Raw genomic sequence first — 66897 nt, forward strand, 5'->3', positions numbered from 1 at the left:
AAGAGTCTGTCCCCCTTTTAATATCCTCAGTATCACAGAAATGCCCCACAGATGGCAGCAATGTTGTTTGTTGGTGAAGATTCTCAGTCATCCAGGTCAGGGTCATTCTATTCCATTCGGTTTAATTTGCAGGCCAACAATGACCTTAACAGCTACCCATTACTAAGGGGGTGGACCTGTTTCAGTTCAATTTGCATTTCATCTAAGCCATTACAATCCCTTTGTTGGGCACTACTATAAAGCTTGCAACTCCACACTACTCCAGACATTTTGAATTGAGAAAGCTTTTTGGATAGGAAGTAAAATGTCATCAAACTTTAAAAAAAATAGTCTAGTTGTTTTGTTTTTTAACTTTTTTGGAATGAGCAATGTTGTTTCTTCCCATTCACAAATTGACACCTTTGTTGATGGTGTCACTTCCTCGTTGTGTTTTGCATTAGACAACGTAGACCCCTTGAAAAAGGTGATAATTCACAGTAAGCTGGCTCCCTGGTGAAGGTCACTAATGATATTCTCATGGCCTCAGATAATGGATTTGTGTCTGTACTAGTCCTGTTAGATCTCAGTGCTGCATTCGATACAGTTCATCACAATATTCTCCTAGAAAGACTTGAACATACTGTATGGATTAAGGGGAAAGCATCAGGCTGGTTTAAATTTTATCTGTCTGACAGATGTCTTCTCTAACCCCCAGTCAGTCGAGGCAGATTACCGTTCACACTGAGCTTTGTAATGCTGGAGGTTTTCCCTTCCCGTTAAAGGGGAGTTTTCCTCTCCACTGTCGCTTCATGCTTGCTCAGTAGGAGGATTGCTGCAAAGCCAAGGACAATGCAGACGACTGTCCCTGTGGCTCTACGCTCTTTCAGAAGGAGTGAATGCTGCTTGTCAAGACTTGGTGCAATCTGCTGGGTTTCCTTAGATAGGAAACTTTTTCACCAATCTGTATAAGCTGATTGAATTTGACTTTGGAAAGTGCCTTGAGATGACATGTATCATGGCGCTATATAAATAAAATTTAATTGAATTGTTATTGTTTACATAAGTCATAACAGAGGGCGACCATACACTTCTTACAGCCTTATTTTCTGAGAGATTTTCCATGTGTTTGATGATTTATTTTGACACTTCAACTTGTGCAGGAGGTTGATATTGACACATTTATTACATTCCGTGGCTTTAGTAGTAATTATATTTGCTTAACAATGAAACATCAAATCTGTATTGTCAATGAATTAAAGAGATTGCAGCAGGAAACAAAATTGGATGCATGACATGTTATCGGCCACCACTGGACACCTTGAATCATTTCCCCAGTGTATATGATTCTTGCTATTTGGGGAAGACCAATCAGTATTTCTAATTCTTTAGCAGTGATATTAAAATTTCTGTAAGTTTTAAATATCTGTGCAATGTATAAAATATAAAAGTATTTTTTAAATTAGCAAGTGCAGCATCCTATTGTGTTTGGGTTGAGGAAGGACCAGACAAACAGGATAATAACAGGATAATAATAATAATATTAATAATAATAATAATAATAATAATAATAATAATAATAATAATAATTATTATTATTATTATTATTATTATTATTATTATTATTATTATTATTATTATAAAAACTTACAACAGACACAAGGAAGGAGCATGGAAATATGCCATGAGGAGGAATGCCACCAAACAATCTGGCAGAGAAACAGAACAACGGGAAGTATGAAGTTAATGGAAGAAACTGGGGAGGAACAGAGAATTACAGAGAATATATACTGAGGCAGCGTGGAGAAAAGTGAGTCAGAAACAGGTGAAGGTAATCAGGAAGGGATGAGGAACAGCTGAGACCAATTAAAACCAATGAGCTCAGGGGAGGAGTGCACTGAACAGAAACTGGAGGGACACACATGGTAGGAATCTAACAGGAAATATTACAAATTGTACATAGAATAAAATTAATTAATCCAGAAAAGTATTAAATGAAATGGGAACAACTAGAAAATATAAATGGGGAAAGCAACATACAGACAGCCAAAAACTCAAACACCTAAGAATAATAGGCATTAGGACTAAACAAACAAAGCATTTCCTAGGAAACATAACAGCAAAGAAAAAAAAAAAAACACTTGCAGATTGTAATACATTTCCTTTGTGATGAACTCTTTTAAGTACTGCAGTGGAATATGGATCTCATCAGGAGGTTTGGCACATTGTACCTTGAATGTGCTCCCCAGGGTTTCAAAAAATTTCCTTCTCAGAGAAAATCGTTGTCCTTTGATGGGTGCCTTTTGCTGCCCATGGTTCCTGTTAAATTTGGGCTCTTCTTCTACCCAGTGCTAGAAAATACTGACACATGAGTGAATCAGGATGTTTTGTACATGTCCCTTGGGGACTTTGTGAGTAAAAAGTCAATCTTAAACCTTAAAGAAACTATACCTGGATTTATTTTTGTCTGGTTAAGAAAAATGCTATTTATGCAATGTATCATGTGTTAAAAGGCGTAATTTACATTTGATGATAACAATTGACTAATTGATTGCGTGATCAAATGAGCCATGGCTTTTTTTAGTAGGAATAAGCAGTGACCTGGGGACCCTGGACAACTTTTTTCTGCCAATGGCACAACGAGGTGTGGAACCATTACTAGCAGCAGCTCCTCCAGCACGTGCATGACAGGGTATGTAAAAACAGCACGGAAAGAACATTAGTATTGACCATTTACATTAGAAAATATCATTTACCCAAGAAGTAGCAATTTATGTCAAGGAAAACAAAGAAAATTCCCTCAATGAAGCCTTGTTTTCTCCGGAGTATAGGGCATAAGCTTGAGGCGCATGTTTAGCCAATTGCATGTCGAGGGTTTCTCATTGGGGAACAAACTGTAGACTTACAGTTACTTGCTGTTCTTCTCACTCATGGTTCGAATTTGTGCAGAATCAGGTCTAATTGCTTTAAAAAGTAACTTTCCTTAATGAAAAAAAGGCTGTGCCAGTAACAACAGTGTCACTTTGGGTCCTTATGGTGAAAACAACTTTATTGGATAGTATTGGAAATTATCTTAGCGGGTGGCTCCTTACAACCACTATTGAGCATTTCTCTAATGGATAAACGTTGCATACACAAGCACACTCTTGCAAACACCTACAGGTGCTTGTATTCAGGTACTTACAGATTCACTAAAGAAAACCCCTATTACTAGCTTTAGCTGTCACTTTATACATCTCGTACTAAATAACACTGTATATTCTTCAGTGATGGTATCAAGGCATTGGCTATTTGTACCTGTAATACTTTATCGTTTTTGTCGCTGTTCTTTTTATAGCTCTCTCTGCAGGTGTAGAAGCAGACTCCAAGGATGTTATCTTGTTCTCTTCTTACCCTTTAAATTGTTTCCACTTTTTCTCCCATTTAGCATTTTGTCTTCTTTTTATCTTCCTTTTTTGTCCTACCTTCCTGTTTCTGTGTTAATTGAACATGACATAGTCCCAGAATAAAATCTAATAAAGCTTTTTTTTTTGCATATATAGCACTATAGTGAAAGGAGTAATGCTCCACCTGTGAAAGAAATATCTATTGGGCTCTATTTGGCATTAGGACAACAATTCTTAATGCTACATTGCAAGACCAAACATAGAAAGAGAAAAAACCCCGAATCTTACATCATTGGGAGGACATCTGACTAGTCTGATTATCAGTTATTTCTATTAGAAATAACTTTCCAATTGGACAACAAATACATGAAAACTAGCATTAGATGATACAGTTCTGAAGACTTTTGATCTTTACTGTTTGCAGTTAGTCATAAATAAATAAAAAACAACTGACAATAGCTACAAATTGAATGCCCATTGGAGTACACATATAATTATTTTTATGTTTCCCTTTCTTGTTGCAATAAAAATATATTATTTTTGAGCATTTTAGTTTGTAAAACCTTTCTACATTTGTGGATGCTATGTTGACCAGATGTCGAAAGTAGGTGGATTTACGTAGCATGCTACTTAGAATTAGTTCAAGTTAATTTAATTAATTAGTAATCTAAATAAACACAGCTTGGTAATACTTTTAAGGTAAATGACAGTGTTAGTGTCAATAAAGAAAAAGAAAACACAATACCAAAAAAGAATAGGCTTTCAATTTAACTCCCAATTTCAGATTCTTTCTACAAACATAAACAAAACAAAAATAAGAAGGTAATATAATTACCGTAATCATTTAATTTTATTCTTGAGGGTTTGACGGTATAATATTCTATCCTAACAACAACAACAATTACAACCTATGCTTCGCCCAATTTGTATTTTTGCACTGGAAGCTACGTTGCGGATCCGTTTGTTGTCCTGTCGGAGTGGTACAGCCCACGCTGCCCCGTTGCTATGGAGAGCAGTTGAACAGGAGCGCGAGCCGAGCCATCCTGAAAGAGGCACGAGCGAAGAGAACGGGGGGGACGTAGCTGAAAGTGCCGAAGCGCACAGGCACTCAGAGAAACCATGGAGACTAGACCCACAGACAGAGGACAGAGCCGGAGGACTGTACCTAATCACGGAATGCGACTTTTAACGTCCCTTTTCGTCCTGTGCGGAGCCATTGGTGAGTTAACGGTTTGTCTGCTTGTTTTCACTCGGGCGACTTTTTTTTTGCGGTAACGGAGAGAAGTTGCAGTGGCGCTGCTCTCTCGGTCCTTCTCTATTAGTCATCGGCACAGCTGAGCTGACCAGCACAGCTTAAACTCTTTTTTTTATATATATTGAATTAGACCCTTTCAGGCTCATGATAGTTGTATGTAAGTTAATTATAAAACGGGACTAGTTCTTGTCTGTAGACATTCATTGTTCGAGAGCGAATGAAAGTCACCGCAGGCATCCGCTGACCGTTAGCTAAACCTGGCTTCTTGCTCTATTTGAACACAACTCCGTTAACGTCGCTGCAAAAACGCTGTTAACTCGGAGCGGCTGCACGCTAAAGCCGACGGCCGATCCAAAATGCGTTCAAGTGACAACTTTGTGCGCCGCTCGGGTCTAACGGGGCAGATTATGCGCACACTTTTGCAGCAGAGGTACTTGTAGCTAACATCATGCGGGAAGTGTGAGGGAAATACCGGCTGGGATTTCTCCTACACAGATGGCTGCAGAACCCATTGAGGAGCAGCAGCAGCAGCGGCGGCAGCAGCAGCTCTGATTTGCGGTCGGACAAAAATAGAAACGACATGGAATAATCTGGGCGTCACTCGTGGTAAGCGAAGAGGGAGCTCCTGATGTGAGAAGTTTGCCAAGCTGTTGGTTGCAGATGAGGGGGGGATAAAGAGACGATACGTGATACAGAAGAGGAGGGGGATGCAGCGCTGGCTCCTCTGGCTGGCAGGGGAATGAGGACTTATTTTAAGGCAGCCACTGCAGTCGCAAAGTCTCTGGAAGTATTGACCTGAAGTTGGGCCGCATGCCAGCCAGAGCACCTTCCCATCCCTTACAGTCCCGGGCAGGGCAGCTGTAGGGCTTTGCTGTATCCCACCCTTGAGCTGGGATTACAGGACACGGCAGGTCTGCAAAGGCAGAGCAGGGGACAAACACGGGCGGCCGGCTAAGTAAATACTGCCCTAGAATGCACCATTAGGTTGATCAATGAATTCAAGGGCGGAAATAAGCTTGTCAGAGATTTGGACATGTCAGCAAACTTCTCACGTGGGAAATGAAGTTTTTTGCTGCATGGCCATCTTTATTATTGTTTCCTTAGCTGATTGATTCAATTCGTTGTAATCATAGAACTCCAGAACAACAACAGATATCTCAGAGCACTTCACAAACAGGGCCAGTTCAAATGAAGTTACAATAGAACCCCCCAAAAATGTTGTCTATGTGTTGATATTCATTCGATTCGTTTCACAGGTTTCTATGTTTCCAGAAAAAAATCTGTTTTGGCACAAATAATAAAATGACACTATCTTAATACACCCGCACCAACATGAGGGTGTCATGTAAATTTATACACTTTTTTCCGAATCTTATAATCTAAATCAGTTTTTTTTTTATAACCATAGTTTTCTTACCTTGAATTTTTGATATTGCTATACAATCTCTATTATTTTTGCTATTATTGCTTATTTTGATGTATACCTGTGTGCTTCCCTTTGCCTGTCAATTTGCGGTTGATACAAATAACAGATTATTCTATTTTAGCTCATGTCTTACTGCACATAAACATGATACAAAGGTTTTTAAACATTCGATTTCTTTAAACCAGTGAAACTTTTTGCACAATATTTTGGTTAATAACTATTTGAAACACAATTTAGCAGATTTTTATTCTAGTCATCAATAATAATAATAATAGCCCAATTAATGTAGTGTAAAATACCATCTGTATAACTGTAATAGGTAGGAATAACAGTTTATATTTAAAAAAAAAATGTATAATGATTTTCTTTTTTTTAAGTAGACAACACGATGTCTTGGTGGCGTGATTTCATTCAATATAGATTACTATTTAAATCTTTCCTCCAGCTGATTGAATGAAGACACTGGCATTGTGGCTATTCCTGAAGAAGTAGTGGCAACAGTAGACAGGAAACACTCTTTTTTTAACAGGAAGAACGCTCCAGCACAGCCCGGCTCAGTATGAGCTTCCGCAAACAACTGGGAGTTGAGAGAATAGAAAAGGGGGGACAAAGAAAACCATAGAAGCACTGCTCCAAGAGTACTTTTTATGTGAAAGGATAGTACACAGACTGATGTCAGCAATAGCTCTGGTTGCAGTTTGTTTTTTCAAGGAGGGAACCACAGAGAAACACTGAGACAGTATTACAAACTACGGGACGAAAAACTAAGTGGTTGAGTCGTTTTTTGTTTTTTTTCTTTTCTTTTTTCAGAATAGAGACGCTGTCAAAAACATAATTACTGGGCCAAATGAAGAAGAAAAGAGCATTGGCAGAACACAGAGTTAATGGGAGCAATAATTGCAAACAGTGGATAAATAAAGCATCAGTTGAGTAAATCACTCAGCTTAGTGAAGCATCACTTTCGCTCTCTCGGAGCCCAACATGCTATGTTGCCAGAAATCAGCAATATTTAGCTTGTAATTAGAGGCGAGGTAAAATTGTGTTCATCTGAGAAGCCCTAAATGAGGAAATCTTCTGACATCAGTCAACGCTTCTCATATAATTACTCTTTTTCTTCTGCATACTGGAGACACATTTTTTGCAGGGTGGCCGTTGTGCCGTTCTTTTTCTGTCTGTGTCCACAAAACACGGTCAAAAATCAGCGCGGAGAGCTGAGAAACAACACAGTGTTGCAAGCTCAGCCGATTAGCATCTGAACATGCTGCTTGCTTGATGCCTTCTGGATGCAGATAAGCTGTCAGAATAGTCACCTCGACAGTTCAGTTTGCTGATTATCAGCACGTAAGACGGACCGGGCTGAAAAAGAGCAGCTTTGGTAGCGTGTTTGTTAGCCTGGAACAACTATATTAGATGTTTGCCTGTTGGAAATCCAAGTTTGCAAGGTACAAAAAGTGTTGCTCTTCCAGGTTTGCTTAAGTTCTCTTTTGGAGGAGCTGTGAGGAGGGGATTCATGCAAGGCGTGGCTACAGACTGTGAGGTCTGTAATTGAAGAGCAACGTTGTGTGGTTTCTTCTCCAGGGGCCGCATGATTCACAATATAAATAAATAATGTAGTAATGGAGCCACCGAAATTACAGAGTAAGAAATAGATTTAAGAAAAAAAAAGGAGAATTACTGACAGAGCAGATATGATCCCCGGAGAGGCTAATGGCGTCGTCACCACATGGCACAGGGCGCCTAAGGTCAGGACCTTTTGTTTGGCTTGATTGTCCAATAACTTAATACAGATACGCACTCACACGCAGACCCGTCTGGCCTGCCTGGCTATTGTAATGTTAATGTTGACACCATTTTGTGCCTTAAGTCGACTTTGGAGTAGACTTAAGTTTTAAGTTTTAAACATTAGTTCACAAAAGAGAGTGACGTGTGCGGACCAATTTTTGATGACTCTTGTTGCTCCTTCCTGGCTGTTTGTTGTCAGACTTATTCACAGAAAAGGGCTGTAAGAGAAGTTTGAGCGGCCAGCTGTCACACCCATCTCATCCTTCTAATTTGATCCCAAATCTCTGTTGCAAAGCAGCTGATTGAATGCTCTTAATCACTTTAAACGCAGGCAGGGTTTTATCTGCCAGGAGCAGATGAGTGTGGGGCTTTGTTGTGGGACATTAGTTTTTTTTTTGTGTGGGGTTCAGGGAGCAGACTGTGGTCACCAGCTTCTGTTGACTCCACCCTTTGCTTCCTTTTCCACAACAGATGTGACTGACTGTCAGAGTTTGCGAACTCCCCGGTGGTCTATTAATGACGTTGGAGCTAAAAACTTAAAGTTTAGCTCACTTTATCAGCTCTGTTTTCCTAAGATATTTGATCTTAGAATGTATACATCAAGCTGGCTTGGGCCCTGAGGAGGGTGCTTCTTCACATTCACTCTTGTATGAACATTTGGTGTAGATTTTGGTGGGTGATGATCTCTGCTAATCACAAGACATTTAGAAGAGTCAGGTTTTTACCCCAACACTTTCCGTTATTCGTCTATCACTGAATGGCAGCCAGTAACAGTGTGGCCATGTAGCTCCACCTGACTGTGTGTTAGCTCGTTTTCACACCCGATAGTTCAGTTCGATTGGCGACCTCAGCTGGTGCGGTTTGCTTTCACGCTGCACTTTTGTCAAATGAACCAAACCTTTGACCAACCTGCTCGACCTCTCTCTCTGTGGTGGCGCTGCACTGAGAAAGGAAAGAGTTTCCTCAACAACGCAGCACAACTTCCTTTACCGGGAAAGTGTAATCAAAATGGAAATGCGACGGGTTTGCAACGAGGAAACAGAGAGGCTCTCCTCTCTGCTCTGTGCTCTGACTGCAGGCGGGTTTCAAGTGAGACAGCGCTAAGAGAAGTGTGAAGAGGCTCACAGCAGCACTCGCCGCTGCCCCAAGATAATAACTGCACAACGATTGGTGCTTTTACGGGAAGTCACCGATAACAGAAGAAAGTCGCTGGATTTTTCTAAAAAATGTCGATGGATGGGTCTGAAAAGTCACTAAATATAGTGAGAAATTCTCTAAATTGGCAGCAATGACCAAATGCTTCCTAAGACTAGACGTATTCCCGCTGCTGGCCTTGAACTTTGCCTCACAGACATTGCAGCGGGCGTAATCTGCAGCACATTTTGAAAAGTGGAGCCATACTTTAAGACCGCTTTCTATCAGCCCCGCCTGCTTTGTTGACTGGACCAGCGGCTACTGACGTCATCACGCTCTTGTGCGTGCAATGCTGTGTTCAGGTCAGGCATGGAAAATCGGCCACTCTTCCACCCCTCATTATCACAATGAGGCGTTTAGGTAACGAAACATTGTACCATTTTATTTTTGCGTGAATTGGTCCTCGGTTGTAATGACGGGATTCGGTCAGTACCTATAAAAGTGCTGAGTTCAGAACCCATCCCTAGTGGAGCAAGGGGGAAAAAATCAACCAGTAACTACAGAAATCTGAATCAAAATTTTATCCCAAATGTTTCACAGACACATTTGTTTTAACAAACAGCTGTAGATAAATATGAGAAACAGCTGAAAAATAACCTGCTGGAATAGATAAAAGTATAATTATAACTAGTGTTGCCCCAATACCGATACCAGTATCGGCTGGGGCACCGATACCGCGCTAAAATGGTGGTATCGGTATCGCCGAGTACCAGCAAATAGGTCACAGATACCATTTTGATGTTTGTATGTCACTTGAATGCAGCCTTCTCTCTCTCGACACTCACTAGTTCTACTGGATTCACTTTGTATTAGTCTTTTTCCTGCTTTAATAAGGTAGCAGCTTGACAAAGCCATGATAGCAATTATTTTACATCCAAGTAGTATGCAGTTCTTCATATATACACACACACATACATTTCAAAGTAATGGTATCGGTATGGTATCGGTATCGGCCGATACTACACAGCCAGGTATCGGGTATCGGTATCGGGGGCCAAAAAAATGGCATCGGCGCAACACTAATTATAACACAACACAGGCCATCTTAACATAAACAATATTGTCTCGTCTTATATCTCTTAGAAAAAAATCTCAGTATTTTTGAATCTCAGTATATTGCCCAGCCCTACCCACACAGATGAAGGCTTTCAGCACGACCGAGTAGAACTTGTTTTTGTTTGTTCACAGAGTAGAATATTTTAGTTTCTGATTGGAGGGTCAATGTTTGGTGCCAATCAAACAATACCTGGCGGGTTTATTGTTTTGTGTTTTTATTGTGCATTTCTATTCTGCAATGTCATTAATCCTTTTGTTTGAGCCCTCAATAACTTTGACTTAAACAAAATGGAAATTGTAAAAAAAAAGTTTTTGGGCTGTGCCTTTCATCTGAACATGTAAGGTAAACATCTATGAAAATGCCTTAAAATGGCCAAATTACATACTAATTAACACAATAGCCTGTTTAGCTTGACAGTTTATGTTTAGGTTGACAGCAATTACATGGTTTTAAAGAAAACTAACGCTATTTAAAATGTCTATGGTCCAACTCTAGTGTCCACTATAAGTTACTTTGCAATACTCTTGCTCAATACAGTACATACGCACAGCTTTCACACCAAAATGCGTTGTATATTGGATCCTGTAAGAGATGGATGCTTTGTTCTGTAAACTTCAGCTTTTAGAAAAAAAAAAGCTTTCCTAATGGGTCTTAATAGCTACAGGTTGGCTTTTAAAGATATGCATCGTCTGTTTAAATAAATGGGCTCATGGCAACAGACAGATTAACAAAGTAAATACTAATAATACAAATATAGAATCAAGCCAACCATTGCTTATAAGCTTTCCATTGGTTCTGATTCCATCCACTGATTTACATGTAAGTAACTGCGCGTTTAAAATTGAAAGGAAAGTGGTAAAATGCTGTGAAAATACATCGGAGTGCTAATAATAGCAGCAGTGTTTTTTTTCTCCGCGATTTATGTCTATGTCCTGTCAACTAAAGAAAATCTTGGATAGACAGGAACTTACTGTTTCAGTCACTGAGTCATAGGAAACTGGGCTATATAAATGGCTTCCAGATATTTCCATGGTTAATTACCTGCTGTGAATGAACAGAGGGATACATTTTTTAACCTCTTTTTCCCCTGCTGTTTTCACGAATCAGGGTTTTACCCGAAAAAGGGGTGACTTAGATGAGGGTCACTGGCACGTACCGTGGCTTTATAGTCCGTATTAAAGAGTTATACTTGCAGGATGTGCATAGTCAGCAGTTAAACCCCCCAGGAGAGGAGCACAAAGGTTATGGGAAACAGGTGTGGCTGAGTTTCACCTCTCAATCTTATTTGTTTCAGTCCTTTCAGCTGTGGGATGGGCACACCGTGAGTTGTGTGCGCTGACCCACCCCCTACCACCCAAGTGGGAGATTATTAACACCCACCAGTCAAATACTGGGCTGCTCGATCTGCAGTGTTATCTCTCCTGGATGTACACAAAGAAAGTTGGCTTGCATTTTACTGTAGCAGATGAAACAATAGCTATTCCTGCCTACTTTTCCCACCTGCTCTGTGTCTAGCTGGGATTTAACAGGCACTCAGATCTTCATTCCCACTACTTAGCGAGTAACCAAACCTGTGAGTTCCACAGAAAGCGTAAAAAGACATTTGAGTTGAAGGTGAGGACCATTTTGGGAAGCTCTAACCTGTAGATTCTGATTTTTTTTTTTGGCCAATTCTAATTTATCTTACAAAATGAAAAACAACAAAATGCTTTCGTCTACCCTCTGAGTTAATTGAAAGTGTAACCCTCTACAGTAAAAACCTTTGCAGTAAAATAACACATCGATATTCTGACGCAACATATTCCTGCTTAGAAAATGCAATTTCTTTTTAAAAGGCTTCTTCTAGCTTCCTCCAGTGACAACATCCACTTGAATGGTTGTTGTGGTTATGCAGCCGAGTAGTGCTTGGCAGGGTGGTTTATTATGAAGCGTTCTTGTTTCAAACACAACTGAACTTAGCAACAAAAACACAGAACGCGCTGACCTTGTGGCAGAATTTTAAACTATAAGTAATTATGAAATGTCCATTGCATGCACTTTTAAAATGGTTAATTTCTAATCTCTCGCAGTACTAAAAAGGTGTTAATACCTCTGGTTGTGACTTGAAAACCATGCATACATGTTGAGCGCTTACTGTTAGGAAGGACCATAGCTAATGTGAGTCACAGAACAGAATCTAATCTCTGATGCACGTGTGTTGCAGTATGCATTTCAGCTGGATCTTGCACACCAGGATCCTCGCACGTTTATGCCAAATCATTCTGTTTTCATTGCATTTCACACCATTCCCAGTGTCTGAATTAGTTCCTGGTCCTCTCCCCCCTGTCAAACAGACTCTAAACCTGAATCCATTTTCCCCATTCTGATCAAAGTGTTAGAAAAGAAGAACAAATAAACTGCAGGCTTTATTTCTGTTAAATATTTATAAAGGAAAGTGCAGCGTGTCTTTCTACTGTCCTCTTTTTCAACTTCCTAGCTGCTGTGACACAGAGAAACAGAGTCTTGCTGACTTCTGGCGAACTTTACAGTTCTATTTTTTGCCTCTGCGTGGATTGCAGCAAAACAACTGTCCGGTCCCTTTTGGGGCCCTAAAACGGTGTTGGAATATCAGATATTGCACTGATTGCATTTCACCCAACGGTCTTTATAGTTTATAGCAGATTCAGCTTCCCTCACTCCAGATCCCAGACCTGATGGACCATTAACAATCATGTTGTTGCAGTCTTTGTGCATTTCAAACATTCCTCTTTTACATCAAAGCATTGCAAGTTGAGTCCAAAGACTGAAAACCAACTGCAAAGAGGGCCTCACTAGTCACGTTTTATTTTAAAATGAAACACTTTTGGTCAGAAATAGGAAGGGATTGTAAAGTATTACATTACAAAGAGTGGGGGATCCACTCTAAAGTCTAGACATAATAACAAATGGAAATGCAGCAAAAATAATGTGATCAAAAGCAGAGTATCAGGCTAAAATGAATTAACATGATAGGAATAGCTGAAGATGTTTTCTTTCTGTGAAATCAGTGTGATCATGCTTTATTCTGGATGACCTGGCCACTTTACTGTCTTTGCTCTCGTCTGAAAGTGGGCGTCACGTGAGGATCAAGGTTAGCTCATTATTCTCTGGCAGAAAAGGGTTCTGTACGCATCTGGAAATGAGGGCGTGCTGGGAAAAATCAACTTCCTTTGACCATGATAATGATGGGGACACCACACTGACCATAGTGCATCCTGTTTTTATTGACATCCGAAAACACACAGCACCATGACAGGTTTCTGTTGGTTTACTGCAGTTCCTTCCTCTGTTGAGAAGTGGTTATTGCTGGCGTGTAGAGCAGCAGTGCTGATGATTCAAAACTCCAAAGAGCCTAATGCTGTTTACATGACAAAAGAAAACATCAGAGCTGCACAGATAGCAGTTTCTTGGCTGATTCATGTTTAATTTAATTTCTCTCTTCTTTTTTTTTTTTTCTGCCAAGCCAAAGTGGCTCCTACCTTAGTATTGTGAATGTGTCCCACTGATATTATTCACCAATAGGCCAGTTGTTGCAGTGAGACCTTAAGGTAGAGTACCTTGGTTTTATGGCATCGTGCCATAAGCACAAAATGTAAACAATAATGGACAGAATCTAACAATTTAATTTTCTTTTATACATAACAGAAACACAACAATTGTTGCTGCTGCTAAAATACTGTTGTAAGTACACTGACGCCATAGCGTTTACTTATTATCTTCAAATTGTAATATAGATGCATTTAGAGGGTGAAAGAAAACAGGTGCGTGTTAACAGTCAGTGTGTTTAAAATCAGAGTTTTCAAGTACTCATGACAATGATTTCCCAGTGACTGTCATGTTGCTCTGCTCTTTAAAAAGTAACAGTGGGAATTAGCCAGGCTAGCTAGCCTGCAGTCTGCTGCTTAACAGAAATGCTGCTCTTGTCTCTGGGCATGCCAACCATACCTTCAAAAGCACAGACCCCTAATAACAGTGATGTGTAGAGCCTCTTTAGTTTCCGTACAGTGACTTTTAAAACAGACAACTTTCTTTCGTGTAAATGTGAAGCAGTGACCACTGGTACATTGAAACAGATAATGGAGGGGGGGAGCATGGATCAGCTCTGCTCCAACGCCGGCCTGCGTCTCATAGCAATAATATCTTTGAACTGTAGGAATGGTATCATGGAAAACTGGAGAAGTCCAGAACTTCTTTAAGCCGTGGACAACCCTATATTTCTAAACATATCTCCAGCTCGACACTTCAAGCCGCAGTCATCCACATGGTCACATCTTGCTACCGCTGACAACATTTTTATATGGAACAGTTTGCTGGAGTGCTAGGCCGCTACTAGCATGTTAATATCTGTTTTGATTTGGCTCCAAACACATGTCGATGCAGATCCACTTAATCCTGTCCAGACAAAACAGGAAGCTGATTTCCTGCATCACAAAAATTACCTTTGCTTTAAACTCAGTACAGTGACTAGTGTTTCAGCTGCTGTGTTTAACGCTGTGTTCCCTTACGCAGATATGTGTGTGGGGATTAGTGAAGGTAACATTAGGTTGTAAGGGAAAATCCAGACAATCGTTAATGGTGTCCGTGGTATCAGCAGCAGTCCTGAAGTAGCTAGTCAAGTAAGGATCCATGAAAACTGCAAAATTGTTTTTATTGTTTAAATTCATCTACAGTGAAGTCCATTCAGACACACAGAAGTCACTGCTCATTGCTAGTTTTGCAACTGGTGCTACTCTGCTACTGCTCTGGACTCCTCTTCCTTGCTTCATAGATTTTTTGGTGTATTTTTTTTCTCAGTTGATGTTTATTCAATCTTGCAAATCATTTTAAAGAGAAAAATTCCCTTTTGGATCTCTGCATAATGTGGGAAACTATGTTGGCACTATGTTAGATTTGGCCCAGTAGCCCATTCAGTCCCAGAGGAGGACAGTAGGTTCTGTCTTTAGTCCACTGTTCACTGTACAATTGAAGGATGCTGAATGATGGCCGTGCTTGGCTTTAAGTATCCTTTTTTAGTGGGGAGGTTTAGGAAGAAAATGCATCAATATGACGGAAACAAAGTGCTTGAAGCTAAATAGAATCAGTTTGCTATTATTATTGCTATTATTATTTGTGACCGTGAACAGTTCATGGCTCGGTCTGTTTTTGAGAGGACAGAGGCCGGAGTATTCCTCCAGCTGTTTTTATGCAGTAAAGACAGGGACCTGTGTGTTTGCATTACACAGTCAAAACTTGAATACAATGAAAAGCAAAGTTAACAGAAATTTAATAGTCTAATGTACACAGAAGGTAATTTGAAAGATTATACTAATAACAGTAATAACTATTGGGACAATTTTAACAACACAGTAACTAAGGATCAGTTAATTATACTGCATGGGAGAACCAATGGATAAGATGATTTCCCACGGAACTTGAAGCCGAAAAAGAAAATGCACCATACCCTCAAAAGAAGAATTTTCTTGTTCAGATTTTGTTTGTTTTTCCACTTGGTTTTAGTGGCTTTATTTTAGGCATCAGTATCATCTGTAATACTAACCTCAGCCCGTTACTTCAGATTTTATCCTTTGGTTTGTTGGTACCTGTCATGCCATGGGAACAACAGACTGTGATTGGATCACACGTCCTGAACTGAGTAGAGGTTTGTTAAAGTCACATGACGCTAAAGTAGGGCTGTATGGTATTAGAAACTCATACAACTGGGATATTATTTTTGGATATTGCAGTAAGGACATTAATTGCTGTAAACCCAAATTTCAATATGTTCTCTCTTTTTGACCTTTTATTCCAGTGCCTTAAACATGTTTTGTCGTCTTCAGCATCTGCAAAATTAACTTGGCTCGCACTGATTCACACGGTATTCACTGTGACTTCGGTAAATTTACATATTTGATATATTGTGCAGCCCCAATAGACATTTGTGGAAAGCTTTTAACAATATACTTTTTAGTGTATGTATAAAAAAAAAATAAAATGCTTTATCCCCAGACTTATGGGTCAGTTCCTCCAGACAAGAGCAAAAATAATTACAGTCACACTTTGCAATACTTACAGATCCTGTTTGTTCAATGTGGTTTTGTGACAATCAAAATAAAGTCTGTTTCTGTCATACACGGCGGTTTCGTAGGCTCTGTTTGTGTAATATCTTCTTATGGGGAAGTGTTTTTAAACGTTACCTCCACCATCCCCCTTACACCATGTATGGCAGTAATGTTTGGTTACATGGCTGATATGTTGGTGGTGTTGCCTAGGCAGGGAAAAGACGATCTTGTATGTCTAATAATAAGAGACTTTAAAATGATGTCAAAGACTTTTTACAGCACCTAGATGTTTCCCTTCGCGTGATTTCTGTTACCATCTGTGACATTTGTAAATTCTTCCACTGTTTTTTGTATGCATGGAAAAATAACACTGCCGCCCACCTCCAGAGTTACAGCGCTGTGTGCCCATACTAAAACCGCCAAACCCCCACACAACAAACAATAACAAATCCCACAATCTAAAAGACAGGATGCTGAAGGCATGTTTGTGTTCCTTTGGTACACAGTGGCAGACATTGTCCTCCCTAAGTCCTGCGGCAGAGTTATAGTTTGACTCTTGAAGGGGTTTAGCCTCCGTAAGCCTATTTATATCAACGTTATTGATCTTTTGATTTTAAACTCTGATCTTCCAATCAAATGTGACTCGGATGAGAAGGGCACCGAAGTCCAAATCGCTACGGGAGGGGTCAAAGACAAAAAGGTTTTGAAGAGGACAGTGACATGTGAAAGAGGCCTGCTGGCCCCTTATTTAAAGGCCTGTCAGCCAGTGTTTGTCTCCACCATCAATTAGCTTTCTAAAGAACTTCACACCCTCACGAAATACAATGCAAGGAAGGAAGGGGGTAGATGAGTGCTGGTGTGGAGACTAATGTTTTTTTCACCCTGCACAAATATTTCTTACAATAAAGGCATGCTATAAAACATCCAATTCACCACTTGGCCTATCCTGTTTCTGACTGATTAAGATAACAATATAGGCTTGTATTAGTCATTGTGTCACGTTTGCCAGCGTGATGCATTCAAAAGCCAGTCATAGGGATGGGAAATTGTAGATTTTAACATTTAAATGCTCTGGTCTTTACCAAATGTTGAAATTCTTCAAATCTGCTGAAGTATGTTTGTTAAAATGGGAGTACTTCCCATATTCCACGACACGCTAATTGTGTTAAAGCCTAGAATTTAAAGGGAGTGTACTTTTTTACAATGACTGAACCAATGGCCTTACCTTACTGTACCTTACAGATCTCAGTGCTTTTGCTGTCTTTGGAGCAGTAGGTCAGTCACATTAGCCTAGCCAGGCAACCATTAGAACCCGGTTCTGATGTCTAAACTACCGTTATTGTGACACTACAGAATCTGCCACCTCGACCAATTCCAATTTGTGTTTATTCCATAGTTTATAGCTGAAGAATAGTTGCAGAACTGTACCGAACCACAGAAAGATTCAAGCATCAATTGGAAAGTAATCCATATTACAAGGTTGACATGCAGGAAGTGCTCTGATCCAGCTGATTCAGCACATTATTTAGCAGCCACTCAGACTTCAGAGGCCCTGCAAAGATGATTCAGTGAAAGCCTGATGTATAGGTAAGACTTAGGAAACATTTACCTATACAATATACAACATTCAGTTCTAATAACATTCAGTTCTAATAAAAATGTACAGTGCACTCAGTGTCTTGAAATGTGTGTTACAGTCAATTCTTTGTAGTATATATATATATATATATATATATATATATATATATATATATATATATATATATATATATATATATCCCTTAGTTCCACAGCCAAGAACAAATAAAAATGAGATAAGTCTTTATTTCAAAGCCTGACTCAGGTAGGACTGTTTCTCCTGTGGTGTTCCTTGCCATTCTATGTAAATGCAGTGTTGGGTGTTACAGCTGCTAGCCCTGGCTGATACTGATGTCTGTCGATTCTGCTTTATTTTCTTAGGACTGTACCATCCAAAGAAGAATAAAGGTGTTACAAGGTTCATTGTTAGGAGCCGTAGTTTTGAATCCAACAGAGAAGGAAAGAATAATTATATCGTCTCCATTTATAGATCAAAGCTAATCTATTTTTATTAATCTGAAAAAGTACATGTGGTTTGTTGATGCATTCTTTAGATTGATTTAGTGAATGGGGGGTGGATCAAATTTTCATTATATAAAGAGTGCCAGAAGGGTATGTTTGTCATCTTGCAGCATGGTAAAAAATTGGGCTTTAACTGAACCGTTTTCTTAAGCACCAATGTCTGTGTGGTTTGACAAAACAAGGCTGAAACAATACAAATCTGCCATGTAGCCAAATTGAAGTTGAAGAAGCTCAGATTTTTGTTTGAAAAAAAAAAAAAACACAGAGAAACTGTTCAGGTTCCTTGTGTCTCCAAATAGATTCCCTTTCTGGAAAGAGAGCATTAATGACCCTCATATGCACAGGGGGCTTCTTCCCCAGACTTGGGTGCATTAAAACCATTTGTGTCAGAACAAACTTTTGGAAAAGTCGGTTCATAATTTAAAGCCTCCAGAGTACAATAATCATTAACGTCCTCAAAACCCTTTCCAGACAAACCTGTTTCAATCATCTTGTAAACAACTTGTGTCATTTAACATTACAATAAGTTGCAGAAACAGAAGACTGTGATCCCAGTTTTCACAAAATGGCGAGGCTCTACAACATATTGTATTTATTTCTGTACATATGTAGAAATGATTGGCCCAGCCGGCTACATTTTTTCGTCCTTGCATCGTTTCCAGTGCTTGCAGCGGTATCGTTCTGTCACTCTGTTTCCGTACTTCGTCCGTACCTGACCCAGTTCTCGCTTTTTTGTCCTTATTCATTCTTTACTCAACTTCCTCCTGCTTTGGTCCTAAAACCACACTCCCTCCTTCACAGATCTCATGTGTGCATTCTTCTCCTGTGAGGTCTTTAGATCAGTCCCTCTTGAGTGCTGTTTGACATGATAATCTATGCATGGAGTTTGTCTACACGAACATGACATATTGTGTGTTTTGTTAGCCCCTTGTGAGTGTCTCTGACCGTGAATCCCACTGGCGTCTCCCGAGGTCCTGACATGCTCCGCGGGGCTTCACTGGGTGGAGCCCAGGCCAGGAGACGGCCTCTCCCGGGGAGGTCAGGGCCGGAGCTGGGTCAGGTCCTGGTAGGTGGGGACTTCTTTGGCTCATCAAGCGGCCGATGCAGAATGTTTGAGCCAGTTGCCAGGCAAAAAGGAAGGTTTTGATTTACCCTTGTGTCTGTCGAGCAGCTTGTCGCAATTAGTGATGTCAGGAGGGAAAGAAACAAATATGAAGCATTTTCTTCAAAGAGCGAGCATTTCCTGCCCATGAGTTCATTCTTTCCTCGGGTTTCTCGATGAAGAGGGGGTAAAAGTGCAGCCAATTTCTTATTTGTCATGATAGATTTTTCAGGTTTGGCCTCTTCTCTCTCTTCAGCCCCTACATGTCATGTCGTGACAACCATCAAAGTCTATTTATTTCCTGTTTATCCTTAATAGAGATCTGAACTTTTGTGTTTGCTGAATAAGATAAATGACCAGTAATAAATACAGTGATAGTTGTGAACTGCACCTCGGGCCGGCAGTGGAATGCCTATTCCTCTGACGAAAGTAAATGACAGCTTTGTTTAGCATGCGGCTTATATTTCATTTGCCTGCAGTATTTTAGATAATATGTCACAGTGCTGTAGTTTATGAGGCCCGACTGTGTTCGTGCAGCGAGCAATGCCAAGTTTCCCCGCTCTCCTCCTGGCTGAAGGTATCCCATGCAGAGGCCATCTGTCTCCCGCTCCACCTAATGGTAAGGGTGGAGTCCCTTCCTTCGTCTGGTTATTTCCCAATGCTTTACTGTAAAGCAAACAGCACATAGCATAGATGGAGTCCAGTTTCTTCTTATGCTTTGACAGGCGCGATAGCCGACAAACTGAAACCAACACACGTTGTACGGTGGCAGTTGGGACCAGCGTGTCAGGTAGCTGCTCTATCTCGGGGTCACGTTAGGAAGAAGTCTGGTCTGTGGGACACGTGTCTGAAGGCATCACTACAATGTCACGCATGCCAAACATGACGGTTTACTACTCCAGCAACCTGTGCCACTGAAATGTTTTGATCCATCCGACCATCTTCGTTCCCGGTCCGGCTATAGATACGACTGTACAGCTGTCGGTGTTATTGCAAAGCGTTGCTATTTTTTTTTCAACTAAAATAACTAAGTTGAGCAAATAGTGTGGCAGCAAACAGTTGTTGTGTCAGCTCAGATGACCCTGGGGCAGAAAATGCAAGAGGCACATGGCTCTGACCCCGACGCTCCCCCGCAGCTATGCACCCTGGTGACTATGACAGAAGCAATGCAAACAGAGGGCAACACATGCACTGGAAAACAGATCATACCAGGGCCAGCCGCTTTGTTTTTTTTTTTTTTTTTTTAGACTAGGTCATGAATCAGACATAGAGAATAGACGTTTATGTGTTTCTAAACTATCGTGGTGAAATGTTATAATCCAACGTGACTTTTCCAAATGTCTTTTCAAGTGGTTGACAAATAAGGCAGAACTGGTTTATTTCTCTGAGGGAAATGTGTTAACAGCCTTAGTATACAGTGCCTTGCCGAAGTATTCATACCCCTCATATTTTGTCACGTTACAACCACAAGCCTTAATGGATTTTTACTGTGATTTTACATGTTGGACCATCAAACGTAGAGAGCATATGTGAACTGGAAGGAAAATGGCGAGTGTTTTTGGAAGTGGGATGAACATCTGTATTCAGCCCTTTTAGTCAGTGCTTTCTAGAACTACCTTTTGTTGTAATTGCGGCTTCAAGTCTTTTGGGATATTTTTTTACACTAAGAAAACTTTTGATATTTCTGTGCAAAACACTTCAAGGTCTGCAATTTTCAGGTTTTTCTTCAGATTCTCTATTAGATTTAGATCTGGACTTTAATTGAGACACTCTAAATACAAGGATATGCTTTTATCTAAACTATTCCAATGTAGCTCTAGCTGTCTGTCCGGGGTCATTGTCCAGTCGGAAGGTGATCCCCTGTCTCAATCTCTGTGGCCTTTAACAGGTTTTCTTTCAGGATTGCCCCATGTTTAGCTCCATCCGTCTTCCCTTCAACTCTAACCAGATTCCCTGTCCCTGCAGAACAAAATTTGCAAAGCATGACGCTGCCCCCGCCACAAGTCGCTATAGAGATGGTGCGTTCAGGTTGATGTGCAGTGCAAATTTTCTGCAGCACATACTTTTTGCATGTATGCCAAGAAGTCTTTGTCTTGTCTTACCAGAGCTACTTCTGCCGCATATTTGCTGTGTCCCCTACATGGCTTATGTCAGACTTTTTATATCATTCTTTCAACATTTGAAGCGTTAGTAAAGTGCATGACTAAACATTGCAGATTCAGCAGATTCTCACAGCTGAACTGTGGCTCTTTGCAGCTTCTCTAATTACCACCGTGGTCTTGGCTGTTACTTTGATCAATGCTGCTTTTGCCCAGCCTTTCACTTGAAGTGGATGGTGATGTCTCGGCAGGTTTGCAATCGAGCCATACTCTTTCCGTTTTCAGAGGATGGATTGACCATGACTCAATGAGACGTGCAGAGTGTGGGATATCGTTTTGTAATCTTAAGTATTAATCTAACTTTATGTCTGACCTCTTCCTGGAACATGCGACATTGACCTGAAGATCCGAAAGATCTGGTCCTTGGTCTTCAGGATGCTGTTTGATCCCTATTGTTCCCTAACCAACCTTTGAGGCCTTCATAGACAGCTGGATTTATACTGTAAATAAACTCCACACAGGTGGACTCTTCTGACTTATAAGGGCCACTTTGAAGGCAATTGGCTGTATTCAATTTTATCTAGAGGGTATCAGAGTATAAATAGGGCTTAAAACAAATCCACTTCACTCTTTGAAAAGTTCAAGAAGTGTGAATACTTTTTTAAGGCACTATAGTGAAGTGTTGATCAGTGTACACATTGGAGAATGAAAGCAAAATATCTTTCAATGTGAAAACCCAGGCGGAAAAAAATACAAGCAGGGAAGGCGAATAAAACTTCCCAACATCAACGGTTCACATATTGGAACTTGAGCAGCTATTCACACAGAGGGTCTTACTTTTGCACAGATGGTCACACACTTACTTCTTATTTTGGTAGAGAGAAAAACACAGTTTGTGTGTGCGCGAGTGTGAGCGTAATCACTAAAATTACAGGGGACGAAATGGAGCTCGGGGAGCGTCAGCCTCCTTGGCTGTATTGCTCACAAACCCTGATAGCATTGCTGTGGTTTACCACTCATATTCATGCCAAAGACTTGAAATACCCGCCAGTGGACCACTTTTATAAGTTTTACTCCATGCACGTCTCAAACGGCGTACAAAGTGGAAATTTATGGAAATATAGTTTGTTCTGACTGCAGCCGTGTCAGGGAAACTGAGATTTAATGTCGGAACATTTTGAATGAAATCAGCTCAGAGCAATGTTTCACTGGGTTTTTTTTGTTTTTTTTTGATAAAGGAAAACATTTATTCTCAAGGTTTAAAATGGGTCTACTCTACTGCTCAGTGTGGTACAGTGTTATAAATTATTGCACTGCCTTTTAAAAATAAGCATTTGTGTTTCTATATCAACGAGTCATTCTCACAGAAAGTGGAAAGAAAACAGTAAGATAGATTTTTTTTTTCGTCCTGGCAGCAGCCTTAACCTGTAATTTAGGATTTATTTCAGGTTACTTTTCCAAGATACGGCATATACCACCGCTGAGCTGGATGTGTTTGTTTGTTCTGCTGCAACCTCGGAGCACTTCTGTCAGCGGTGACGTGTAGATTACTGATGGCGTAAGGCAGTCACAAAATATGTTTTTTATTGTTGTTGTTGTTGTTATTCTTAAACCACAAGCGGTTTTGATTCAATAAGTAAGATGGAGGAAGCCTGAATTAAATCTTACTCCAAAACAGTTTAAATATGTTTATTTGCTCACTTATCTGCTAATTAGACATGACTGACTTTCAAATATTATTCACGAGGACCGCGAAATGAGTATCTAAATTTTGTAGGATTTTATTTGACTTTATTACGTTTTTTTTTTTTTTTTTTTTTTTTGTAAAATTCAATCTGATTTCACCAGCTATGCATCCAGCTACTGTTTGAGCTAACACTGGCCAAAAGGCAGCATGCACTGTGGTTTACAGTCCATCACAAGTTTGCCATAAAACTGATAGACAACACCTTGCGGTCACAGCAAAGTTGCCCCTGCTGTATGTAATAGTATGTGTCTTCTGACCGTAGAAGGCAATTCTCCCTTCCACAAGGAGAAATTGCTGGTCACAAAAATGAACCAGCTATATCCAGAATTTTACCTCTGCACCACCAGTGAACAAAATACATTTCATGCCACTCATGAGCATTGTCATTTTACTTTCAGAGTTAAATCCTCATTTTTATGACTCAGCACTGGTCAGTTTTCAAAGTCCATAGTATAAAAACAACCTTCCTAGACATTAGATGCCATTATGGTGGTTAAACAAAAATGTATACTAATTGCTTTCATTTGAAACAGAAAAGCAACAATCATTCCTACTGCAGCTAAAACAACGCTACATCTTGAGAATTACATTTCTAACAATGTTATTGTTCCTCGAGTTTTCATAACACCTTAGCAAACACAAAGTTTTCTTCAAGTTTTTCAGTTTCTTGCTTTATGTCAAAAGTAAAGCAAAGAACATTCTTATCCATTTGCTTGATGGATGCATCTTTATTATGCAGTGATGCAGGGTGGAGTTTTGGGACTTTTCCCTACCGCGCTGGCTTTTTTAGACCCTATTCAGGATATAGTACCGCAGGAGCGGCATCGAGTAGAACTGTGACGTGAACAGACTGGTTGAACGTGGGTATGGACAGCCGAAAGTGGAGGGAGCCAAGAATAAAAAACAACCGTGATTTACTGCAGAGAGGGAAAACAATAGATTCACCGGATATACTGAAAACTGCTAAGTTTCTCTCAAAATAGAGTGTGGTTCAAAAAGTTGTTCTTCACGGCCGCTGATCGAACTTCTGTTGTGTCTGTGCGGTAGAAGGCAGAGAGAGAAAGCTCCCGTTGCATCGTGGAGCGAAGGGGTCTCCACGATGCAACGGCTGCCAAGAGAGGAAGCTGTCGCTGTCTGTATGGAGCCCAGCAGTGTGGAGGCTAGGGCAGGGCGATATGGCCTAAAATCAGTATCACAATATATAGAGCAGTTCAACTCGGCAACGATAGATTGACGATAACACTAACAACCCCTGCCTCAGCCCCCGACCTAGGTTATATTGACGGTATGATTCCCCTTGACAGTCACAGCTCAGTTATCTCAGCAGATGCACCTCCCAACTACACCAATGTCCCTAAAGGGTACATGGGTTAAAAATAAATAATAATAACCCCTATGGAGCGGCCATGCCTGCGGTCAACATTATACAAATGTAAGTTTGTTAAGATGTGCACACTGTTTAATTTTGAAGGAGACAGTGCAATGTTGCCAGTGGCCTTGAGGTACGTTTAACATGGAAGTAACAGGTCTAGCGCCGCTAGTGGCTAAAAGTTACAAACTGCTGCTTTAATGCGGAAGAGCTAAAGAGAAACTGAACTCAGGGGGAAAAGAAAAATACTAACCTAAGGGGAAGGAAGTAGAATCTACAGGGTATGGAAAGCAGGATAAAACTAAAAAAAACTGAGCACAAAGGAATACCTAATAAGCCAAAAATGTAGTCCATAATGAACAGTACATTAATGAAAACAAACACAAAATGAAGACCGAAATCTAACACCTGGAATAAAAATAGGTTTGATGTCATTCCCAGATCCAAGTTTCTGCTTCAGAGGTAAACTCAACACCACTGATATTCCCGGTTCATTCGTTTTTACCTAAATAACAGGCAACCCAGTTACCAGACGTTGGTAGCACTGTTGCCTTGCAGCAAGTAGGTCCTAGGTTCGAATCCCAGCTTTGGCTCTTTCTCCATGGAGTTTGCCTTCATACATTTTCTCCAGATATGCCAGCTTCCTACCACAGTCAAAAAAACATGAGCGTTAGGTTAATTGGTCTCTCCAAGTTGCCCTTAGGAGTAAGTGTGCCGTTGTCTGCTCTACATGTCTTTGTGTTGGCCTGTGATGAACTGACAGTCAGTGAAGATGTACCCCACCTCTGGCCCAATGACCACTGGAGATGCACACCAGTCAACCAACCTCAAAGACTTGGACCTCATTAATGATTAATCATGAAAAACACCAATGGAAGCATACATTAGTTGAGAATGACCAATAAAGACTTTTCAAATTCTCATTGAGAGAGGTGTAATCATTTTAGACATTCAGGTTCTTGTTAAAATGTAAATACAAACTTTTTTTTATCTTAAAAAGTGAAACCCCTGTTCACGGTCTTATATTTTGGGAGATGTCTTTAATTTCCTGTTAGTAACAAACGTCTTGGTTGAATACAGATATTTTTACAAGAATAAATCATTTTGGGCCCAACAGTAGAGTTAGGTGAGCAAAAGAGACCTGCGAGATCAATTTGTAGTTTTCAAATATCTGTCGAGCAGAATGTGAAACCTATTTGCTCTTCTGATCTTTACAGAGTAACACTGGGAGTAGAACGAACTGATTAGCTGCTTTACTAAGATGCAGTGCGTAGCTTGCCAGCTGTAATTTCAAAGCAGCATTAATTTGGCAAGAGGGATGGATGTCTCTTTGAGCTCCTTGCTATGACTGCTTTTCCGAACCAGAAATATTTCCAAACAGCCAGATTTGTCCGTCTCGCAAGTGAGGGGAAAAATGTATTACGCGTTTCTTTAACCAGCTGACAGCCAGTGTAAAGCAACAGGTGGGGAGAAGGCAGTGCTGAGCAGCGGTAGCTTCAGCCACTGGAGCACTTTCTCTGGTTTTTTTGAAGTTTTAAAAACATAACTTCTTTACCTTCGTCTTCCTTGAGACCGATAACAGTCCGATACCCATCTGGGACCACATTTGTTGTCCTGTTCTCCTTCTGTTTCTGTCTACAGCACTGAGATGGCTTTTAACGTTCAAAGCCTGTTTTATATGTCTGAAACAAGACAACAAAAGCTATGGGGTGGGCCCCCGAGTCAAATTAGTAGTCTCGTAAAGAAGCAGGAATAAAATGCATCAATTGATTCTTTTGTTTCATCTCCTTCCAGAAAATCATACCTGCTAGTTAAGAAGGTGCTCTTATAATTAGCAAGAGGAACAGTCTGAGTGTCCCGTGGTGAAAGTGTGCAGCTCGAGAGGCAAAGCAGAACCCTCAGTCACGCACAGGAAATCTGGTTCTTCTTACATTAGGAAACAAAAACATGCATTAAACACCAAAGTTACTTTGACCCAGGGAAGGAAAATTAAAGTAAAATCTTTGGCATTCATTATTTACACGAGAGTAAGTTGGTGTGTTTTTTTTTTTGTCTGTACAAGGTGGTATTTTCAATTTGTGTTGGAACAGTTTTAGCATAGATGAACACTCCAGAAATGCTTAAACTCTTTGTTTTTGTCCTTGGTTGGTCGCATCCAGCTGCTGTGAATTTTAAGTCGCTCTGACGATCACACAAATGACTATTTCATGTTCAGCTCGTCACCGTTGATTATTCTTGCTGGATAATCTTCATCTGCTTTCTTCCTCCGCTTTGACATCCAGTAATTAAAGACCATAATCGGTTTTCCACTTCGTTAACAACTCATGGCAGATAGTCCTGTTGAATTGCAGCAGCAGCAATGACATGGGAGCTTCCTTTTCTGTCCTTTTTTCGGCAGGTGCCGGCGGAAAACAGGTGGTCGTTCCTGACAAAGTGAACGCGGTGCTGGGCAAGAACATCACACTTGGCTGCAGAATAGATGTGGGAGCCAACCTCAGTCTCACGCAGATCTCCTGGGAACGTCGTCTTCCTTCAGGCCCCCTTACCCTGGCAGTTTTCAACCCCGAGTATGGAACCTCCTATTCTGAACAGTATGGCAAACGCATCTCATTTGTTTCCCCTTCCATACGAGATGCCACCATCACCCTTGAAGGAGTCGGTTTTGCTGACGTCGGGTCCTACACCTGTAAAGTGGTAACCTTTCCTCTGGGCAACACGCAAGCATCAACCTTTGTTAGTGTTTCAGGTAATGTAAATCCTTCAATCCTCAAAGATTTCTGAGTTATTCTATTTTAAAATTCCATTTTTCAAAGCAGTTCGTTGTTTGTTGTGGTAAAACAAAGCTTGACAGACCACTAAGTGTTTGCTCTGAAGAAATAGGCCGCTCCCCGAAGCTGCCTAACATTTAAACTACTGCTTGGAAAAATGCCATTTGTTCTTAAATCTGTGTTAAAATCTACAGAGGAAGAGACACTCTTTAGCTTTGACCTCAATCCTCTCAAGTTTTAATAACCCCAAAACTGTTTGGAAACATTATTTCAAATGTTAGTGTATCTCATCGGCACCCTTTAAATGTTATGCAGGAACGTCAGACTGAATCTGAATGAGACGCAGCAACAAGTTAATTGCAGGGTGTGATACAAAATGAGTCTCATAACATTCAGTTACATTTTACCAAGTTAGATGAAAATGTAGATGTGGATGGGGAAAAAAACAGTTTTCTTTTTTTGCTTTTTATTTTCCTTCTTTAGATCTTTTTGAAAAACATAACTCAAAGTCTAATTAACATCCTTAATTGTATTTGGTGATATTTTGCTAGAGACTAATCTGCTTACGACCAGAATTGTTGATTTTCAGCTTAATTTATCGTAGGCCATTCAGAAACACAGAAAAACAGAATTTCAGGGAATGCACCATTACGTAGCTCTTGAAATAATTTTGTCTTTTAATTTAGTTAAACCATCTTTTGCCATTTCTGCCCACTTATAAATATGGTAATGAAATTAATATTTAATGCTTTTAATTATCGTTCTTGAAGAGAAATCAGAATTAGCTAAAGCTTGTATGGCCGGGTCAACGCTTTGCAAGAACCATGCCATCACAAATCCACCACAGATCACTGATCAGTGCACGTTACACTTTTAACTTCAATAAATACCAAAAAGAAGAAGGAATATATGCTCCGTCCTGTAGGGAATTACAAATGTATAACTATAAAATAAACGTGCACCCACTTGCAATATGAATATATTTAAACTAAATGACCACTCTGTCAAGGATTCTATTATTGAACCATTACTAATTAAAAGTTAAACTACAGTGCCTCTATATTTTTGTGTGCATTACAAACTTATTTACACATAAAAGCTTCTTTTCTGAACATGATGACCTTTGTCTGCGCTCAGCATATGTTTTAGGCCCTCGATGTGATTCAGTGTTGAGCGTAGGAGATTGTGCTATTGGCTGCAGCTTCTTGTCCTCCTCCAGAGACGGAAGGAGACTCTGAAGTCTGATGAGCGGTACATTAAGTATTGCTGCAACAGCCGCAGTGTCTGGAACCTAGTAGAGCTCAATTACACCTTGCCGTCTTCTCTGAGCAGATTCTCAGGCACTTTTTGCTCATAAGAAAAGCGCGCACACCCAAATGCAAACACACACCTTCTTTACAATTCAGATGTAATTACGATGTGATTACAGAGGAAGCATGTGTCATTTGCAGTCTGATATGCAGCTTGTGGGAATTAAGTTACCCAACTGGGAAATTTTCTTAGACAAGGAACATCACAGTTTGAAGAATTAAAGTCAGCAGGTTTGGATTCCCAAGTGCCCTTTTTTGTTTGTATATATTTTAAGTGACTCGTTTTATTACAATGAAACTCACAGTATCACTGCAGCAAGGTGGCTGCCACCTAGCAACTTTAATGCCTTGCAAAAAGATTCATGCCTTGCTTTTCATAATTTCTTTTAAATAAACATACTTTAGAAAGTGTGATGTGTATATATACTCATCCCCTTTACTCTGACAGCTAAAATAAAATCCAGTGCCATCAGTTGACGTCAGAAATCAACTGACTTGTAAATAGAGGGCACCTGTCTTTTTTTAATGCCAGTGTAAATCCAACTCAGAAGTTAGTTGGAGAACATTGGAGAACAAACAGCATAATGGAGCCCAAGGAACACATCGGGCAGGTCTGAGATAGAGTTGTAGAGAGGTTTAGAGCAGGGTTAGGCTACAGAATATTACAAACTGAACATCTTATAGAGCACTGTAAACTCCATCATCAAAAAATCAAAAGAGCGGGACACAACTGCAAACCTTCCAAGAGGTGGGTTAGTGTTAATCAGAGAAGCAGCCGAGAGGGCCAGGGTAACTCTGGAGGAGCTGCAGAGATCCAAACCACATGAAGCAGAATCTGTCTACAGGACAAATATTCATGGGGAAGTCCCCAGACGAAAGAGATGATAAAAGAAAGCCATAAGACTTCCTGTATTAGGTTTGTCATGATCTATGTTGGAGGCACAGCAAACAGTAGGAAGCCCCCACAGTTAAACATGGTGGTGACAGACTTATGCTGTGCTAGGATAGAGCTAAATACAGGACAGTCCTGGAAGAAAACCGTTTAAGATGCTGCACAAGACTTGACACTGGGGCGGAGGTTCACCTTCTAGAGGGACAATGTTTCAATACTGCTGGAGCTACAACGAAAGGTTTAGATAGAAGCATATTTATATGTTAGAATGGTCTAGTCAAAGGCCAAACCTAAATCCAATAAATGATCTCTGACAAGAGATGTTCTCTATTCAGTCTGGCTGAGCCTGAGCCACTTTGTAAAGAAGAATACGAAGCAGCTGCCGCTCAACCTGCCTCTGGATGTCAAGAAGAGCTGAATACAAAATGCAGAAGTTTTTATTAATGAAAAAATTGAAAACCACGCATTATTTTCAAAAAAGTGCTTGACAATCTGTCAACATCATACGAAGCATATCAGCTTCTCCATTTACACTCATAAAATGGATTAATTGGACAAATCTTCAAACAAATAACTTTTTTTTGAAAGGGACTTGTCATGACATGTTTGGGGGATAATTTCCTAACCCACACGCAGAATCACTCACAGGAGACAAATTGAAAAATTGCTACAAGGCTTCCCAACAAAAGAAAATGTGCACACTGGGGCAGGTTTCTGAGTCCCAGGTTGGGCGCCGTGGTTTTGCGAGTTGAAGGCGGGACTTGGGGAGATAATGGGATCCTGGTGGTGGATTCCTGATGGAGGGAGCATGGTGAGGATCTGAGTTCTTGAGCGAAGACGATGGCGATGGCGATACGAGGTCCAGATGGACAGAGTATTGCAGAGCAGGCAAGCACATAAAGTCAGGGAAAGTTGGAGCTGCAGTAGACGACCGTGGAGTGGGTAAATTCCCAGAGGAGATGGTAGGTTGAATCCGGTAGGTTACTTCACCCGGAGCTAGAGCTGATCATCAGTGGTCGTCCTTCAGCTCCTAATACCGCTGAGCAGGCTAATGAGGAAATCACACACAGGTGTGTGGTATGCAGTAGGCCTGCCACACCTTCCAGCAAAGATCCTCCGTTCAGAGAGACGTCTCATACAAACACAATCTCACAAACACACGCCAGGACCGTGACATAAAATACAATTATGAGCATAGAGAGAATTATTGTTATAAACCTTGACCTCTAACGCACCCTTCGATTCTTGATTTATGCCATGTGTGTTTTATTTACTCTCTTTTCAACTCATTACTTTTTTTTCCCCCCCTTGTTTGATTCCTGTTTATATTTTGAGGATCACGAGAAGCACACGACTGCATTTTCATTCCTTTTAGATTAACTCCAGTAACAACATTGAAAAGTCAAGCCCCTGAGTAATGGACTAAAGTCACGGCACACTTTGTAATGTTTAACAGGTGCACTGGATATTGGCATAATTTCAGAAGTCACACTCCAGATACAAACATCTTGTAGATGAACAACGATATGAGTCAGAAAAATAAATATTTAACCGTACGTAAGCTTTCTATTTCTATTTCTTCTTTGTCTGCAACAACAGGAAAGGACAAAATATTTAGGAAACTGTTTAGAAGGCACTCTGTTGCTCTGCACCAGGCAAAAACCCTCTCGTGTCAGCAGAAGGAAAGAAAATATTACCCTAAGTGAATAAGCTACAATGAGCCTTTGTTTTTAACTACTGGTAGGCGAATTGAAATCTCCTGAGCAGTTCAGTTACTTGAAAACAAAACAAGGATGCAATTAGGTTTACAAAGTGGATTTTACAGATAAGAAACTACTGCAACATTTTTGTAAAGCGTGCAGGCTCCAAGAATTAATTATGCCCACCTATTTTAGTCCCAAAGCTGTCTGATTTGCCTGGTTCTTGATTGGTCTCTCTGTTGAGTCCCTAAATGGACTTTTTAAGTTGGCTCAAAATGAGATAAGCATATTGGCTTGTTTAGGATGAAGGAGTTTCAGATCTGCTTTTAGCTTGTTAAAATGATCCTGGATTTCCCCAAATTTACTATGAGTCAGAATTTCACAATCTGCTTGCATTGATGCAATGCATTCGCAATGGCAGCTTTTTAGGTACTATAAAACGTTTTGTATATGGGTTTGCATCAGAAAGCATTTAATCATGAATTCATCTAAAGAAGCCTTGACCATCAGTATTAATGTCTAGAATGTGTGTGAGCCAAGAAGAGCCAATGCAAGTCAGCTCGCCGAAGGGAAACGATTGCCCTTTCCCGTCCCGACACTTTTCCATTCATCCAGAGAGTTCCCTTCCCTTTCTGACTGCAACCCCAAATTAACACGTCCGTCTGATCTAGTTATTCTGATGGTTCAGCTGGCCAGCCTGCCAGCATAGAGCAGCTACTGTTTTAAAGGTCATAGGGCTGCGAGGAGGGGCAGAGAGAAGTGAGTGAAGAATGCGAGGTGGAGCCATGAAATTGGTGTCCCCGCCCTTGTAAGGCGTACATGAGATGGCCGGTTATTTTTGGAAAAGAGGAAAGAGGGGGTAACCTCTGTTTTTTTAATTCGCTGTTGGACCTCCTGCCTGGCTGGCGAGGAGGAGGATGGCAGATGCGGGTTTGTGCACCATTTGTAAAGCTATAAATGTTGCTTAAAAACAACAGCTTGTTGGATTTCTTTTTTTACGCAGGAAGAGAGATAGGAGGTGGTGCACTGCAACACAATGCAGAAGAAGCAAACCAGAGCAAACTGTATATCGCTTTTAACTCTGCTTGTTGTTTACTTCAGTTCCCCTTCAGTGAGTGTTTTTTGTTTTTTTTTCTGTCGTCTTGCCCGCTTTGCCTCTTCTTCTCCTGACTGTCAATGCTGACAGTGTGTGGTATGTTGCTTCATTTTCCGTTGCCTTTTTCAGTCCAGAGCATTGTTGAGACGATTGGCCTCTTTGTAGTGAGTTGCATAATTCTGGTCACGTTCCTCCCACATAGACCTGTCTGTGGAGTCATTCTCAGGAAAATGGTGTAACATCGCCCCAGCTCAGAAACAGTCAGATGTCCACATTTGTTGTGTTCAACTTAGTCTTATATACACTCTACAGTGGAGCGTTCCTTTGCAGTCTGGGAAAATATGGAATAGAATGTAACGATCGTTTATGTTTAGATAAGTATGGGGGGAAAAATAGTTTTTCCAAGACTTTATTCTGTCTGTCCATCATCCATCCATCTATTTACTGCCCCTTTCTTGATTCTTGTCTCTTTTTTCATATTTAAAAAATGATAACCTGTTTAAATAATGACAGGAAACGTATAACGTATTTTATGTATATTGTATTTCAAAATGGGCTCAACAGAATGGTCAGCAAAAATGTCAGATTTTTACATTAAACAAAACTTAATACAGATTTTTCCCGTTTGCACCATTGAGACCCACATGGACTTCTCTGGAATCAGTTAGCTACAATGTGGTGTTCTCCACCTAAATGTACAGGATGTGAGTGAATACAACTGTTTGTCAATTTTTAATGCGAGCACTATGGGTGAAAGAGGGAAATCAATGTTTGCTCTTTTGGCAGCTAAGTATACTGAGGCCACTGGACATTACATATTCATGCATGTATACGAAACAATCAATAATAATTGTTTCATGATCTTTTTTTTTTCTTTTCCACACATTTTTTTTCCCCCCTCTCCTTTAAACAGTGGAGCCCAAGGTGTACGTGTCTGCAGGTCCCGCAGCTCTTCTGGACGGTGGGGACGAGGTTCTGGTGGCCACCTGCATAGCCGAGCGCGGCCGCCCCGCCGCCGAGGTTTTCTGGGAGACGGAGCTGGACGGGCGATCTGAGAGGCAAAGCCAGGAGGAACCCAACGGCACCACCACGGTGCGCGTGAACTACATGTGGAAGCCCCAGAGCTACGCCCAAGGAAAGATGCTCACCTGTGTGGTGCGCCACCTGACTCTGCAAACAGAGTTTCGCACACACTACAAGTTAAATGTTCAGTGTAAGTGCTGAATTAAGACACTTCCTCTGCATAACTATCTAAAAAAAGAGATATTGTCGTTTCTTTTTAATGTCTGCTTTTGTGAAGAATTAAGACTCTGTATGTGCTACACGTTTTACATATTTGTTATGTTTATCAAATATATGACTGTGGACATCTTCCGCATCCATTTTCTCATTGAATAAATGCAAAATTGTACAAAACCTGAAGTAATATAAATATAAGACGATAACCTTGTTAAATACCACAGTTTTAAAATGTTTAACATGATCTAGATTTTAATGCCTGCATCCTAGTATTAACTTTACCTTACTTTATATCAGGTTCCTTTAGTGGAAGAAGTAAAAAAGAGACAAAGGAGCTTTTGGGTGTTTAATTCACACTAATCATAAACTCCTCATGTATTCTTCACGTTTGGCCGATTGTTCCCTCTTTTCCTCAGCAGTTTTCTTTTTTTTCCCTGGTGGAGGTTTCCCTCTATTCACAATTTCCCACATCAATCAAGACACTGTGCTGAAATTAGAGATGGGCAGTGCTTTTTTCTGGCATTGATCGGTAAAAATAAAGGAAAATAAATACCTCCAGCTGGCAGCATAAGCATCGGGTCATGCCACAATACCCGACGCCTCTATTCCATCTGAGGTTATTTCAGTTGCAGGAGTTGTTATGAGTAAAATTTCATTTAATTCAAGTAATCATCACAACCATGTGGACCAGGCCTGTTTTAAACAGAAAATAATGATTGCTAGGCTTCCACTCATTAAGGCGAGGGCTGCTACCAACTATCTCCTACAAACTAGCTCCCAACTATTTGTTTAATTAAGTAATCTAAATTACTTTTTTAAAATCAAAAACAAATTTCGTTTTGTGTAAATTTTTTGCAATAAATGTTGGTATAGATTATAGTAACAGGGGTAGGGGTAGGGGTGCACATAGTAAAACCTGGCTATTCAGGAAATTGTGAAAATGAAATGGAATCTCTTATTTTACATTTAATAGTTGGCACTGTGACATTAATAGTATGTTGATTGATATTATTTATTTTAATACTGACATTAGTTAAATGTAATCAAAAGAGGCATAATACACAGGATGGTTGGATGGATGGATGGATGGATGGATGGATGGATGGATGGATGGATGGATGGATGGATGGATGGCAGCAATGTGTTTTTGCTTTGCTGCATTCAGCCCAAGGAAAGCTTCAGTTACTCCAGACTCTTTCTTTGCTGTCATATCGCAAGGATTTTAAACTGTAAGATTGTTATGATGGAAAATTAAAGCGTTAACTTTTAAAACTGAAACTGTTTAATAGCTTTATAGATTATAGTTATACAGTAACCGCTTCATGCCTACCTGCTAAAACAGGTACAGCAGCCCTTCTCTTTTCTAAGACAGAAGAATTATTTGCGGCTCCTGGACTGATGTTGTGTGGCCCCCAGCTGCAATTCAACAATAAATTGCCCCATCAGCACAGGTTGTTGATGCAGATGAGGACTTTTAATTTTTAATTTGGGCAGAATTATTACAGACAAGTTGAAATATTCTTACAATTGAAAATGGTAGGTACAACACAAAGTATTTGTCTTTTAATGACCACACTTTTTACATTCTCTTTAATTTCATAATAAAAAGGACCTCAACCATTCAGTGACTTTTAAATGAATGTCCTATAAACTTTAGTTTATAGGATTAGGCGGTTATAGGGTTATTTATTTATTTTAATTTTTTTTGCCCTCCAGTACTTTGGCTTGACAATTTTGCCCCACTTGACACAAAGTGTGGACACCCCTAAAGAAACCATTTGCCGTAATCTTGCTAAAAATTATAGACCGAATGGCTAACGTGTCCCCTGCTTCCTTAACAAACAGTCTGTTTATTCTGTGTGAGCGCAGGCTAATGAAGGTGTTTTATTAAATATTGATCAAGTCTTAACAGCAACAGTAGTAGCAGGAGGCTGATGGGTGCAACGGATGGAGACACACGGAAACCAAGGTTAATGCAGGAAGAAAGAGGCTCTCTAGTTCAATAAATCATGTCAAGTGCAGAGGCAAGGGATTTTAAGTGCAAAAGAAGCACAATTTTGAACTGTGTGGAAAGGGTTCAGTGAGCGCAGCGAGTGGCGACATCTTCGCCTGTAATGCAAACAGTTCCTCATTTGCCCTCTAGAGAAATCAAAATGAGAAATAGGATGCCTGTGTCATTGTTTGCCGTGTTTTATTACAGTGGCGTGTGCGCGGCTTCAATTATTTCTTTATGGTGATGTTGCAGGTAGGCTTATTATGAGGCAGAGATGATCTACTGTCTGCTATTATCTGACTTTCCATCAACGAGCATTCATTTGTTTGTTCTCCTGGCTTGATTTAACCAGCAGATGCCGTGCCTTCTGCCTGTTCTGAGTGGTGATTGTTAGTTTATCGCTGCTGTGCTGATAATACATGCTTTGTTCCTTACAGAAAAACTCATTTGTCACCTGTCAGCGGGTATCACAGAGGCTGGCTATGAAGTTTTAAGTCTTATATATCTCTGGACATAGAATTTAATTAAGTACAAGAGATGATGGTCAGCATCAACAATACCAAAGTTGTAGGAGGTAAAAGAGAAAATAAAGAAGAAAGGTCCATTAGTAAATCTTTGTTGACTTATAATTAGGTGATTTTTTTTTTTTAAATCTAAATTTAAAACATATTTTTTGTTTGTTTACAGTCGCACCAAATATATCCATACATGGAATCGATAAGATTTGGTATGCGGGCCAAACAAATGTGAGACTCATCTGCACAGCCAAAGCCAACCCTCCTGCCCGTGACTACAAATGGATCCGGTCAGTATCTCCGACACATGCCTTCCTCTGGGAACCCTGTCACCTCTTGTCGTTTTGGACTTTCCTGCCTTCCTCTTTTTAATGCTGCCACACTTTCTGTTTGAAAATCTCTCAGGCCACAGTTGATTAATTCCTTAGAGTCGTCAGAAACCCTCTCGCCCAGAACACAGAGATATAGAGAGGACTGACTCCTTTCCTTCATGGAGTTATTCTTTTATTTTTTGGGGGATTACATGTAAAACACTCACAGTTGACTTTTTAGGTACAGCACTTTATGGAGTTATTGGTGTCTCTACTAAAGATTCCAGTTGCATAACCTCACACTGACTATTTTTTGAAAAAATCTGTTATTTGATTTGTGTACATTTATTTGTTTAGGGAGAAAACTGCATGTTTAGGAATAGTTTTTACAGTTTTTTTAGGTAAAGTATTTATGGTAATTTATACTTCACCTTTTGATGTTGATTAGTATGTGTAAGAGCCTTTATTAGTAATTACTGTCTGTTTCACTAGAGTCTATGTATGACATGACTTAGAGAAGAGTTTCTCTTATTTTTCTTGCTTTCATACTGAAGAATGTGGTAAGGGAAAGAAAGAAAATTCAGAGTTTGCTGTTCATTAGGGTCTAGAGCTGCTGTTGGAGCTCACCAAGTTCCCATAGCAAACATTAGATCAGGGCTCACCAAGATGGTGCCAGGTGACCCCCCCAGGACCACATGTGGGGCCCATAAGCCTGTTCAAAGAAATAGCACAACCCTCCAGTGAGCTGCATTTAAAATGCCATTTTATTATGTTGCTCTTCCTTTTTAATCATCCTTGTGTTTGCATAGATTTAAAAATGATAAAAGCATTAAAAACATATTTATATTATTGTAATCGTAAGTTGGGCTTGGACTCTTGTAGTTCAAAGGTCAGTACTGGTAGCCCTTCGTATGACACAGTACTGATGAAGGTCTGAAGACCCCTGCAATGGATAGTATCCACATTTTCATGGGTAATTTGAGGGGAAAGCCTGAAAAAACCCTTTTCTGTTCTACCATCTCTAACGTAAATGTCTATACAGTTGGCTAAAAGCTAGTGGGACCATCTGCATCGGTTCGCCTTATAGCAGCTGACGCTCCAAGCAGCTCTGGCAAGAAATAGAGGATGCACCCTACACCCTGGGCCCACTGTGAAGTACAGCAGAGGATCTGCACTGATGTGGGCCTGTTTCCTATTCAAATGTCCGCTGCTGGGACATTTCAAATGTTGGGTTAGGGTTTATTTTGACATTATGCTACATTGATAAAAGTTTATTTTTGAGGATTTTAAGGAGGGGTGCTTCAAAATGTTGAGCATGCGGTATTTTGAAACGCTTGCTACGACATTTTTTTTATGAAAACTTGCTTTACTGATTCTTGCTAAGCCAGAAACATTAACAACTGCAATAATCATCCTGATTTAGTGGTTTGAAATCTCTGGAATCTCCATGAAAACTCTTAAAGAGACGACATTTTCTTAAGGGCTCCAGATATTCATTAGGTGAAACTGTCTTAAGTCATTTAGCAGGTATAGAGTGTAGTAAAATCTTCTAATATAGATAAATTCACCATGCCCTAGTGACCTTTGAGAAATTGTTAAATACTGTCCTGTTGCATAACTTGACGTTATAGATGTTAAGAATCATATACTACCACAATCTTCCACTGGAGTGCAATAAAACTTGACTGGTAGTATGAGCTTGTTGGCAGCTAAAAAAAATAGAAAGATGCCAAAATATGCAAGCATTTTGTTTTATGCAAACCAAAAAAATAGGTTCCACAAAGTAAAAACAAATATGACATGAGAAACTGGCTGCTATTCTGTGCTGCAGTCATTCCAGACAGGGCGTATTAAATCTAAATAACAGCAAAATAAGTTTTTTTTTTTTTATCTATAAATGACTAATGGTCTAACCCTGGACACTGGAGTTGTTGAATGTAGTGCTGCACCCTTTGGGAAGACTCCCTGCTATAAATAAAAGAGTCAAGCATAAAGCAACTCTGGCCTGTTGGCAACTTTTCTGTATCCTGCAGGGCTCCAGTCTTAACTTTTTGCCCGGGTCTGCCTAACTTTTTCAGTTTGGTGTTCTGTCGAAACATTTTTGGGTGACCCCAGTGTTTTGTTGCAGCTTTTCTTCCACGGTATTACGTCTTTAGAATTCAAATGTGTGTAAATCAAATTACAGACTAACAATAATGTAACAGAGACGTTACTTCGTACCATGGCTGTTTCAGTTAATCACGGTTATCTACATTATCATGATTTAGTAAAAATAAATTCAAATTACTGTGAAATTAAATAAGGAATTTGTATGAAGTAATTTTTCACTTCCCTTGCATTTTTTCCTCTTCATTTATTGTTCCAACAAATCTTTTGTCACCAACACTCATGATTTCTTCCATATTGTTTGAGGCTCTTATTGGGAAAGTTTGATGAAAGCAGATGTGCTCCGTTAGTCACTGAGAGAGGCCGTCTGTAGGATTCCACCACATAGGTGTGGTTTTGCACAGCATTTACTGACTTCAGCCGGAACATATTCTGTTCACGTCCTCTGATGGACGTGGCAAACTCTGATGTCGAGCGTATTGCAGAAATAAACACAACAGTTATTTGGGGGATTGAGATTAAAATGTCCAAAGTGAATCTCTTCAATTAGCCCTTAAGTAAGGGTAGTTTTAAAGAATCATATACTACCACAATGAATTTCTCCATTGTGAGATCAATAAAGACTATCTTATCTTATCTTTATTTATACTTATGTTCTTATATTGTTTAGATGCTAATGTCACAGTTATCTGATATAACTTTGTCATGCTCTCCATTTAAACAAAACAAGTTCCTCCCTTTCCTCATACCTTTTGCTCAGGTGATCCAAACTGTCTGTGAAGAAAGGTGCCCTTCGTTTCAGCTCTGTGCTGTGTTTATAATTTTAGCAGAATACAAAAGAAAGTCACATTGCCTCAGATAAAAAGCCTTCTTATTAATATTGTAGCTGTTTTGCCAAGTGTGAGTAGACCTTAGACACAATTTTACTTGTTGTTTATATGGTAAACAGACAAACTAGGCCATCATTCTGGAAATCTGCTTACTGCTGTATGTTTAACTTTCTCAGCATTAGTTGCGAGTAAAGTGAGGGGAGGTGACTACATGTTGTTCAGACAGGAAGGTGTTGCTCAAATTTGACTAAAATAGATGCACTCAACAGATTATATCTGCATGTGTGAACCCTGTAATTGTGCTTTAAAAGCAAGAAACCTGGTGTTCATTGTTTGACATCGCCTGGGATCGTGTGGATTTAGGAGCTTGCTAATTAATTGTCTCTCTGCCCTGATGTCAAAACTGTGTTCCTTTTTTAGAGCCTTGCCTTAAGACTGATGGAACATTTCATATAATTTATGGTATATAAAAGTTACCCCAAAAAAAAATGAGACAGCAGTGCATTTAAAATTATAAATTTAGAAGTAACAAAACGAGATCTGTCCAATTATTGTTGTTTTTTTCAGTTTTGTCTAATGCATGCTGCAAACTAAAATATGACGTTTCCGGTTTCTGTCTAGGTCGGATGGATCGATGCCAGAGGGTGTTCTGATCTCGAACAACAGCCTTTCTTTCACACGACCGCTGGAGCGCAATGATTCTGCAGTCTATCGCTGCGAGGTGACTAATGACATCGGTCGCAGGACTCACAATGTCAACTTCCGGGTTCAAGGTACTTTTAACATTTTCTCACAGTTTGGTAACATATTAACGTAAACCTTTAACAAGGGGGGAAAAAAAATTAGTTTCTTTCTAGACTTCCTCATGTAGGACAAACTCTATGATTCAGGTCACCACAACAACTAAGCTTTCATGTAAATCTAAATGTCCCTGCCCAGATCCACTTTCACACATTCCTTGGAACAGAGGAGCACGGGCCGCAGATAAAGAGCATCAGGACCAAGAGTTTCCAGTGTTGTGGTTTTGGCAACATTAGATGACTCAGATAAGAAAGAAGCTGTTTATCCCTGCTGGTTCAGCACGGTATTCACCCATGTAGCCTTTTTACTGTGCTTGGTTAAGGTCAGGTTACACAGCAAGACACAATGAATTGGGTTCAGAGATTTGCAGCATGCTGCAGTCTGTCTTTCTACCCCATAAAACATCTTTATTCAGCAGTAGGTTGTAGTCCCACAGCACTGGCAGACAAACTGTTCAGATTCTTTAGCTTAATTCAACGCCTATAGATTTAACCGTGAAGTAATGGGAGAAGGGACCGCACTGATTCTCTGAGCAGGATTTACCTTCATTAGGATTTGATCCCGTTGATGCAGTTACAGTGCCTTTACTTTAAAGTAGTGTGTGGATGTGAAGTTGAATTTTTGTTTGTTTTGTTTTTGTACAAATGGCATCCTAAAAGTGTCGCATGCATATTTATTTATTTAAACCCGGAAGAGACATAGGCCAAAGATCTGCAGTTGTAATTTTAGTAAAACGTGACGTTACAAAGTGTTGTCCCAGAAGTGCTGAGTATAAATGTGTGCCACGCTTTCTGAATGTCTATTTGTAAAACATCTTGAAAAACGTTTTCCTGCACTACCCTGTGTTGGTGACTTGCCACCTCAGTAACACACAGGAACTCTGTTGTTGTGATGGTATGAATACTTTTGAGCTGCATGTCATCATAAAACAAATTCCTCGAGGAACCTGAACTGCTCCCATCTGCTTCCTGTGTCTATTGTTTGGTCGAGTTCCTCATAAAGTTCGGGTGTGGACCCTCTCCGTTTCTTCTGCTTTATTTTTCCTTCTCTCTCCTTTCATTCTTTTTGTTCTCCCAAACAAAGCAAACGCTGCTTTTTGACACTGCTTTCCTCTAACACTCGCAGTCCTTCTGGTATCTCACTGTTGAGAGGAAAGAGCTTCAGGAGTCCCAAAACACGCCGTCGGGCTCCATCTGTGAACAGCCCGCCTTTGGAAGTGCTGCTCCAACTGAAAGCACATCTGACATCCTGTCCAGAGCGGCTTTGCACTGAGCAATTATCTTGTTTTTCTTGTCAAATATTGAGTCTTGGGCATGCATCCTCTTGCCTCCATCCCCTGTGGAGATGACCTGTTTGAGCTCAGTAATATTCCCTGCCCCCTCCAAGCATTTAGCTCTTTCACATTCCCAGTTTGTCTCTGCTGCTTTGTGGTTTCTGGCCACATCTCTCTCAGATGGTCGGCTACATGGGTGCAGATTTCTGTTCCCTACATGAAGGGATGTTAATTGAAAAATCAAGGTAACTGCTAGTGTTTCAGTTCACCAATCTTGATCTGTGTCTGTTATCTTCTCTACTTTCCGTCTGATCCTTTCCACTCGCACCGTGTGTGCAATTTCAGGTAATTAGATTCTTACTCAACCAATTGTGGCAATAATTATAGGTCTACAAGGACCTAGACTGTGTCTTAAATGCAGTTAGGCTTATGATCGGCCTGTAAACCCATGAAATAGTGTTAGACCTACAGACTCCAGGTCAGCATAGAGACACTTATCCTGACCTTGAGCTACAAGCAGCTCTGACTGTGATCAGAAGAGCTGGAGGACAAATCAGATTCAGGAAACTTGCATCGATCACATAGGGTTTCCTCTTCTCACATGTCTTTGGCATCGCTGGGTTTAGTAAGGAAGCAGGTAGAACATCTATGTCTGTCTCTCCTGCTGACACAATCTGTCATTTAACACTTACTGTATCTTTCAAAACACCTTCCAAAACTATTTATATCACTTTTTTTTATCACATTACTATGACAAACTTAGTGTGTTTTATGGATATTGTATCTGATAATCCAAGACAAACTTGTGCATACTTGTGGGACACATTTTAACTTTTATTTGTATAAACAAATGGTGTGATTTCTGCACGAGTTTGTATTCAGGTCCCCTATTCAAAACTTAGAACCAGTGCCTTAAGCAACAAAAAATAAAAGAAATAAGTGTTGGTACACCTCTTAATGTCATACAAACATGGGACAGAAACATGGATAATATGTTTAGATAGATCTATCGATCTATATCTATAGTTTTATTGTACAGAAATTACAAAGAACAAAAGATAAAGCCAATTCTAAATCATATAAACATGAGCCAAATCCAAAGTGTCATGAAGCCACTTTTATTAACTTCAAGCCTCAAGGCGTTAAAATGGACAAAGAAAAATAACAAAGATTAAGATACAAAATAAAAGATCATTAAAAACATAAAGAACTGATAAGTCCCTATTACAATTAGCTTATTACTGTTATGGTTTCCTTCTGTAAAATAAATGTATTCTTAATATTAGGCCTAGGGCACTTCAGCAATATTGTCTTACCTTTTGTCTGAAAATATGTCCGTAAAAACTCAATATATATTGACCAGCCGTACACAGGGTCTCTGCATAAACATGTTTAATATCAAATTTGTCAATCAGGTAACATACACTGTATACAGAAATGTGTGAAATGCCAAAAGTCATCAGGCCTGAACTTGTAGAGACCCCTGGAGGGCAACAAAAACAAAAACAAGCTGTCTCCATGTCCATCACACAGCGGTAATAGATACGGATAGGAGATGGCAGAGGCTGAAAGAGAAAGCAAAAACAAGCAGAAAACATTAACCATGAATGTAAGAAAATTCCATTCCATCATGAATTTATAAACGCCACTTTTAGTGCTTTGAATATTTGAAATACATCAGCATGTTTTGCACATACAATATAATGTTAAATATTAATCATTGCTTATAAAACAGTAGTCTTCATCTAAACATTAAGATAACGACAAGGGCCTATATTAGAAATAAAGATGTAAGCCTACTTAAAAAGGTCTTGGGTTCATCTTTTGATTGGTTTGGTGTTTCTAAGTAGAGATGCACCGATCCGATACCCGAATCGGATATCGGCTCCAATATTGACAAATTAGCTGGATCAGATTTTGGATGAATGACGCCGATCCAGCATATTGATCCAGTCATCATTAAATTAATGTAAGATAAGATAAGCTTTATTGATCTCACATTGGCGAAATTCACATATATTCAAATTCACAATATAATACACAGCAATACAGTTACAGCGATCTAGTCAGCTAGCGATGAGCAAACAAAGAACAACATGGAGCAAGCGTCAGACCGAGTCACGTCTCCATTAATTTTTCTATTAACTTTGATCATCTTCAGTGTCCCTGCTGAAGAAAAGTGTCCCTACAGCATGATGCTGTCACTACACAATGGTGTATTCACGCTGAAGTTCAGTGCGAGTTTTTCCTCTACAAATAGCATTTTGTATGTAGTCCAACACGTTTGCTCAAGTCTGAGCATTTGCTTTCACGTTGGATGTGTCCCCTACAGGGCCTGTGGCAAACTACAAGCAGAGCTTTTAATAGCTTTCTTTCAACAATGGTTTTCTTGCAACTCTATAATAGTAACCATATTTGTGGGCCACGTCACTAACAACTGCCCAGTCAACAGAGTCTCCCACCTGAGCTGTAGATCTCTACAGCTCCTCCATTTACCAGGAGGCTTTGTGCTGTGTCTCTGATTAATGCTTGCCATGGGTGGACATTTATGTCAAGGCACTTTTGGTAGTTGTGATATCCTCTTCCCATTTCTGGATGATAGATCCCACTGTGCTCTGACATGTTTAAGGTTTAGGATATTGTTTTACCACCTAACCCTGCTTTAAACTTATCCTAAACATTATCCCTGACCTGTGCTGTGTTACTTGGTCTTCATGAGCCATTTTGTTCACTAATGTTCTCTAACAAATCTCTGGGCCCACCACAGAGCAGCTGCATTTGTACTTACGGTAGATTAAATTACAAACAGGTGTACTGTGTTAGGGGACTTCTGAAAATATTGGTTGCAATACGTTTTATTTAGGGATATCAGTATAAATAAGGGCTGCACACAAACAGATTCAGATTTTCTTTATTCTAAAAAACAATTTAATTGTTCAGCTGTTAATTTCCTTCCACTTCACAACAACACATCACCAATTGCTGGTTAATTACACACAATCCCTGTAAAATACATCGTAGTCTATAGGCGTAACGTGACAGCATTAGAAATAGGCGGAGGTTGTGTGAATACTTGTGCTTCTTCAAAAGAAGATCTGACTCCCCACTCTGTTGTTATAAATTTATAAAAGAATCACATTTGCTTTGTCAGTTGTTGCAGCGTTCATCTGCTACACTTTGATGACTCTCCTCTCGCTCCATTTGCTGTCTTTTCTCTCCAGTTTAAATCCTTTTATGTTTGTTTCCGCAGATCCTCCTCCCACCACTGCAGCCCCAAGCACCACTGCCTCCCCCCTCCATCATGCGTCCGGACCCGGAACAGATGTGGACCGGCACCGAGCGCTGTTCACCTCCCCTACCCTGGCCTCCGTCCACGACGGCAGCCTGGGCACCATAATTGGCGGCGCAGTGGGCGGGGTGCTCTTCCTGATTCTGCTGCTGATCCTTGGCGGCGCTTGTTTTATGCGTCAGCGCAGGACCTTCCGAGGAGACTACTACACCAAACAGTACCTGGGACCCGCCGACATGCAGAAGGAGTCTCAGATAGACGTCCTACAGCCACATGAGCTGCAGGAGGTTTACGGGGACAACATGAGCAAGGGTAGCCAGGAGCTGAAACCCAAACTGGGTGGGGACATCATTTATCCCGACTACACTCCTGAGCGGAAGGACAGGGATGACTGGAACGACCGGGGGGACGCCCACAGGGGCATGAAGGAGGGAAACTATTACCCAGACCACTACAACAACCAAAACATGCACCCCTGTGGGCCTCCTGTGCACAGCCCCATTGTAAACAACGGCTCCCCCTACCTCCCGGATGACTGCTTTGAAAATGGTACGGACAGCGACTATGTGTCGCACATAGACGGATCTGTGATTTCACGCAGAGAGTGGTATGTTTGAGGACGAATGAGAACAAAACAGTGAACATCCGACTGGGATTAAGTCAACAAGTGACAGACACGACTTTAAAGGATGCATCGTTTCATTCGAAAAGCAAAAATGAAATTTCTAAGCTTTCACATTGAGCTTCTTGAACAATTTATCTCTGCCTTGATTGTAACCACTTAACCTTAAAGTTGTGTTCGTGGATTGTACTCCAAGTTTGTAGCAAAGAGCCACACCGCAGCTGGGACGCCTTAGAGATTTGACCTGATTTTTGCTTTGGCCTACAGTGGTGCGTCACACCAATGTGAACGAGGTTTTGTTTTCTGCTGGTTTGTGCTGGCACCTGTCGTCTTCTGCAGGTAGGCTGATCACGCCCTCGTTGTCAAAGTATTTATTCCTCGGACTGAATGAGTTCTGCTCTCATGAAATCTCACAGTTTCTGTGGCATTTGGAAAATTATCTCATGCAAGGTCTTTGTGCATTTTCACAAACGTTTATTGTGGCTGAAACCAGTATTTAAAGCAAATTATATTGCATGCTTTCTGAAAACAAAAGTACCATTAAGTGAAAGGGAAATTTACAAGATGAAAAGGGAGACTTGCCGCGGCATCGTACAAAGGGGAAAGCAAAGCGATGGATCAGAGTCTGGAACCGTGTAGACATGGGCAGGTGTGAGATTCTCACGGTTTATTAACCTCAAGTAAAAACACCACAGAATCATGCTGTTTAGACAAAAATTAAAAACAAGAGTGTTTAACATTATTTAACAGAAACAGAAAAGCATCAGTTTCAGGTATAATAACACCTTAATAAAAGAAGCAGCACTCTGTGCTTCCTGCAAGTCACGGAAAAAGTGTTGGAGCCTTGCTGACTGGTAGGGCTCAGCAACAAGTAGAGGAGGGGCAGTGCGGTGCAGCTCTATGTTCTTCACAAAACAAAAACATTGGTCACCCTGGCTCTTTTTAAAACGACTTTAAACAGTACATACGCTCGCTTTCAAGACCTTAGCTATACCCAGGCCTGATGCAGACACTGACTAACATGAACAACGTTCGGTAAAACTCTGCTGTGGATTTTTGACAGAACTCACAGAACCATCTGTAAATCAGTCACAAGTTGTTTTACTTGTCAAATTCACGCTCAAGAGATCAGACACTGTGGAAAACAGACACCTTTATCCTTTCAGCAGTCCCCAAACCTGAAGCTGTTTTCTATTTTTAATTTAAAAAAGTAGTGTGCAAAGGGCATAGTCTCCGGTTGCTTTTTGAAGTAGTTTATTGAAAGAACCTCTGTCACCAAAATCTGATTTTAATTTACTCGTTACTTTTTCCAGACGGCTGCAAGACTCAGTAAAACGTCTTCGTCTGTCAAGATGTGCAGCGTATCGCTGGCGGCTCTTCTTCTGCAGTTGCTTCCTCTTGTTGCGTAGAGAATCTAAAGCTAATGAAAAGGTGATGACTGTGAGCGTCCGCTGTGTCCGACTTCACAAAACAATCAGCTTGTTTCGACCCTCGGTCCGCCAGCACCCGTATCAGCTGCTGTTCCGCCCAGGCTTTAGTTTTTCTTAGGAAATCACAAACATATCTGCCTCAAATATATGTCATTTTAACTAAGTGCTGATGTGTAGCCATGCAGAGTAAACAAAACAGTTTTGACCCGGTTCTAGGGTTGGAGCAGGGCAAGATAAAGCTGTTAATAATTTTCTACCATTTTTTTCTCCATAGGATGCCTTGGAGGTGCTTTATTTGTTTAAACATATCGGTAGATAAATGATCAAATGGTTTTCATGATTTCCGCTGTGTTATCAGCCACCCCAATGTCTACAATGGATGCTCCTACCAGGTAAACATAGATTTGGTTTAAAGGCTAGCATAAACTATAGATGCACCAATCAGCTACATGTGTTGTTTTAGTAAAGCTTTGAGCTGCTGATACCGACTTTGTATCGTTCTGTTTTCTCTTAAGCAATAGAGAAGATTTAAGTAACATAATAGCTTTCAAAATATTTTTGTAGCCTGCTTGTTTATCAGTCGTTAGCTATTTATGTCACGAGCAGAAGCGAAGTCACGTGTGAGAGAACCGAGTGTTAACATTGTAAAACAGTTTTAAAAAGTATTTAAAAATTTAAAACAAAATGTTATAAAACTGTCTTTGGCATCTTGTCTAAGTGCCTAGCATAACTCAAAGAGGTCTCTGTGATTATATTCAAAAGAATGTAAATACTTCCCCTAACTCTGAGACTCCCCAGAAACATTTCCAAATATAACTTTGTCCTGTAGCAGAGGTTGAAAGAATAAAGCAGAAAACATTTAATGTTCACTGTTCAGCCTTCCTGTTATCAGCTGAAAGTCTTATTCTCTCTCATCTCAGCTTGCTTGAACCACACATATAACGTAAACATGTTGAGAACAATTCCCTGCTCATAAATCTGTGCTTTCACTATCTTCATTTTTAAACTTACTGAAAATAGTCGACTTTAACTCTTCTTCAACTTCCACACCAAAGAGTGTTGCTGCCAGTTCAACCTGATAGCAACTATACGGTTCGCTCACCCATTGGAGGAAGATTCGGATTTTTGAAAGCCGGCTGTTGACTGGTCAGGGCCATACGAGCAGAAAATCATCTGATTCAGTTAACCAGCAAATTTCATCCCTAATATAAGCTGATCAAAATGGACTTGATCATATGAAGGGATCAGGTAATAATAAGCCATCAGATCTGAACCCATAACACCAAGGTCAAGTCGAGCCTGAACTGATGCACACAGATGGCTATTGTAGAAGCCAATCCCAAACTGTGTAAAACTGGGGTTTGATAATAACTTGAAACCAAATCGACTCATATGGGTATTGACATAAATTATTCCAGCCGCATTCATGCAGTCAGAAGCGCTGCTCTGTTATTAAACTTCTCAGTAAACTTTAAATCAGCCCAGGCTTCCCATCCTCTCCCGCTTAAGGCCTGATAACAGGCTGCGCTGCTGTCTTTTCCATTTTCCCCCCTCGAATATTTTCAGATTTCTGTCTGTAAGACCAGCACCAATTGGTCATTAAAGTTTTTTTTTATAACACAAGATCAAAGCGAGGCGTTATAAATACCAGATGTGACTGGTGCGGCTGTCATCATCTGACATTATGTGGCTGCGTAAACCACCGACAGTTTTACTGCTGCCGCTCGACACTCCGCCTTGACGGTTCAAGATCGCCAACATGTAACAAAAAAAAGAGAGGGAGAAGCACCAAAGGGTTCCCTCAGTTTTTAGTATGTTTGAATTCTGGATTAACCAGGAAGCTTGGAAATGGTGCGAGCAGCTGATGTCACTGCAGAGCATGCTGTAATGTTGGGGTTTGGCTCCTCTGAGGACGTGGAGTGGTCATGGAAACAAGAAACTTAATCTGAACCACGGAGATCCAGGATGTCCATATAATGGCTCCCTTTGGGAAAGATACATGTTTCTTTTTTTCCCCCCCCCTACAAACAACAATTCTTGTGAAAGTAAGTTGAAACAAAAGAGCTGACATCATCAGTGATCTCATCTCTTCCTGCTGGATTCGTCTCCACACTTTTCCACTTAAAGCCTTTGCTTTATTTCCTCAGGAATGACACATGGATCAGAGTGGCCTTTGCTAAGTCTCACCGCCTTCCAGGAAGCTTTTGTAGAAGAATCTGTCTTTTGCCAGCTAAGTTGTTGCCAATTGTTTTTGATCAAGCAAAGAAAGCAAGAGTAAATACTAAGATTCAGTTTTCGAAATGTGTTAAGGGGGGAAAAAAAGCTTTACAAACCACCCTGGCCACGTCTGTATATGCAGCTACGCCCCTTTGTTAAATCATGAATTAATTTACAGAAATAAAGAATAAATAAATCTCTTAAATAGAATCTAAAAGTCTAATAAAATCAACCAATAATCAACAATGTCATAGATCTATCAGCATTGAGAAAGTTACAAAGCAGTTTCTAAGGCTTTGGGACTCAGGCTAACCAGGGTGAGAGCCTTCACCCACAACAGTGGGGAACCTTCCCAGAAGTGGCAGGCCCGCCAAAATTACTCCAAGAGTTTATCACCGATTCATCCAGGAGGTCACAAAATAAAACACTAGCAACGCAAGCCTCCCTTGACTGTTAATGTCAATGTTCATGATTCAACCATTAGAGAGAAACGGGGTAAAAATGATCTCCATGGGAGAGTAAAGGTAAAATACGCTGTTGACTAACAAGAAGAAGAAGAAGTAGAAACAAAACAGTGATGAAACCCAAGAGTTTAACAAAAATATTCTGTGGATGAGATAAAAGTGGAACTTTCTGGAGGATTCGTGTCCCGTTTACTTCTGTTGTTAAACTAATACAGCGTTTCATACGATTAACACTAAACGGTCAAACACTGCGGCGGCAGTGTGATGGTCTGGGACTGCTTTGCTGCTTCGGCACCCGACAAACCCTCTCATAGCGGACAGAACCATGAACCCCACAGAACAGCTGAAGAAAAAATGTTCAGGCCACAGTTTGTAACTTTAAACTCAAATCCATCTGGATTGTGCAGGAGGACGATGATTGAAACGCACTGGCAGGTCCACCTCTAAATGCCTAAATAGAAAAACTAATTAAGTTCTCAGACTAAAATCCTATCGAGATGCTGTGGCACGACCCACACTACAGACTATATAGGGTGGCCAAGTTAAAACAATCCTGCAACGAAGAAAGGACCAAAATCCCTCCCCTGATGGAAAAGGAAAAATTAGCAGGAAACGGTTGCCTCTGTTGTCGCCAAGAGCAGAAAACCAGTTATTATGATGAGAAGTACCCACAAGGAACACGGGAGCAAGTCAAGGTTGGTTGGAATAGCTTTTCTCCATTAATAAATAAAATTATTTCAAATTTTTTTATTTATTTACTCAGGTTAATAGAGTATATCTTATCGTCTCCACCCTGGTCTTCCCATGGCCTGGCTTCGGTCGAAGGTTTAGATGTCTCAGAAGAAACTGCTTTAATGGGGTTTTTTTCGCCGTCGCCACACATCTGCCACTGCAGGCCACATTGAAGGAGCAAGTCGTCGCCTCAAAACCTTTCCGCTTTTTAATCAACTTTTATACCCTTCCTCACCGCGCTTGGCAGCTGCAGCTCTCGCACACTGTGACACACACAGCACGGCCGTGTCTGCGTTCTCCTTGTGTAGTTTATTCATAGCTCTCAGCTTATATTTGGAATGGGGTTTCTCCATGCGAACAGCTGCCTGTGCTCGAAAAAAAAAAAAAAACGAGCTTTAATCAGCCTCAGTTTGGTTTTGAAAGCAAAACCAACTGATTGGATGAATGTTGTATTTTTTTTTTATCTTTTTTTGTGCTTTTCGGTTTGTTGCTCACCAACTGGTTGCATGTCCAGTTACTTGCTGCCAATTATTTTCCATCACTAATGTTTATATTACGTGTACATATTCCGTATAGTATTAGCGTGGGATTAGTTGTTCTCTGTCGTTCTGGGTTTGTTCTGGACTCCCCCTACTGAATAGCTGGTGCCTTAAATGGGCTGAGCAATGCACAGAAACTTTAAAGCTGACAGATACTGAAAGCATTAATGTAAAGATTATTGTTATTGTTTAAAAAAAAAAAAAAAAGAGGGCATCTGTGCCTTTTTTTTTTAAATATGTATTCCAACTTTCATATTTAAGATTTGCTGTGTCAGAGCAGCAGAATTGACAAAAGGTTTGTTATCATGCCTTACAGAGTTCAAAACGGACACACGTAACACGTCGGTTACTGGGAATATTGTAATAAAGCAACGTTTCACTGGGAATTTAGGCAAGCCAGGTTCATAGAAAATATTATTTTCCTGTAAATATGCTGGCTTTTTTTTATTATTATTGAAGAAAAAATCTTATTTTTTGTATGAGGTCTGTAATTTTCACAGAACATTAGTTACTCTTACATGCTTCCAATGGGCTCATGTCTCACAATAAGATGGAGACCCTGTTTTCACTGCATTTTTATATCTGTTCCTGAGCGTTGGTGACCAATTATTTTGTACGGTGTTCTTTGAGTGATTGAAGTCTCACAGGAATCAGAGATGAACAGGTGGTAGATTTTGTTCTTTTGTTCTTTTGTTTGCAATAAAACCATCATCGTTTCACTCCAATGTGTCCAACTCCTCTTCTTTTTTTTTTTTAAATGAGTGTGAGTGTTATCAAAATTGTTTTACTTTTTACTTTGCTTTCATCGGTATCTAAGGAGTGGATCTGATAAGATGGTGCGGTTTACATTGAGGCGCCGTAACACTTCAGGTAAGTGTTTTGTCTTTGATGTTTATCAGGTGAACTTCCTTTTAATATGCAGTCAATTAACACAGATGTCTTAGATTTTGCAAAACTATAAATTGTAACTGCACAGCGTGCAGTTTTGCTTTTAAATACATGTTTTGTTTTACTGTAATCCTTTTTTATTGCATATTAACCTATTAAACAAGTCTAATTCTGCTTTTATCTTGAATATTTACATGTTATAAGCTACTTGAGACCCGTTTGATCTGAGACGGGGTGGTCGTGTTTTGCAGTTTTTCTCATAATTCTCTCATCATTGCAGTTTGACTTTGGAAGTGTGTTGGTCAGGATGTTGACTCCTGCGAAGATTGGCGGCTGTCCTAAATACTTGTTCAAATTCTCTCTCTTACGCTGTAGTACTGTGTCCTTGGATCATCGTGGGTTGTGAAAACGGCCTTATAATTCATCCCAGACTGATGGGCTGCCACTGCTGGATCTCTTCTGCTTGACATTTTGACAACACACACACCTGTATGTCCCAGGTCAAAAGTGATTAACAGAGCCTGGCTGCTGCGTCCCACAGAACAGGGGTGTCCAACTCTAGAGCTCTTGGACTGGTGTCCTGCATGTTTTAGGTGAGCACCTGCTCAAACACAGCTTATGAAAATAGCTGAACCTCCTCGGCATGTTATCAGTTTCTGCAGAGACCTGGTAATGATCAGGATGTGGGTTTTTTTTTGTACAATAGAGGTTGGATTTAAGGAATTTTAAAACCTGGCTCAGACCAGATTCCTTTTTGGTAGCATCTGATACGTAAATCGCTGGACTCAGAAGAGGGCACACTTTATAGAGCTATGGATGTACTTGCTTTTCTACCCAGGACCCTTAAGGATGCACCTTAAATCACAATAAAACCATGTTTACTGATGGCTCCGAGGGTATATCGGTCACTACAGCAACAACAAAAATTTTAATTGATTAAAGTGTTGCTGAAACATTAATCCAGTCTAGTGACTTCGCTATTGATTTCAGTTGGGTTGACAGACAATTTATAATGTTAAATCTCTATTTTATGGCTGTGTGCACAGAAGCGTCAATGAGCATGAAGTCAAACATTCCTTGCAGCATTTTCTCTAATCCAACAGTTTATTGAGTGTCTTCGTCTGTCTGATAATGCTCTTGATTATGTTGCGGGCCTTCAGAGAGTAGCCAAGATAGTTGGGTCCAGCGCATGGTAACATATTTTTTGGTTGTTCTTTTTTTCTTACACAGAAAAACCTCAAAGTAAAATTATTCAGTGGTTCCTGCAACAATCTGATAGATATTTTAAATGACTGCAATCTTTTATCTCAGGTTAGTTTTTCTATTTTTCATTCAAGAGTTTATGGTTTGGGTGTTGGACACATGCACAAACAGGATTTCTGGAGCAGCACGGTGAAAAGAAAGATTTAATAAAAACAAAAACAACCCAGTATATGGAGCAACACTAACTAACTAACTAAATAAATAACTAACTAACACAAAGAAGCTGAGCTAAAACACAAGGAAGTGCTTAATAAAGAGAGAAGAAGTACTAACCTAAGGGAATAAACTAGTATACACAGGGAACAGCACACAGGAATAAACTTGAGAAATTAAACACAAAAGCATAACCTAATATGGAAAGACTAAGCTAAACTTTAATCAACAACAGGTAAAGTATGGAAAACATAAAGACAAAAGAAAACCCAAACAAGTGGAAATATCAACATTTTCAGCACAGTTTTTGTTTAGCTGAGGTGACTCTGGGTCAAATCTCCCTTGACTCTTATCCAATTATTATTTCGATCACTTCCTTACTTCCCTTTTGTTCCTGTATATAAACTGTAGTGGAAAATGTAATTCTTGTTATGCTTGTGTGCCCTAAAGGTATATTAGAAACTTTTGCTGTAACGGAACAAGTTTGACGGAGGAAAGTTTTACTTCATTTTCATTTCATTTGTAAAACAGAATACGCCAGTTGGAGGGCCTACGCCTAATCCTCATCTCATGATTAATAAAAGTCTTCATGTAAAACGATTTCTACTCTCAAGCACTCATATCTGTGCTGGTTTCCATGGTCAGGACTCACGAGTCTGTTTTTTGTGTGTCTTTTTTTTTTTTTTTTAGATTATTTTGGGTTGTGAATAGTTTCTGGTTTCTCTCTGCACAGGACGTTCTTTATGCACCAGCTAAGATTCTTACTTTAATGTTAGTCTTCAGCTTTTTATTCAGTTTTATCCCTTTGTGTCCGTCAAGATCCCTCTGTGCTCATCTCTGCGTTTATTTAGTCGCTTTCCCTCAGCTCCTCCGTTGAGCTCCTCACCCGGCTCCTCTGCATTTCCCTGACTGTGCTCACCTGGTTCTCACGTCCTACCAATCACTTCCCCAACAATTAAATCCTGTACTTGGCTCCAGCTCTCTCACAACACATCACACCTATGCTCATAATCACACAAAAAAGTGAATTTCCTTTGTATGTTTTATGCACCTGCAGAGGTATGTACGAAAAAAAACCGAGATCGGGGTAAAAAAACCCACTATGGCTAAATACAAAGAAAAGAATCAAAATAGACAAGAGAGATTACTGAACATCGAGCGATCCTTGGACTGTTGAATACTGGTGGATCAGAACAAAAGCGGACAGGCTGGTGGTAAAAACAGAAAGTTGGTGTCTTCGCCTTTGTTTGAAGAAGTCGCTAAGTCCAAAGAGCATCGGTCTCTGTCAGCCTCTCCCTTTTCTACTGTCCACACCTGTGTAGGGACCAACTGACCCGTCCAACCCGACTCTCCATCCTGTCCAAATCATCACCCTCTTCATCACCGGCTCACAGGTAGACAAGTCGTTTTTTTTCTGTCGCGCTCGCTCGTGGCCACCCACAACTCTCCCGCGGCCCCGTCGTCACCCGTCACTCTTCAGAGAGACAGATCTGTCCGTTTTAAAAAAAAAGCCGTGAACTTCTCACACCAAAATTGTGCCCTGAGAACATTCACAAAGGAATCCACAATGGCATCCCAAATCCAGGCCCTCCTGCTCTAAGTGCACGGCTTTAATCCCCAGAGTTAACCTGGCTTTGGAGGCGCTCACACACAATATCAATAAGGGTTGCTTAGGAAAGTGACAATCGTCCCCTCCGGTCCAGATTAGGAGGCAGGAGAAGAAACTGGATACCTAATCCCTTGTGGCATGCTGCTGGGGAGAAATCTCCCCTCTTTTTGGACTTTGCTTTAATCGACTTCAGTGTCCACCTCTGCCCGGCCCGAAAGCACTTACTCTGTTATCGCCGCGTTGGCTGACTGGGATAAACCCGGTCTAATCCATCACCCTTAGCATCTGCATGTTTGCGCAGGCAGGGTGGGTAAATAAGGCCGTGTTGGTGGGCTTGGGTTACTGCTTGTTTTTCCTTTTTTTTTTTTTTTTTTTTTTCTCTCAAGTTTTGGGCAGATGGCTGCAAACGGGCCTTTTTTTTTTCACAGGTAATGAATCAGTCAGCAAATGTGTTTGGTTTGTTGCCTCGTAAAACAGCAGCAGGTCCTTTCAGCGAGCTTTAAATACCCCCACCCCGAAATGGGAGCACCAGCGTCAGACCTCCATTGAAATGGATCGCCAGCTCATTTATTGATTGATTTTTTTTTTTTTTTTTTAGCTCCCTGTCATTCACCCAGCAGTGTTGATCACTTATATCGCTTTGCACCACATATTGAGGAAAAAAAGCCAAGTCCTGCTCTCCAAACTGCGAAGCTACCGAACAGGACTGGAGCTCCAGGGGAGTTCACATCAAAGGCCGTCGCCGACTGAGCCGCGCCGACAAGTTGTTTGAGCTCACGGGTTTGGAAGTAATGAAATGCTGCAGAGGGTGGGAGAGTGTGTAGCAGCTAAAACAAAAATGTTGTCACATGGCCCGTGGTCTGCCCTGGCCTTTGTCTCGTTGGGAAGCGTGCGAGGCTAGGGCTGCAGCCACCTGTGGGAGGACAGAAGGCGGTCTGGGAGGGGAAAAAACAAAAAAATCAATCCCAGTCACAGGTTCCACGTCTGTTTATGGGAGCGAGTGTCTCGTTTTTGTGGATGCTTCAATGGATCTGTTTCAACGCATAAACGAATGAATGAATAACATAAAAAAAAACCTCAGACTGATTTTAGTATTTCAGTTCATCAAGGTGAAATCATTACTTAGCTATATTACACACTTTGATTTATTTTAGCATTTCTTTCCTGTTAGGGTTAGGTCTGAATTAATTTTCTCTGAAAATTGAGTGTTACGTAAGACAAATATAGATGAATTAAACACGGGGAAGACTCCTGACTGAACAGTTGTCTGGCAAATAATCATTGAGATTCCCCACAAGCAGGGTAAGCCGCAGGGGTGACAGCCAGAGAAGCTGGTTGTTCACAGCACTCCATCCATGCATTATCTACAATCGCTTGTCCGCGCATGGCTGGGAGGGGGACTGGTCACCAGTCTATTACCTGGCAACACAGAGACACAACCAGCAGGCACACACACACACACACACACATTCACACCTAAGAGCCATTTATAGAGACCAGTTGACCTAACAGTCATGTTTTTGGACAGAGGGAAGAAGCTGGAGTACCCGGAGAGAACCCACATGTGCACAGGGAGAACATGCAAACTGCATGCAGAAAGACCCCAGGCCAGGATTTCAAACCCAGGACCTTCTTGCTGTGAGGCAACGGTGCTACCGACTGTGCCGCTGTGCAGCCCAGAGGACTCTTGCTTAGCGCATTTACGCAAGGTCAAGAGGTAGGAAAATGTAACAAAAAAGAAAAAGAAGAACAGTGTGGCTGGATTCTGTTTTAAGACTCCTCACACACACACACACACAAAAACAATCTGTTACGATCACGGTGTGTTTGTGTTCGACACTGCAAAAACAGATCTAAAAATAAGTAAAATGTTCTTAAGGTTATTGTATTTATCCTTGATTTGGGCAGGTAAATAAGATTATCTGCCAATGGAATGAGTATATTTACCCCTAAAATAAGATAATTAGACATCCTGCACTTAAAACAAGATAATGGAGATGAATTGTTCTTATTTTAAGTGCATTAATCTTATTCCATTGGCAAATAGTCTTATTTACCTGCTCAAATCAAGGACAAATGCAATAATTTTAAGAACATTTTACGTATTTCTAGTTCCATTTTTGCAGTGAAGTGAGTCTCTTTTTCTGAGCAGAGGATCTCTGCTGGAGAGTGTGGCTGACGGGGTCATACACCTGTTTATAATCAGTCTCATCAGTCTGCTGGAGTTATAAGGAGCTGCACGCTTTGGCTCTCTCTGCCTGCTGGTCTCACATAGCTGGCCTAAGCTGCATCACCTGCCCTTGAGTTCCTTTGCCACGTCACTGAAACAATTACTCCACAACGTCCTACCCTGGACTCCTCTCTGTCCAATCTACCCAAGGAAGACTCACATTTGACCAGACAGACCACCTCTCAGACATCGCTCTGAGGAACGTTTGTCCCCTCGCTCACTTTCACAAATGAGATGTTTGAGAAGCACAGCATCTCAGTTGAGTTGTGGGCTCTGACTCGGCCCAGGTCTTTTCATTTCATAGTTCTCCACCAGTCTTGATGGATTTACTTGAAGGTTGTGAGTCATTGTTGTGTCGCAGGTCTTTGTCTACATTCTGATGTTTTTCTCAGACAGCAAAGGTTTCCTCCTTTCACACCTCTCAGGAAAAAAGAAACCTGTGCAGTCTGGTTCTGACTGTTGAGGCATTTGCTTTCGGATCAATAGTTGCCGTAAATCCCATGATGCCGTTTTAGGGATTTTGGAGGCATCTTGCAGCATCTTGTGGTGTGCTGTCATGGTGAAGGTGCTTTGAACTTTCTAACCTGAGCATGTTGGTGGCTGTTTTCAATGCCTCTTCGCTTGCAGACTGCTTTTAGCACACCTGAGCAGCAGATTGTTTAATTATTTTGAGACCTTGTTTAAATCCCTTACCGGGCTCATAAGCTGCTGTGACCTTCTTTCTGAAGGTTACAGATGGCTCTTTGGACCTGACCTCGGTGTTCATTCTCACTTTGACCGTCAGGAGCGCGCCACACTAAACCTATAATGTTTAAACAGGGCAAACCTCCTTCAAAAATTATCACAATAATTATGCACTCATGTGTATCTGATGTAATCTGCCTTTTTAACCACTTTAAGTGGGAACTAATTTGAGAGTGTCTGAATTTTATCCTCACCAGAAACACTTTTTTTATCACATTTTATACAATGTACATATTGAAAGTCCTTTTTCTTTAGTTTTAATTGCTTGGTTAAATTATTTGTATGTCTCTGTACTTTTAAAAGCTTTAAAAGCATTAAATATCCAGATGTATGAATCTTTTAAACACAGGGACTATTATAGGTTTATTCACATGAGCTGCAATCACTTGTCACTTCTTCATAGAGGCAGAAACATTTTACACGGACTAAGGAGGAAAATGGGCTCCACTGCTGCTCAGTGGTCAAAGTGCATGTACAGAAATTTCAGCATTATGTATTAAACTTTTTTTTTTATTTGATCTTATGTAATATCCGGTTTTCCAATGAACGGAATTATTGTTTTGTTTTTTTGTGTTGCAAAAAAATCTAATTATTCAAACTGGCAGAATAAATTCTTGAAATATATCAACTTGTGTATTTTATCTATATGAATTCAAGTTTTGAACAGTAAAATATATTTTTGATAATACCTGTGGAATTCACTAAAACCAGATCATCCCCTGTTTGCACAGCGGAAATAGTAAGATATGTGTTCTGCTATGTTTTTATTATAGATTTACAGTTTTCTAATAGAAACTCTCATGTGAACAGTAGCTTTATCATAAAATTTATAAACTGTGATCTCAGGTTTAGCCTTGAAGTTCTCCGTAAAACATCCTAACTGCATCTGGATTTTTTTTTTTCAAGTAGCTCTGCAGCAAATTAGGGGGGGGAGACATCTCCACACACCTAATTATTACCCTGACACAGTCCTTTGTCCGGCAACAAAAGACGAAGGAAAAACCTTGAGGTCTTCACTGAAGTTTTTCTTCAGGCGTGTGGTTGCAGAAAGAGGTTTGGTTTCCTATCTGTCGGACCACAAAGCAGGTTTGCATTGTGATGTATAACGCTGCCTTTAAATAGCAGAGCGCATAACCAGCTTGACAGACAAAATGAAAACAGTTTATTTGCTTTCCGCTAAAGTTAAGAGGGCGAAAACCTCACAAGAGCCTCTGTGGAGAAGCCTCGCTGGAAGCACCTTCAGCCGCACGTTAAACGTGTCTGTGGTATAAATTGACACGCTGCCGACAGATTGGGCCGCTGTGACAAAATCCCCCTTTGTGCAGGGTCTGCTGTGAGACGGAGGGCAAAGACAATGAAGGTTTTCATCGATGAGCTGCATTGTTACTCCTAAATTGTGCCAAGGGCCGTTCACACAGCAGATCCTGTGGGCTGCTTCCCGGCCCACTCTCCAGCCACGGAAAACTTTGGGTGCATTTCTCTCTGCTGACTCAAAAAGTTTTCCGGAGACAAAAGTCCTGAGAGCAGCAAGTTGCTTTTTCCACAATATATGATCAAACCAAGATGATTTTTTTTTTTTTTTTTTTTGCAAACCAAAGGAAAATATCCCTATCTGACCATCAGCAACACCCCGTGCTCTAACACTCAGCTTTATTTAAGCGCAAAGTGCAAGCAGGTAGACAGTTTTCCCAAATGGATCAGCTGCTAATTGGGCTCATGGCATGCCACAGGCTCTGATCAGGATGGGTGGGCGGTCACCTTACTGAGCGGTGACAAGTGGGACCCCCACATCCTTCTGCATTGTTCTGCAGTGCTGGAGCAGATATAATCTGCAGTGAATTTTAATCCCCACAAAACAATGCCGTGTTCCCTGGGAAATGTCTGTGAGGGGTATATATATGTGAAAGGAAACAACAAGATAGTCTTGAATAGAGCCATAAAGTGATCTGCGAGTTTCTTTGTGCAACAGTTGAAAAGGTTTGTGGGGCAAAGAACAAACTTCATGGTCCAACGTGATTCTATCAATCCTGTTTGGCACCAGCTAACAAATTTAACTGATAACACTGACTCCAGTCTACTGAAGACAAAATGCTGCTGAGGAAAAAATGTCACCAGAGAAATCTCAACATGAGCTAAAACGCCAAATGAAAGTTCTTCATTTTATTTTCGGTTTACCTTCATGAAGCTCTGGACTTCTTCTCTTGTTTCTGGAAGACGTTTCACCCCTCATCGAAAAGGCTGATGTTTAGTTTAACTGAGATTTACTCAGGATATTTTGGTCCAGTGTTAAACTTTCATGAATTGATCCAATTAAGTGCACCCCCCCCCCTCCACCCACCCACAAAAACAGAAAAAAAATCTGTAAAGGAGGAAATAGGCCTACTTTTTCTCTACAGTGGATCTTATAAACTTCTTATATATTGTTTAAAACACACTTCTCTCTTAGAAATGGACCGTAGATAACAAATGCCTAGGTAAAGGTGCTTTAAAAGGGAAACCATAGATCTAAGATTAAAATGCTGAAATACAATTTAAAATGTCCGTGACCTATGGACCTATCTTTTCCACGTCTTTTTGAAAAATTAAAGTCTTTACCCAAGAAACACAACATCATTTCTAAGTCAACGGAGGCTTTATTGTTTTACTTACTGTCTTTAAACAGTATTGGACTCTCTTGCCTCCTGGAGGACTTAAAGTTTGTTCTCTGGTGTCATCGACAGTCAAAGAGGCCGTCACCTGAATTCATTCGGCACATTTGAGGCCAAATGATGCTTTAAACACGAATAATCTTTAGGATTCTTACATTTTTTGTGACTGTTTTCTTGAACACCCTTCCAAAAAAAATATCAAGACAATTGGAACATGTCCCATCCCACAGTGAGTCAAACAGATTGCCTGGCTCCCTTTGCCTTGCTGTTATAGTGGTTAAAAAAAAAAAGACTTTCTACATTCATATGCCGTTCCGCTGTAAGTTCCCTTCTGTCTGCCTCGGTGTTTGTTATTCTCTGCTTCCTCTGTTGTTATTTTTAGCCTTGATGCTCTTTTTCCTTCACCTGCCTGTGTCTGTCAGTCTGTAGCTCGTACGGGGCTCAATAAGCAGCCTCGGATTTGACTGACCGGACGGTCGACAGATCCCAGAGCGTGCTCCCAGTGAGCAGCTGGACGTGGTTCTGTGGATGCAGTCTGACAGCCGCAGACGGCCCGTCCGCTCTCAGCTCGCCGTGCGTTTGTACACGGCACAGGGCTTGTCATGTGAACCCTGATTGCCCGACTCGGTGTCAGAGCCCTACAGACCACCACCGGAGAGGCTGCTGTAGTTAGTTCCAAGTCCTTGGAGCAGAGGAGTGGCAATTATACTTTGCATTAAGGCCCTGCCAACTCAGCTTTTTGTCAACCAGTCAGCAGGTTTGGGTATTATAATGTTTAATCATCTGTTTAGCTGTGATTTGAGTGTGTCGCCTTTATTTTGCAGCTCTTTCCTCTCAAGTCTTTCATCAGACAGAAAGACTTCTCCTGCCTGGGACAGACGAGCTTGTCAAAGTCAGCTGTTCAGCTGGATGATGTATCATCGGGTCCGGGCTCACAATCAGGACATGTGGCTCTTTGTTACAGCATCAACAAGGCTATTATGTGTCAAATTTATGGCTCTAGTTCATTCCCGGTGCCGGTCGCAGGCTTAATGTATCAAAAGCAGACAGAAGCCGGCACTATCAGGAGATCAGTCCGGTTAATTAGGACAAGTTTCTTCTGTGTGTATTACATATGTGTTATTTTTAGTATTTACCTAGACTCCATAAAGAAAAAAAAGAGTCTTCCAAGCTCTTTGTTTATGATTTCCTGTACGTTTAGACCTAAATAAGCACCTTACAACTTTAGTTTACATCTATCTATCTATCTATCTATCTATCTATCTATCTATCTATCTATCTATCTATCTATCTATCTATCTATCTATCTATCTATCTATCTATCTATCTATCTGTCTGTCTGTCTGTCTGTCTGTCTGTCTGTCTGTCTGTCTGTCTGTCTGTGTATATATATATATATATATATATATATATATATATATATATATATATATATATATATGAATAAAACATATGTCTTATACATATATATGTATAAAATGGATCTAAAAAAGCTTCCCAGAAATATTATTAACCCCTCCTTATATGTCAAACACATTTCAATACAAAGGAGTACAATAAATAATTAAATGAATACAACTAAAAATAGTATGGATGGGTTCAGTCACCTGGTGACATTGTAATATAGAGCTGTGTATCATCTGCGTAGTTATGATAACTAATATTGTTTCTTGTTCAAACGTCAGCCAGTGGGAACATATAGATGTTCAATAGAAGAGGTCCCAGGATTGAACCCTGGGGAACCCCACATGTGACGTTTGCCCCCTTTGATGAGAAGTTACATATTGACATAAAGAAGTCCCTGTTTTTTAGGCAGGATTTGAACCAATTGAGTGTTTACCAGTGAGTCCGACCCAGCTCTCCAGTCTGTTGTTATGGTCAACATTCTCAAATGCTGCGCTCAGGTCCAACAGAACCAGCACTGTGATTCTTACACAGCCTGCATTTATGTGGATGTCACTGAACACTGTGACGAGGGCGGTCTCCGTACTGTGGTGAGCACGGAAACCTGACGGAAAAACGTCAAAGTGGTTGGTCACTGTAAGGAAGCTATTTAACTGTTGAAACACAGCTTCTTCGATAATTTTACTGATAAATAGCAGGCTGGAGATTAGCCTGTAATTCTGCAGATGCGATTTGTCCAGATTGCTCTTTTTTATCAGTGGTTTAATAACTGCACTTTTTAAAGCCTAGGGGGAAATACCCGTTTTAAAGGAAGGTTGTAGGTAGGATATCAAGACAGCAGAATGAGGAGGTTAACTGATTTCTAATTTTTTTCTATGCTTTTATAATTGAGTAGTTATAATGTAGTCCTTCTCTCTGCATTTATGTTTGAGCATAACATTGGTACTGGATTTAGTGTGGATGTCCAGATTAACTTTCTAATTTTTGGATTATCCCTGCAGAGACATTGGCATTCAATTCATTGCAGGCCCTGGTAGAGTGGAGCTCCGCTGGTACAATAACAGGCGGGTTTGTGAGTCTTTAAATTGTGATGAATAAAGCATGAGTATTGTTGATATTTTTGTTTATGATTTCTGCAAAGAACGTTTCCCTTGCATTTTTAGTGATGAGTGAAAGTTTTGGAGCCTTTCTTTGTAGATTTCACAAAAAACATGAAGTCGCATTTTTATTCAATTAAATTTTATTTATATATAAATAAAAGTTTTACGCCGTTCAGCCCTACAACAATGTTTTCTTTCACATCTCACTAATGGAGCATTTCTCCATGGAGATTTCTTCCTCCCAGAGACAACCTTCACTTTAATGGGAGCAATGGAATCGATAGCGTCTGAAATCTCAGGATGGAAATTATCTACTAACTCATCTATTGTGTTATAGCTTTGAAATGAGATGGAGGAGTAGATCTGATGATGAAGGTGTCAGCTGGGTTCTCGGTAAAAGAATGTTTTGTTACAATGTCTGTTTTGCTAAGTGAGTTGACGGAGGTTATGTTTTCAAAGATAACAGAAGAAATTATCCAACAGGGTGACATCAATTACAGAGATGATAGAAATAGTTACACCCTTGCTGATGTTCAGAGTCCAGAATGTGCATCCTCGATTATACTTTGCTACTTTGATATGTTGAGTCAAACCAAACCTATGAAGTATATCACGCAGCTATTTTGCATCCCTGTCTTTTAGCTTGTCAACATGGATGTTGAAATCTCCCACAACTATTAAACAGTCATAATCAATGCAGATAACACATAAAAGCTCATTAAAGTCATTTGAGAAATAATTGTCATATTCTGGTGTTTTGTAAATAGCTGGTGTCAGAGTTTGTTTATGGCCTTTTACCTAAATTCCCAAATATTCTAAAGAGTCAAATTTGCCAAGGAAAACTTCCTTACAGTTTAGTGAATCATGAAATATTGTAGCAAGGCCTCCACCCTTATGCTTTCTATTTTCCCTTAAAAAATTATAATTGGGAGGCGTTGATTTCGATTGGTAAAGGTGATTAGTTATTGTCATCTAACCATGTTTCAGTCAGAAACATAATATCAATATTATGTTCGGTCATGAATCAGAAGTCCTTTTGCTGATAATGACCTTATATTTAGCAGAGCCAGTCTAAATGACTTGGTGGTAGATCTTCAGTCTGCGGTTGCTTTGAACAGGGGATTATTCTAAGATTTGAATATAGGCCATTGGATTTAATTTTGCTGGCTTCGATTATTTTTCTTTTAGTGATCCTTAGTGGTTTTCTCTTGTATTGTTCTGCGGAGGGGCCAGACGCATTCTGGAGGAGCATGTGTGTAACGTTAATGTCTGGTCCCCCGTTTCAGACTTGGTTGTGAGAAATCCGACCCAGGTGGTTCTTTTAGAGAATAGCATGCTTTTTGGGCACTCAGATGAGAAGTACTTGTCCTTCTACAATCTTTGCTGGGACAGTGTTGTTTTCATCGTCCTGTGTTTGGAGAAATGACCTGTTAACAGCATTGAAAATATTGACAGTGAAAAGTTTTGTTCCATCTTGCTTTAGGCTAACTCCATTGTGTCTGAAAAGATGATAGCACTCTCAGAAAATCTTACGATTGTCAATGAAGTTCATGGAGCTGGCAGATCATTTTTTAATAAGGCATTTATTAATCATAAGCAGTCTGCTGTAATTCTCATCACCATGTACAGGTGTGGTATTGGTCCACTGATAAACACCTTCATTTTCAGACTTCTGACCGTTAGAGACCGTGTAGAAGATGAATAAAGTAATTTTTCAGAATTTCTGATTTTTGCTTGGCCAGGTCATTAGCTCCAATATGTATGATAAGATTCTCAATGTTCGGCTGATCAATGGTTTGTGAGAGTATTTTCTGTGTTATGTTACCATTGTTCTCTTTGTCTACCATTCCATTAACTATTGCAATCACAACAATAAGAACTTTTGGCATAAATTTTGATTTCTGGGTCACTTTAGGAGGTTGTTGTGTTGATCTGGTCTCATGCTGCTTGTTGATGTTCGGAGGAGAGGTGTCCTTCGTGGGCTCCTGCTGAAGAGAAGCAAACCTGTTTTCCAGAGGAATTCCAGAAAAGTTTAGTAGGTTTCCAGTTGGAGACATTACGGGAAGCGTTGTGGCTCAAGCTGGCTGATTAGTTCTTGGTACCAAAGTTAAGGAAGATGGACATTATTCCATCTTCCTTAACTGCTGGAGGAAAACATCCACACAAGGTTTTCCTCAGATGGAGGTTTTTCCTCCCTGTTAAAGAAGAGTTTTCCTCTCCACTGTCGCTTCATGCATGCTCAATATGAGGGATTGCTGCAAAGCCATCAACAATGCAGACGACTGTCCACTGTGGCTCTACACTCTTTCAAGAGGAGTGAATGCTGCTGGTCAAGACTTGATGCAATCTACTGGGTTTCCTTAGATAGGAAACTTGTTGACCAATTTGTATGATTTGATTGAATTTGACTTTCCTGGCCACAGTGTATCATCTAGGTGAGGGGTCTGTCCTGTTAGATGTCTAGTCAGATCCAAAGAATGAGATTTATTTTTCAGCTCGGCTCCAAGACAGTTCCAGGTGGGTAAGCTGCTGGCTGGGGAGCTCGAATGCTGTTAGTTGTTTTTAGGTATTGGTAGAGTTGTTTCATTTCCAAAGCCTGGGTTAATCTCCATACTTACATCCAGCCGAGAAACCCCCTGTTCTATCGATTGAAGTCTTTGTATAATGATGCTAATGTACTGAGCTGGCTTTTGTTTGTCTTGGAAGTAAAAATAGGGCAAAAAGTACAAATAAAAAAATCACACCGTCCTTACGTTTGAAGTAATCCAGTTATGAAGGTAGACAATGTAAGAGTGACAATAAAAACTGACTATATATAACAACTTTAACGGTAAAACTATCAAATGAGGACAGGAGAGAGCAGGATAAGCTGTTCCTCCTTCCAAGACTATGTCACGTATGCAATACAATACAATTTCATCCAATTCAAAATTTTGAATCTTGAAATCTTGTTTTGGAGATGGGTTCTCTTACACTGGCTACCCACACAATAATCCATAAATACCATGTAAAAGAAATTTCTACACAGTGAGAAAAGATGATGCACAAAGCATAATGCAAGCGTCCAAAAATCCACAAATGTATAAACTGTGGAACGATTATTTTTAAACTTCTCAGAGCATCAACAAGTTCATACTAATTTGATGGAAGCTGCATAAGCACTTGAAGTTAGCCACATCGCTGAAGGTAAAGTGATGTGAGACAGCCCACCAATCTCTTTTCTCAATATCCTCTCATTTGAAGTCTTTTCTGTTTGACTGCTTGGCTTACTAATTGTCTGCCTTTATGCTGAATATTGAGGCACTTTTGACTTAATTAAACACAACCGTGATCATATTCAGAGGCAGGGAGGACAAAATCACAAACAGACAAAAGGAGGAGAGGAACTCCATTGTTCTGCCACATCACTTGCATGTGTCGGCGGAGTCCAGAAAGAAGTGAAGCACAACTTGCCTCAAATCAAACAAATTACTTTGAACAGGAAGGCCAGAGGGAGGCTGGAGGCCCATTTAGGAGCTTTTAAAGTTGAACAGCGTGAAGTCTTAATTACTGAGACCTAACACTGGCCAGCTCTGCGCTCACGCTGCGATGGTCAGGAGTCGGAGGCTGTCAACTCCCCCTACAGCTTCAGAGGAAAGAGAGAAGACCGACAATCAGAAACATCAAAGAATATTTTTTTATGCTTTCTGTCAGTTTGAGGGAAGAAAATTAATGTTGGTTAAACTCCATTTCATTCCATGATCACTTAATGAAAGTGATTATGTCTCACTACAAGATTCTCAAACTGTGCTCTTCTTATCTTTTATCCATCTTGTCAGACTGAACAGCATTTACTGGCACTAATGATCCAAGATTAAGCACCTGCTGAGCAATCTCATGTTGTTACTTGATGTTCAGATGAATAAGAGGAGAGAAAAAATTATCAGAAGTTAAGGGTCCATTAAGGAGAAGTAATTATTACAAGATTAACAGTAGAGATACCATCAAAATCTACGAGGTTGCAGCTATTAATTATAATCAGTTACAATTTAGGAATTACCTTTCTGTTTATGATTGGTCCGCTTCTACGCAGAAGATGCAAGTCTACATTTGTAGTTAAACGATTTCAGCTGTACAGAGGAGCTTTAAATGTCACTTTAAAGAACTATTATTCCACTGTGTCGTGTCTCAAAGAGTACCTCA

At 40.3% G+C, this 66897-nt stretch overlaps 1 protein-coding gene across 1 annotated transcript; it reads left to right on the forward strand.

Moving 5' to 3' along the window:
• Positions 1-4349: 4349 nt before the first annotated feature.
• Positions 4350-49863, forward strand: nectin3a (nectin cell adhesion molecule 3a). Its single transcript, XM_036149826.1, has 6 exons — positions 4350-4581; positions 26948-27295; positions 33229-33528; positions 36235-36352; positions 39931-40082; positions 44634-49863. The coding sequence occupies exons 1-6, from the start codon at positions 4482-4484 to the stop codon at positions 45287-45289; spliced, it is 1674 nt and encodes a 557-aa protein (XP_036005719.1). The 5' UTR covers positions 4350-4481; the 3' UTR covers positions 45290-49863.
• The last annotated feature ends 17034 nt before the right edge of the window (positions 49864-66897 follow it).

The sequence above is a fragment of the Fundulus heteroclitus genome, chromosome 18 (assembly GCF_011125445.2).
Source record: "Fundulus heteroclitus isolate FHET01 chromosome 18, MU-UCD_Fhet_4.1, whole genome shotgun sequence".
NCBI lineage: Eukaryota > Metazoa > Chordata > Actinopteri > Cyprinodontiformes > Fundulidae > Fundulus > Fundulus heteroclitus.

Coding starts and splice junctions, on each gene's coding strand:
- nectin3a (XM_036149826.1), top strand. CDS start 4,482: ATGGAGACTAGACCCACAGACAGAGGACAGAGCCGGAGGACTGTACCT. Junction 4,582..26,947: donor CGTCCTGTGCGGAGCCATTG/GTGAGTTAACGG, acceptor TTTTTTCGGCAG/GTGCCGGCGGAAAACAGGTG. Junction 40,083..44,633: donor TGTCAACTTCCGGGTTCAAG/GTACTTTTAACA, acceptor TTGTTTCCGCAG/ATCCTCCTCCCACCACTGCA.